Source organism: Girardinichthys multiradiatus, chromosome 12 (assembly GCF_021462225.1).
Source record: "Girardinichthys multiradiatus isolate DD_20200921_A chromosome 12, DD_fGirMul_XY1, whole genome shotgun sequence".
NCBI classification, from domain to species: Eukaryota; Metazoa; Chordata; class Actinopteri; order Cyprinodontiformes; family Goodeidae; genus Girardinichthys; species Girardinichthys multiradiatus.
In genome coordinates this window covers 50,871,970-50,943,724 of record NC_061805.1, presented here as the reverse complement: position 1 = coordinate 50,943,724, position 71,755 = coordinate 50,871,970, and the positions used below count along the sequence as shown (strand labels likewise).

Genomic DNA, 71,755 nt, shown 5'->3' with positions numbered 1-71,755 from the left:
TGTAATGATTCTATATAATATATGAGTTTCACTTTCTGAAATGACTGGAAAACAATTTCTAACTTTTATGCAACATTCTATTTTTTGAGATGTAGCTATATGTACCACTGTGTTCGCATAGAGATGGTTTATTACATCTGTTTGCATGTTTTGTCCAAGTGTTTAAGGACTGGCTGGAGAAGATCGAAGACTTTGAACGTCCCTCTCATCTTTGCTTGTTTTCTAGCTTCCTCTATGAATTTCTTCTTCATGTCTTCTTGTTTTTTCTGGTACCTCTCCTCTACTTCTTTTAGCTCCTTTTCATGCAATTCCCTTAAATTTTTTCATCACTTCTTTTACAGTTTTCATATTTTTCTTTGAGAGTTTTAGCCTGCATCGCCTCCCTAAGATGCCTTTGTTCGTCTTCCTCACGTCTTTGGTGTTAACTCACACAATTCATCACACCGTCCCCCTGTATTAGAACCTCTTCACAGTTCCAGGTTAAATTTTATTTTTCATGGAAATTTTCCCACATCAGTGGGGAAATTCCTCTTCGTCTGCATGAAGCTCTTCAGGGACGAGTTCTTCATCAACCTCCTGCAGAATCAAGAAGGAGTTGCTGAAAGACTTCATCTGATTAAGGGCTCAGTCCCTTCTGTCTATGGAAACGATGGAAGGTGATCTGCTTGATGGTGTTTGGTGGAAGTTTGAACTTTGTTCTCATGAATGCTCTAATCAAAGCTTCCAGGTTATCAGATGCATTTTCAGGAATACTAGAAAAGAGGACAATGTCACACATGCTTCTTGGATGTCAAATATAGTTTATTTTATGGTTACTGACTTAATTTCTTCCCTCGAGTTTTAAAGGGGACATTTCATGCTTTTAAATATTTCCTTTTCACTCTTAAATTATTCAGCTGTGGTCTATATAAAGCTCCACAGGCTCCTATTTTACCCATTTTTGAAGTTGTATAACAGAGATACAAAGAGAACTAATCAGAATGAAAGGAAAGGAACAACACACGGACTCAGGAATCTTTTGCAGGTGTTTAGAGTTAACTCGTTGATTCAGATGATTAGGTTCATAGCTCGTTTAGAGACCCTTTTAATGATATGCTAATTTTGTGAGATAGGAATTGTGGGTTTTCATGAGCTGTATGCCAAAATCATCCGTATTAAGACAATAAAAGACCTGAAATATTTCAGTTAGTGTGCAATGAATCTAAAATATATGAATGTTAAATTTTCATCATGACATTATGGAAAATAATGAACTTTATCACAATATGCTAATATTTTGAGAAGGACCTGTATTACCTGCCCAAACTCCCTCTGGAGGTAATAAGGCCGCATCCACTTCTGAGAAAATTGGCAGCTGTCTAGAATTTATTTGCACTTGTGATAAATTTTCTCTGAAGAATGATGGACCTCACCTAGTTTGAACAACAACAAATTTAAACTTGGTGTAGTACAGTTGAGTTGAAAGTAGCTGTACACTCCTGGTTTTGTCAATTCTTTTCAGCTTTTAGTTTTACTACTTACGTCTATTTTGCTTCTGAAACTTGATGGTCCGGTGCCTCTGGGTTCAGTTTTTATCAATTTACTCTTTTGTTTTGTTGTATTCCAAACTTTGTCCGCCTTGCAATAAAATCTGTTGTCTTTTGCCCTTCTTAGTTAATTCTAGCTCTGAGCCAATCAGCGTTGTTCTTCCATGCAGCTTTAGCAAATTATGAACTCTAAGTTTTTCCATGTCTTCATGGAGAAGTAGCTGCATGATATGAGAGTAAGACAAAAGGAGATCTTTGAGCAACTGTCCAAGGGCTGATTAAGATGTTTCAGTCTCCCCAGCTTTTAAAAAAAGGTTCTCAGAATACTTTTCAAGAAAATCATTGTCTAGAAGCAGTGAGTTTGTTGGCACAGACACATAGTTTAAACTCTAATTGTCTTACTGAGTTTTGTTGGAGCTAAATTTAGGAAGACCAAATGCAAAGAAGTGAAATGAAAAGCTTTAAATACTGAGGAGCAGTAAGGAGTGACGCTGAAACCAGGCAAGTTTAATCAGAGGGACGCAGAGCAGCTGGGGGAGACTATAGAGCAGAGAGAAGGAGACTTAATAACACAGGGGCAGCTGAACTAAATATAAAACAAAATAACTATCTATAAAGCTAAAAATCCTCACACTAACTAAAGAGTTTAAACAGAAATGTACAGAAGTAGACAAGAAATAAGAAACTCAACACAAAGGAATCAACTGAATACGGCAAAGCCTTAACAACAATAATATACCGGCCAAAAATGATCAGAATTCAAACCAAAACTTAAATAGCTGTGGATCATGACACTAGTTTTACTTGGATGGAACTAGTTCAAAATAATTTAGTTTTTTATTTTGTTTTAACATGCCTAGATAATGACTAAGCAACTCGATTAAAATGATCCAACCTGCAGGTTCCAATAAAGCAGACTTTTGACCTGCTGCTTCAACTACCGTTTCCTCATCAGATAAATTGATCGACTGATCTCTGTTGGACGGATCACAATGTGTTCCTGCAGAACTGAGCTTTAAATTCATTCTCACACATCAGAACCAGGGGCATTTGTTTATAAATTAAAAGTTTAACCAGAGATTTTACATGGATAACATAAGTCTTGCAAACCTTTAACTGATGCATCATTAAATCAGCATTATAACGAAGCAGCATCTCTGCTCCTTTGCGCCCTCTAGTGTTAGATTGTAACGGGAGGTCAAGAATGACAACAAATGTTCAGAACAGCTCGTCTCTTTTTATGCTTCTTATGAATAAACTTTCAGAAATGAAATGTGTGCAGAAGCACTGGATGCTTTATCCAGTATAATATAACAGATGTTTGAAATGATCTTTGTCTCGGAGGAATCCTGTAAGTTAATCATTGACTCAGCTCAGTGTTTTTCCCACCCTGCAGAGAGACGGGAGGAAGGTTTCATTTCAGGGCAGAGACTCGGTCAAGAACAGGAGGAAAAAACTACAGCAACTAATTCACATGTAAGGTAGGTAAACTTAACCATAACCTTGTCAAATATATTGAAAATACAACAACCGACCCTAACATCTAGTTTATTATCATTTCTGTGTTAAAAATATTGGCCGTTTGCTCTATTTTCAAACAGTTTTTTTTTTTTTTTTAATTTTGGTTATTATATTGTTAAATGAGTCTACTTTTTTTAAATTTACCTACCTGTAATTGAAAGTAATGAAAGCATTAGGAAATACATCTTTATTTCAGTCTCATGACACTTAGGTTCAAAGTTCAGATGTAACTGATGTAAGAGCAGGTGGCTGCCCTCCTTGGTGTTGTGGTAGGGCCAAGTCCAAGAGGGGTGGACAGCCTATGGTTCCCGGAGGTGTGCTGGGCTGGTTGAGGGCCAGAGGGGCTCCACTTGGCTCTGGTGGGTATCCATCCCTCTAGACCTCTCGGGGACCTTCCCCTCAAGGTGAAATACAATGTGCCCCTCCTACCTTGGTCCCTCTGCGTTCCGTCGGCTACATTGTGGAAACAACGACTCAGACGGACAGAGCAGGGGTTTGAACCGGCAACCCACCAATTAGAAGACGAACTCCTACCACCATCGCCCTAATCAGATTTATTCACCAAGTTCGGTTCCTCTTTGAGCGCAATGTACAGATATTTGACAAAGAAATTAATGAATAGTAAATATTAAATAAATATTAATTAGATTCCCAAATTTAATGACTTCATTGAGTAATAAATTGAGTCCTTTAAAATATGTTGAAAACTACTTGTTTATTTTTTTGATAAATATATTTCCAATTTTATTGAAATGATCACATGGAACAATATATTTATTAATGTTTTTTTAGGATTTCTTCACTTTTAGCCCCAGAAAGTGGGAATATTATTTAGAACTCGTTCTAAGAAGTAAAACTAAAATATCTAAAGTATGAAGCAGATGGAAGGAGACAGAAGGAGAGAATCCAGTATTAATCATGTGTTGAAAAGATATTTTTTACTAGTTACAAAATGCCCTGGGTTGGGACCCATCTAAGATTATCTTGTCCTGGACCCAGACAATGACCTATAACAGGACCGCCTTCAGCGTTACTGCTCCACCTTCTTTCATTTGGTTCATGTGTTTCTGTTTGTAAATGAGAACAATTGATGCTGTTATGTAGAACAAAGCTTTAAATCTGTAGATATCTAACATTTTTCTAAAATTATTCAGATGTTTGTTATTTTTCAGGGTGACGGCTTCTGATCTTGGTTTCTAACTCTGTGTCATCATGGCCTCTTCACCATCCTGTAAGTCCACTTAGAGCTGATAATGTATAAACTGCCTGTGATGATGGACTAATAATAATAAATATAGCTATTATTATCATTATTATCATTATTATTCATACTGTATGCCTTCTTTCATCTTCAAGTAACAGTTTTCAATAATTCAATAATATTCTCTTAGATTTAACATCTGAATCATTTAAATGACAAAATGTCTTGAAGTTATCTTTTCATAGTTATTTGCTTAGCTTCTGTTGAACCACATTCTTCACACAGCAGGAAGTTTTGACAAACACATTAATATTCAATGTGTTCACACCCCTTACTGTAACTATAACTATATTATATGACCTAGATGGGCGAAAACAACCTGATTTCAAAAGGACTTATAGTGGTAATAAAAGATTAACAGTTTTATTGTTTTACAGGAAGTCATTCCTAAAGCCAAACTTTGCCCTGCAGGTTTGATATAAAACCAACACATCTAACCTGCTCACTATAAGACAATAAAATGTGGGGAACTGGAATGAAGATTATTTTGGACCAATGTTCATTTGCTGATGCACCTCAGAAAACATAAAGACATTTTTGTAAGAAGGTAGAATGTGTTTTTAGAAGCTAAAGTGAGTCTAGATGTATTATATGGCAACATTCTTATGTGTGGTGGTTCATAGTCAGTTATAAGGATGAAATTTATAAGGATGGAAAGTTTAAAAGTGTTCCAGTTGGACCCAACAGCTCTTTTCTGAACTCAACATTTAAAATATTAACACTGTTATCATGTCTTCAGTCAGTAAGTCACAGCTATTATGTTCACCTTGACATCTAATCTTTCTTTGACTTTTATTTTACCTGTTAATTATTTATCTTCACAGCCACATAACCTTGGTTTTGTGGCTGTGAAGCATTATCTTTTGTCCACCTAACAGTAAGTTGTGCAACAATTCTTTATGGCTATTTTAGTAAAATTAAAGTCACAAATATTCAATTCTATTTTCAGTTCAGTTTATTCATATAGCAGCAAATTACAACAGAAATCATCCCAAGGCACTTTACAAAGTCGATTCAGTCGAATCATACGGGACAGATTCCAAGTCCGGTTCATACACTCCATTTTATTCTAGTTATCCAACAATTCAGTCAAATATAGTTTATAATTGAAATTATTTGAAAGGTTTTCTTTCTGAGGAAACTCAGCAGATTGCTGCGAGTTAGTAACTCCAGGAGAAATGAATGCTTCTCCTGGAAAGTGTAAAAGTGTAGAGACTTGAAGGAGAAGGAGAAAAGAATAGAGAGAAAGAAGATAAAAGAAAATACAACATAAAACTCTGCTTCTACAAGGGAAAAAAACAGGGACTAATTAAAATAAAATGTATTTTGTGGCGACAGCAGCTTTATATAGAGTATATCTGTGAATCTGTAAATATTTCAATCCAAACACCTGTAGGTGTATGTGTGAGAAAAACCACCAACCAGCTCAGCTCCACCGTCACTGCCCAGCAAATACAAATGCCAGAAACCACCCCCCACCCCCACCACCGCACATGCTGTAACCCAACCGCTGCACACCCCAATCCGCCACAACGACAACCTCCTCCCCCGGACACAACGTGGAACAGAGAGCAGAGCAGCACACCATGGAGCCTGACCAACTGTCTGGACAAGACAAGCTTCCCCAACCCCCCCGTCCACGGGAAACAAAATGAATAAAAAATGCACCATGTCAGCCAGGTACCTGGGGCCAACCATTTGTGATAATAAACCATGATATGAACCATTAATCGACAATTAATCCTAAGTTGAAATATTTATTTGCATCTCTGTAAAAAACCATGGATGAACAGAGAGGTCAAGCTGCTTCTAAGGGAGCTCTGGTGATTATACAGCGTTTCTAAGTCAAAGCTAAAGAAAAAGGTAAAAGTAGCTTACAGGAAAATGATCGAGGGGCACTTTGAAGAGAGAGATTGCCGGGAATTCAATATCTTACCAACCTCAAGGGCTCCAAAAAAGCGTGCCCCAGTAGAATCAGAAAGTTGTCAGTGGTGTGATGGTGGGCGGAGATTTCTTTGCTTCCCTGTTGGACCCCTGCAGTTTGCCAGCAGAGACTGGACTTCCTGGGGGAACTCAAGAAGTTCAACCTTCCACAGCAGCTGCTGGTCATCTTCTACACTGCCATCTTTCAATCTGTCCTGTCTTCATCCATCTCAGTGTGGTTTGGCTCATCCATCAAACAGGACAGGTCCAGACTGCAACGAATAATCAGGTCTGCATATATATATATATATATATATATATATATATATATATATATATTTCACACTAAATCTAAGAGATGTTGGTGCTTTTTTTTTGTTATTCTGTGTTACTGCTGCTAATTGGGCTGAACTATGCGTGCACAGATGTCATCTGTTGCAGGAAAAAGTATCAGGTCCTGTAGAATCAGAATGCATATAGGAATCTTAGTAGAAAAACACGCATATGTTATCAGGCAAATTCCCAATCCTGGTATCGGTATTGGTGCATCCATAGTGAAGACTAACTATGGTGGTATTTTACTGTAAATATAATACAAGAATAAATGTGTGGCAGAGGCAGAAATGAATTAATTAAAGGTGCTGCTGATATAAATAGCTAAAAATGCAGAACTAAAAAATCCAACATTAAAGCAAAAACGTAAAGAGCTTCACTGCAGCAGGGAATTGATGTGTAAGTTAGATAAAACAAATGGACTGAAAAAAGGGAGAGGAAAAAACAGAACATATATACCATCAGGCTGAATAGACACAGGTGAGAACTATGGTGGCTTGGAGATGCTGAAGAATGAAAAAAAGCTCAATAATTTTAGTGTTGTCCATCTTAAACACTTTTTCATTTAATATCATATTAATCATATTTGAGAATGCAGATCCACTAAAAGGTTCTTAAATAACTGAATGAAAACTTTTTCCTGTGTTTTTCAGTGTCTGAGATGAGGCTTATTCTGCTCGGCAACAGCTGGTACGACCAGAGTTCAGTCGCAAACTTATTACTGGGTCCAAATACGTTCAACACAAAGGAAGAACCAAACACCTCCATCAGAGTCTCTGGAATGATTATGACAACAAGAACGGTTCTGATAAACACCCCGGACCTGCTCTGCCAAAGCATCTCTGAAGCCAAACTTAAAGAACATGTAGATCTTTGTGTGAGTCTCTCTGCTCCAGGACCTCATGTGTTTCTGTTGGTTGTTCAGCAGAACATCACTACCCAACAAACCAAGAGGCTTCATAGGATTCTTGAACTCTTCAGTGAAGACTCTTTTAAGCATTCACTGATATTGATCTCAACACCTGGATGGCAAACGTCGGGTTCAAATTCCCCGTTTCACCAGACGCCTCTGCAGGAACTGATCAGAATGTGTGGAGACCAGTGGATCAGGCTGCAACACAACCCTAAAGACCTGCTGTGGAAATTAAGTCACATTTTAAGAATCAACTATGGGAACCATGTTATCTGTGGCCATCCAAGCCTGGAACCTAATAAAGAAGTTCCTTTACCTTTGAAATCATTTCTAAGCCTTGGTATGTATAAACAATAATTTTATTAATAATATTAAAACATTTATCACTTATCAATACCTTTTATTTTTTATTTGTTTGGAAATTCCCTTTTAAGGGGTGGGTGCACGAAGAATTGAATGAAAATCAGCCAAGCAAACAAATGACATAAAGCAAAGATTTGGTGACTGGGACTTGATTGTTTAACATATCTGAGTAGTGAGGGCTGAGCTTCGCGAAGTATTCAGCAAAGCAAGAAGGTAGTATGTACAGAAGATCCCAGGTAGTCCTTGTCCTTGAGAGCATTTCCAGACTGTAGAACACCAACCACAGTGATTTCTTCCTCTCTGACATGTTCGGTTTGAGACACAACATCCAAAGTTGCCCTAGAGGTCATTGGCTTTCAGATTAAAACTCATAAAAATGTGCAATTTAACAAACTATTTTGTTGAGCAACGACCAACCAACAGCCATATATCCAAGCCCTGCTACAATCCCTGCCAGCTTTTTAAATGCTTTTTCAATCATCTGCAGTTTTCACACAATCCTAACCCCTCTACCAACGGCTTTCTCTTGATATCAGCAGCATGACACACTTTTGCTGACCTACTCCTTTATGGGGGAAATTTACTGCCAAAATTCAAGAGCACATATTTTCAATTTAAGAGCAGGATTTCATTCTGGTTGTGCTCAAACTTGGTAAGGCTTGCTCTGTCTTTCAAGTATTTTCTGCTCTCCTTCAAATCTTTGTTTCCACACTCAGATCTTTTTTTCTCCCGCTTGTCTCCTTCGCCTTTGCGCAATCGTTTATGTATTGTAACTCCAGTTTCTATGAATATAGACGCAGACCTTTAAGGCTATCACTAGTGGGTTAAAGGCGAAACAGGATGTGGTCTATGGTTTACTGGGTCCGTCCGAACCACAAGCATAAACATCTGCTAGGCCTAATAGCTCCAAAAGCTTATGGGGAATTCCTCTTCTAGCATAGAGAATATAGTGAGCTGCCATTGCTTCTCATTCAGAGAGAGAGGCCTGCAGGAGAGGCATGTGGGCTGCTGGAATAGGGCCAGACAATGGTGGTCAGGTCCGAGGGAGCCCATGCTGATACATTGACAGACAGCAAATCTGTTTCTCTTGTCACAATATCTGCTAAACTCATCTTAAACAGCTATTCCTCATTTTACTGACACTTTTTAGGTCATATTTTGTTAGTGAGGAATAGACATTTGAGTATGAAAGTAAGAAAGTATTTTTAGCCCAGCACCGACATGTTGATGAAGTTGCCCATTAAAATAGATCTAATTTGTTTTTATCGGGTTTATGCCTTTTCTTAATATTTAACAAGCGGCGGGCACCATATTAACCACATAACATGTACTGCATTGACTAAGGTTTTCAAAATGTACAGGATTTGTTCCTCTGGTCTCTTCATGAAACCTTAGGAAAAGAAAATCCTTAAAAGCTGCAGCTTTCATACCAGTTTTCAGTTGTGCTGTTCAGGGAAGTGGGGACGGGTTCAGAGGCTACAAAATATCTCACCTTTTCACTATATGAAATGCACAAGTCTTTTCTACCATTATATTCTTTGGAACAAGGATGAAACCCTGCATGTGAGCGTATGAAGTTGTCAAATATCAGGGAGGAATTAGGAAACAAAATGCAAATGCTCACTTTGGGTTTGTCTGGGACACCTAATGGTGCGTTCAGACTAACCGCTAATGATGAGATAGGATTGAGTGATTTATATGTTAACCGTATGTAGAGGCACGTTCAGGAGCAAAGCGATATGAATAGGAACGATTAGGGCGAATAGAGCGAAGCGAGAGCAAAACCTGCGAGGGAATTGAAAAATCGTACCTTTTCTGTCAATTCACGTCGTGAATCGGTCAGTGCAGTCCCTGCAAAGAAATAAAGGAAAACAATTCTGCAAACATCACATATATAAAAAAGACACTAACAAACATTAAGAGGTTTGTGGGTGGCTTTGAAAAAAGCTGTTGAAATGTAGTCCTGAAAAGGACTGGTTAATAAGACATGCATGAAGTTGTGAAGCACACAGGTGGCCTTCACACACAGCTTTCTATTAAGCTGAGATTTATTTACACACCGAAGACAGATACGGGGATACAGCGCCTGCAGTTGGTGTCCCGGAGGTGGATTTGTCCCCCAACGTGGGACAGCAGGTCCTCAGAGAGCAAAAAAATCCACAAGCAGGGAGGACAGGTTTTCTGGTTCATTTTTGATCCGTCCAGAGAGCAAGTTTGAGTGTGAGCAAAAGGATGCAAGTGGGAGGAGAAAACAAAGATTTGAGGAAGAACGTATATTTAAAAGAAAGCAGAAGTTCTTAGTGCAAGCAGAATGAAATCCTGCTCTTATATTGAAAATATGTGCTCTTGATTTATTGCAGTAAATTTCCCCCATATTCCTTAAAATTGAGGGTAAAGAGCACACCAGCCTTTATCTGATGCATCAGTTCTGCTCCATGTTTGCTTTTTTAGTGTGATTTATATGATAAGGATACTTGTTGCAAATTGTATTTTGCTACCAGCCAGTCAAGGTTGTAAAGTAAGAGGGAAAATCTATGAAAATGTTATTTGTGCTGTGAAGAATTTCTCAGATTGTTGGAACAGATTCAAGTAAAGTGTGCAGGAGAGATGAGAGGGTCACAGCTAAACTGGCACAGTGGCTTAGAAAGTGGAGAATGCTGGTAATCGTTTTAAAAGATATGTTAAAAAACCCACAGTACTTCAGTTACCTAAACATATGCAGAACCAAATTATATCATAAACAAAGATCTTAGCTGCAGACAGGAAAGACCTGATGATGGTCTCTGATCCAGACCTTGCATTATAACAGTTTGCTGGAACAACATATTTAGGTTTCACAAGAACAGAGACCAAAATAGTAAATTATACTAAAAAATATATATACACTGCTCAAAAAAATAAAGGGAGCATTCAAATAACACATTCTAGATCTGAATGAATGAAATATTCTCATTGAATACTTTGTTCTGTACAAAGTTGAATGTGTTGACAACAAAATCACACAAAAATCATCAATGGAAATCAAATTTATTAACCAATGGAGGCCTGGATTTGGAGTCACACACAAAATTAAAGTGGAAAAACACACTAGAGGCTGATCCAACTTTGATATAATGTCCTTAAAACAAGTCAAAATGAGGCTCAGTATTGTGTGTGGCCTCCACATGCCTGTATGACCTCCCTACAACGCCTGGAGATGCTCCTGATGAGACGGTGGATGGTCTCCTGAGGGATCTCCTCCCAGACCTGGACTAAAGCATCCACCAACTCCTGGACAGTCTTTGGTGCAACGTGACGTTGGTGGATGGAGCGAGACATGATGTCCCAAATGTTCTCTATCAGATTCAGGTCTGGGGAACGGGCGGGCTAGTCCATAGCTTCAATGTCTTCATCTTGCAGGAACTGCTGACACACTCCAGCCACATGAGGTCTAGCATTGTCCTGCATTAGGAGGAACCCAGGACCAACCGCACCAGCATATGGTCTCACAAGTGGTCTGAGGATCTCATCTTGGTACCTAATGGCAGACAGGCTACCTCTGGTGAGCACATGGAGGGCCGTGAGGCCCTCCAAAGAAATGCCACCCCACACCATTACTGACCCACTGCCAAACCGGTCATGCTGAAGGATGTTGCAGGCAGCAGATCGCTCTCCATGGTGTCTCCAGACTCTGTCACGTCTGTCACATGTGCTCAGTGTGAACCTGCTTTCATCTGTGAAGAGCACAGGGCGCCAGTGGCGAATTTGCCAATCCTGATGTTCTCTGGCAAATGCCAAGCGTCCTGCACGGTGTTGGGCTGTGAACACAACCTCCATTTGTGGACGTCGGGCCCTCATACCATCCTCATGGAGTCGGTTTCTAACCGTTTGTGCAGACACATGCACATTTGTGGCCTGCTGGAGGTCACTTTGCAGGGCTCTGGCAGTGCTCCTCCTGTTCCTCCTTGCACAAAGGTGGAGGTAGTGGTCCTGCTGCTGGGTTGTTGCCCTCCTACGGCCTCCTCCACGTCTCCTGGTGTACTGGCCTGTCTCCTGGTAGCGCCTCCAGGTTCTGGACACTACGCTGACAGAAACATCAAACCTTCTTGCCACAGCTCGCATTGATGTGCCATCCTGGATGAGCTGCACTACCTGAGCCACTTGTGTGGGTTGTAGAGTCCGTCTCATGCTACCACGAGTGTTAAAGCACCACCAACATTCAAAAGTGACCAAAACATCAGCCAGAAAGCATCGGTACTGAGAAGTGGTCTGTGGTCCCCACCTGCAGAACCACTCCTTTATTGAGTGTCTTGCTAATCACCAAAGATTTCCCCCTGTTGTCTTTTCCATTTGTACAACATCATGTGAAATTAATTGTCAATCAGTGTTGCTTCCTAAGTGGACAGTTTGATTTCACAGAAGTTTGACTAACTTGGAGTTATATTGTGTTGGATAAGTGTTGCCTTTTTTTCAGCAGTGTAAATGCAGCATCTTTCAGTCACTATTTCTTTTTTGCAAAATAGCTTCACCTCAATCATTAGGGCTATAAAAATGATTTTGATCTTTTAATTCACATGAAAGAAAACGTTTTATTTTAGATTTTTGCTGTAATTGAGCACAAATGTAAGTTTTAAAGAGCAGTAATCCAAATAATATTCTGTTGATCTTTTGTACAAAATGGTGAAAACATTAATGAGGTTAAATAAAATTGTAACATTTTTCTTACAGATGAATCAGAGCTGTACAATGTGGCATATGCTGGTGAGATTTTATTAATCAGTGAAATAAAAACACTGTGTTCTTGTACTCCATGTACATATTACACAAATGATGAAGTATATTTTTCCTTTTTTTAAAAGTGTATTGCTTGCATGTTATTAGAGTTGGGTTATGACTTACAAGACTTTAATGTATCTTTATTGCAGCAGATAATGTCAGAACCCATCGGCGCATCCACAGCACGGAGCTTCAGCGGCCAGACTGTGAGTTGAACAGTGTGCATTTTGGTTTATTTCCAGTTTAGTCTCATTTGATAAATTTGTAGATAATAATAGAAATTACTATTATTAATTATTAATTATTAACATGAATCGTTAGTAAAGGGCCTATGAGCCACATAAATTGTGGTTAATCAAAGCTAATTCAAATCAAATAAAAATAGCTTTGTCTACATCTTTGTATAATCCAGTCTTTTCTGTCTCTTCTGATGATGGTTCAGACTTCCATCTGCCAGAAATCGAAACTAACCTGAATCAGTAAAAGAGAAATCATTACTCCAACGTTGGTGTCTTTCCACTGATTTACTGTTAAATATATACTTAATTATAACCCTATGGCTTGGTCCCTGATTATTTATCAGAAATGTTCTGTTGTTCAATTTCTAGATCTTTTAGATCATCTAAACAACTCATTTCTTAGCTTCCATTTTCTAGATAAGCAAATTAAAGAGATCAGGTGTTTACATTTACAGCCTCATTATTTCCAATATTACTCAAGTCTCCATTCACTGAAACCTTTAAAACAAGTTTGTTTTTCTCAGCTTCTAAGTGCATTAAAATATGTTTATCATATCATCATAAAATCCATGAATTCATTATTAATCCCCAATTTCTTTACTGTCTCCTGATTTTATTGATTATACTTTGCTGTATTGGCTTTGACAACCGATGATTGAAACTAGTTTTCTAGATTTTACTCAGAGTTTCCTGTTGGGAAAGTTATTGTATAACTTCCAATATCTACGAGCAGGAGGTCAGTGAGACTTATGTGGGTTTGATTTAGGGTCCTAATCTGTTTTATTTAATTTGACTCAACTGGACCAAACAGGGGCAAGAACCAAAATGAATGGAACCGAGTTTAATGCCACATCTTCAGACAGAAATATATCATCCGAAAAATAATGACACAAATTAGAAACCCATTAAAGCAGCAAAACAACTCCTGATGCTGTAAAACATAAAAATGTGTTATGTCTAATTTTGAAAATGTATCTGAATTTCTGAAGCATTGTTTGCTTAAATAGGTTATAGAGTACCCAAATGCAGAGATGAGGCAGGCGGCTAAAAATACTCAGTTTTTAAAATAAAAAACAGGAGAAATGAAAATAAAAACACTAAAACTGTTAACATAGACATATTTAATGTAGGATTCATACCTCAGTCCACATAGTATGCATGACCAAAGGTAGTTGAGTAGCGAAACACTGTGCTAAAGTAAAAGTAGCACAACTTTAATTGTTGTTTTTTTTTAACTAAGTAAAATATTTTTAATTAGAAACAAAGAAAACATTATGTTCAAATTCTGGTATTTTAAAGACTAAAATAAAAACAATTCTGTGACAATATAGTATACAGTAAATTCTTGACCTTCAAATAGCACAGCAGGCTCAGTAGATGTGGAGTAATGTTGGTGCGGTCTCCAGCTGTTGGATGATGGTGGCACTGAACTGGTCGGTGGTTCTTCCGGGGGTGACATTGCAGTGATGGTGATATTGTGTGTTTGCGGGGGCACGGTGGGGGCCATCGGCCCTGGATACACGCCATCTGCCGAGGGCTGCTTGGTCACCGACGGGACAGGGGAGTAGTCCTGTCGGTGGTCCTTCCAGGGTTCCTTTGCTCTGGGCAAGGCAAGTTTATTTATAGCACATTTCAGTAGCAAGACAATTCAAAGTGCTGTACATAAAAAAAAGAAAAAGACATAATAGGAAAACTACATTACAGCGGCATAAAGGTAATTAAATAATTAACAAACAGAAATAATTAAAGAGAATAAAAATGTATAATTAACATAAGATGATCATAAAAACAATAAGAAATTAAAAAGTAATGATAAAATGATTGACAAGAAAATGAAAGGAAAGTTGGACTGAAAACTTAACTAATAATGTTTAGATGGCCCAGTCAAAGGCCGCTCTAAACAAGTAAGTTTTTATGTTGATTTAAAGCAACTTAGGGTTTCGGCGCTTTTACAGTTTTCTGGGAGTTTTTTCTAGATTAGTGGAGCATAAGAACTAAAAGCTGCTTCTCCATGTTTGGTTCTGGTTCTGGGTATCGACGGCTCTGATCTTCACCGTGCCTGCCTCGGGCCCTGGGGGGCAGCTATTGAATACAGTCATGGGGAAACGTATATACACAAGCGCCCTCACACATACACCTACGTGTTTGAATTCAGCGTCATAGTGCTAGAACGTTTTTTGACCCACTTGCATAAACTGTCAGGATACTAGTTAAGTTTAAACAGTTTATTAAGAGAAGCAGTCAATGCAGGATCTGAAGGAGGCTTCGGAGACCTGGCCTGGCACACCATGGTGAAGACAGAGATCCAGGATGTGGGCTTTGAAATCTGGTAGTTCTTTGAGCCAGGGAGTGAGAGTTTAGGAGGTTTGTTGCACAATGGTTGACCAGGAAGCTTCTGGGAGGTAACCTTTAATGGAGGAAGAGAAGTCGAGGTTAGATCTTCCAAGCAGAAGGGTTGTAAAATTGCTCACAGTGGGCTGAAGGTAGTTTAAGGTTGACACTCAGGCATCGAATGTACTAGAGCACTCCTAGAGCACAATGGTTAGAATGGTTACTCACTTAAATGTAACAAGTTACTACCCTCCTCTGAGTGTGACTTATAAAGTTTCACTGCAGTGTGCACCACTTGAGTTACAACTTCCCAGTTTTTCTGCTACCATCGAGCATCATTTACATATTTTTAAATGGCAGCATTAAACTAAATACAGGTTTGGTACTGGTCATGTTAGTGAGTAAAGTTGATCAATTGTCCTGTGATGGCATGTAATGTGGTCTGCATGATATGACCGAGAGATTAACAAAAACCCTGTTGCAGCGCCACCTAAAGGTACTTTTGTGGTCCTGTAGACTCTCAGCAGCAGCCACCAGCCCAGGTGTCTGTCTGGATGACAGAAGACAGAGAAACAGGCAGAAGCTGGAAAACCTTCATGCCAACGTGGGGAGGTAAGATTCGTACATCTGGGAATATCCTGTGTTATGCAACACAGGACTATTAATAAGTGCAAAAGGCAATTAGTTACAAAATTAATAATTTTGATTAAAATTACCAGGATTGGGCACCTGTTGATTATCCGGAATTGTGTTTTGTCGTGTTTATTGATTTCACTCCCTGCAGTCTACCCACCCCTGTTCCTAGTTCCCCTGATTACTTGGTCCCTCTATTCATTCCCTGTTTGTATTTAAGCTCTTTAGTTTCCATTGTTCCTCACTGGTTCCTGTTGTGTTAGTTCTGTCTTGCTGCCATGTCTGTTCTGGTGTTTGGGTCATGTAACCCTGCTGTCTGGACTCCATATGGGCAAGAATTAAAACTCGACTTACCTTCATTCCGCTGGCTCCTACCATTCTTCTCTGCACTTTGGTCCTGACCACCAACTGCACGTTATGACAGAAAGACCTCTAAGATGGAAACGAGAAACATTTATGGACAGTCACAAGATGGCGGACGAACTGATATAGACTCACGATTTTGGTTGTCTTGACAGCTGAAGTGATGATGTCACATCCACAATAGCTTTTCAGCCAAAAAGTAAAAATAGCGGCCTCCTAGCTTTTAGCAACCTTTTTAAGTACCACATGTACCAATAATACAAATAATGTGTGTATGAGGACTGGCAGCGTGCTACGGTCTGGAAAAGTGAGGATGTTCAACCATCTCACAAGGAAAGTGTGGGTGTTAAAACTCCCACATCCCCCACGGTTGTGAAGCCCATGCACCCCGCACACATTCTCTAGATGTGTGGAGACCACCTAAAGGTGCATCGCTGTGCAGAGCAGGGATGAGAATCCCTTTTTTATCTGGACAACCTGGTTTTACTGGCTCGGTCCTGAGAGGACATTAAACTTGGGCTTTTCCATAAACTGGGAAAAGAGTTCTGCTCTTCCATTGCAGGTAATTTTTTTGTCTGGAGGTGGAGGTAAACTCGACTACAATGCAGCCTGAAAGTGGCCAGATTACACTTCTTTCTTGGTCACAAGAGTAGCAACTGGAACTCCGGGTTCAAGAGAAGACCAACACATGGACGAACTGTTTCTTTTTAATTTATTTGCTATCCTGCAGAAGAAGAAAAAACACACTTTCAGTTGTCTTCTGATTTTCATGTGCACTTCTGGATCCTACATGTACAAAAACAATCACTGTTACACAAGAAATAACAGCAAGGTAATAAAAAGGGAATTCAAACATGTTCATAAACGTACTGTAACTGCCAGAATAATAGCCAAGTGTCCCGGTAACATCCATCTAAAATGGTTTCTGAACAATATCTTATCTGGTTTACAACATAAAAGTGGACAGTTACAAAGAAAGTGCTGAAAAAGCACCAAACGGAAATACACCCTGTAATTAAATAAAATTTGCCTGTACGTTGCACCTTTTTAAGGGGATGGCAAAAGCAGAACTTTTACTGAATTAAAGAAAAATTATATTATTATATTATATTGGTGTTGAAAGCAGAGCTGAAATCCACAAACCGGATCCTGGTGTAGGTTCCTGTGGAGTCCAGGTGCTGCAGGATGTAGTGAAGGGCAACATTTATTGCATCATCCACAGACCTGTTGGCTCTGTAGGCAAACTGCAGGGGATCCAGAAATGGTTCTGTGATGGATTTAAGGCGGGTCAACACGAGGCCCTTAACGGACATCATTACCACAGAGGTCAGGGCGGCAGGTCTGAAGTCATTTAGTCCTGTGGTCCTTGGTTTTTGGGGGGACAGGGATGATGACGGATGCTTTGAAGCAGGCATGTCTCCAGGGAGGTGTTAAAAATGTCTGTGAACACCAGAGACAGCTGATCAGCACAGCACTTCAGGGTGGATGGGGAGACACGGTCCTGTTCAGCTGCTTTGCGGGGTTTCTACCTCTTAAACAGTCCATTGACTTCCTTCTCTGAAATAGAGAGGGGGTGGAGCTGGACAACTCTGAGGAGCGAAGGGAGGAAATGGTGGTCTGGGGTTGGGGGCTCGGGGTTTATAGTTTGTGATCTGTCTGTTCTTCTTTGTCTGTTTATCTGAATTGTTAAAATGTTCTGTGTCTTGTCCCACAGGTGATGAAGAGGATCCAAACAACATCAGAATTATTCTGATAGGGAAGACTGGCAGTGGAAAGAGCTCATCAGGAAACACCATCCTGCGAAGAAAACAGTTTGAAGCCAAATTATGTCAAAAATCAGTCACAAAGCAATGCGTAAAGGAAAAGACTGAAGTAGACGGACGGTCGATTTTCGTGGTTGACACACCTGGTCTTTATGACAACAGTTTGAGCCCTAGAAAGATTCAGGAGGAGTTGATGAGGTGTATTAATCTTGTGGCTCCAGGACCACATGTCTTCCTCCTGGTGATACGGATTGGCAGATTTACACCAGAGGAGAAAGAGACGTTAAATAATATCAAGAAAATCTTTGGGAAGAATTCTGAAAAGTTCACCATCGTTCTTTTAACTGGAGGAGATTCACTGGAGCGAGAAGGCCTCACTGTCGAAGATTATATTAAAAATGATAGTGAAGATTCCTTCAAGAAGCTGATCAATGACTGTGGAGGAAGGTACCATGTGTTTAAAAATGGTGATCTAGAAAACCGTGCTCAGGTCAGAGAGCTGATCAGAAAGATCGACACCATGGTGAAGGTAAATGGAGGCAGCTGCTTCACTAATGAGATGCTGCAAGAAGCTGAAGCTGCCATACAGAAGAATATGCAGAATATTCTAAAAGAGAAAGATCAAGAAATAAAGAGGAAGGTGGAAGAACTTGAAAGAAAACATTCAGCAGAAAAAGAGGCCTTAAAAAGACGTTTCGAAAAACAGAAACAAGAAATTGAACTGCAGAGAAAATATTTGCAGGAAATGGAGGAACGTATCAAGAGAGAAAATGAGCAGAGAAAGAAAGAGCAGCAATATAGGGAGGAAGAGGAAAAAAGGAGGCGAAAGGAAGAAGAAATGAAAAAGCATTTGATTGATGAGGTGGTAGCAATGGAGAAAATGAAGATAATATCTGGATTAGATGGTAAAGTAGCTGACCAATCCCTGGAGATAAAGAAACATGAATATGAAAAAGAGAAAGAAAAATTTGAAAACTCTGAAAGGATTGGAAGAGAACTGCATGAAAAGGAGATCAGAGAACTGGAGAAGTACCAGAAAAAGTTAATAGAAGAAGCTAGAAAACGGGCAGAGATGAAAAGAATCTTAAATCCTGTCTTCCCAGTCCTTAAACAATTGGACAAAACATGCAATCTGATGTAATAATCCATCCCTATGTGAACACAGTGGTACATATGCTACCTCTACATAATATAAACTGTAAAGAAACAAAAAGGAGACATAAAATCTCGTAACAATCCTGAAAGTTTAGCTTCATGATTATTTCTGACTATTTCACAGGATTAATGACAGTTTTCCAGCAAACATCTCAGACACAAATCTTTATGAAAGTTTGATGCGAGGTTCAGAGACAGAGCAGGTGCACCATAAACAGAGGCTGTGGACCTTCATGCAGCCGTCCAAGGATTGAGTCCTGAGCCAAGCCCACTTCCTGCATGCCCCCTTCTCAGCCTTCCACCAGACAAACTACGGATGGATAAATACATCTAGTGGCAGCACATTAAAAACCTGGTGGTACTAAACCTGTTTAAAAATTATAAATAACTGATCTAGTAAAATGAATGATGATTTTCTTTCATAATTGTATGTAGCTAATATCAAAATATTTTAATAACATTTTTTAAGATGAATCAGACTTTTAATTTCTTGTAGATAAAGTTTAATATTGTGGTGTTAAGAAAAGCACCTAAACTGACCTTAAACATACACACATATTGCAATGTTTAGAACTATGTGCAGCTAATCATGTTTAAAATTTTAAAACATTGTAAAAAATATAGATGCATGTGAATATACACTCTGGATCAAAATCTTAAGACCAACTAAAAAACTGAAAGAATTTGCATAATATTTTGTCTCTTGCTCTCATTTCTGTTTTTAGCATTTTGAAGATCTAGTTTGAACTTTCTGAAGGTCGAATAGTGCAAAATGCAAATTCTTGCAATTTTTAACTGGTCCTAAGATTTTAATCTGGAGAATATGTTAAGTGAATTGTTTATTCTGTTAAAGCCTTTAAGCTGCAGGATGTTGAGCTAAATACTGCTCCAACCAGAAAGATAACTTTGACTTAATTCTCTCCCTCCTGACCTTTGTTCAATAAAGTTTCTAGGAAGAGTTGTCAAAACACTTGTCGCTGAGTCAGTGACCAGTCCAGAGATGAAGAACACAAGAGAGATGGATACAATGATGGATCAACAGGCTGACACACAGAACCAAGAATCAGTATCATATTGAGTCTAATTGTTTAAAGTCCAGCCATGGGTTACAACATTAAAGGCCAGTAAGAACTTTTCTGGAACTTTCAAAATAAATCACATTAACCTACTTCCAGCACAGCCAGAAACGGGGGTAGAGATAATACTACACCCTTTAATCAAACTTTTGACAGGTGAACTTTTGAACTTAAGGGGGGTCATGGGGGCGGGGAGGTCATGGGGTCAACAGGGGTGTGTCCGAGGGGCGTAACCATGCATGCTGATTGGTTGTCGTCATTAGGGACGATAACTTAAATAAATCAATTAAAACACAGGGGGTGTGTATGATATAGATAGAAGAAGACAAATATGGTATTATCAGAAACTGTACGGCATCAGCACCAATTAAAAATAGAGGGGTGTGTTTGTAAGCCTCGTTAAAACTTGAATAATCCAATGAAAACAATGGGGCGTGCTTTAGTGTTTACTTTAAATACGGGCATAAAACTCTGCACTTTACATGCAGCATTCGTTGGAAAAGAACATTTGTTCAGCAATGGCTAGAGTCAAGAGAGTTCATCGTCAAGCGGAGGAGAAACGCAACGCGTGCCAAGATGATGATGAACAAGCAACTGCATCATCTATATCATCTACTTCCTCATCTGAGATACCTATTGGAATTCCCATCATAACATACTCTACCGATGATGAGGATCCAACATCGACTTCAACAACCACGGTTGAAAATAAGACCTCGGGTCAGCCAAGAGGTATGTCAGTTCTGTGCGAAACCCCAGTGACCGTCTACCAGCATTCATCCCGTGAACTGAATGCTTCTAAGAAATCAACATACTACATCTGCAAGGTACAAAGACCCCAGTTCGACACTCCGCAGGAAGAATGGTCTTTGGAGCCATATGGCCTGGTTGGCAGCTGGGGTTATATTTTCCTGTATGAAATAGGAGAGCTGTGCCTGAATCAATTGGATCAAGACGAGGTATTTAATGGATTATTGGCTCTGTGTACTCTCACCCACAGCGACTGGGCTGTGTTAAGGCTTGCAATCCCGCACCTTAATGATAGCCCTGAAACAGTCTCAATGCAGGAGAGGGAGGAAGAAGAAGAAAATGAACTGTCTCCTCGACCTGCAAAACGGGCGAGAATGTTTCATATACCATCCGATGTTGAAATAGCTGAGAGAGAACCTCTCTTTAGCGCAGTGTGGGGGTCAAAAACCACAGAAAATGGTTGCTGGTCTTTTCGGGCAAGCAGATGCAAGAACAACTGGATGAACCCCTCAGATCTGTTTGTGCTGGAGGCTTTCAATCAGGACTGCGGCATATTCAAGACAATGCTGGCTCTGCCGTTTGAAGCTTGGGCAGAGAAGATGAGTGAAATTGGACATCGTCTTTCCGACCTTTTCCACAAGTCACGAAGTTGGGTCGATGTCATGTCAGTGAAAAAAACGCTGACGTTTCCTGTTTTACGTCTAGAACAAACCCTCTTCTGAGGACCCGCCCCCTTCCTATGATATATATATACGGGGGGGATAACAGCAAGCTCACAGACAGTGAGAACTGAATCCTGAGAATGAGTGGACCGACACCATACAGGGATCTCTACAACCACAGAGCAGAGATCCACTTCTCTTCTGAGCACGATGAAAGCTTCAACATTGGACCATAGCATCCGCCTTCCCCGGACCTCTTCTCACCATCCATCTCAACGTCCTCATTCTCTGAGACCCACTTCAGTCCTGCATCACCTACAGGATACAACATGAAAATGTATCAACCGCTTTCTCCAGACCTCTACTCACCATCGCCGCTATTTATGGCTGAGTCCTGCCTGAAGACAAGAAGGTGGTCGTGGAGGATGAGGTAGCTACCAGCTACTCAACCTCTCCCAAAGCCCCTACACAGACCCTGGAACCGATGCAGGACCCTCAGCCTTCAGCGGAGGATGAGAGTAACCAGGGGGACAAAATTGACGGTTGGTTCTCAACCGCTCTCATCAATACGGTGAAAACAGCGATACTTCATTTATTCAACATAACCTCTTTGAACTATCTCAGAGAAACTTGCTACGGGTGCATAACGAACCACCCGAGCCAGCGTCAGCACCAATGCCTGGAGGTATTGGGGTGAGAATTATTACCAAGTCAACTTTCAACGAATTATGCGACGACTCGTAACCCCCAAACTCATTCCGGCTATTCAGAATCTTCTGATACTTCGACGCATACAAGCGGATGACTTCAGAGTGAAGACGATTGCTGAGACGGTTTTATATTAACTGAAATCGGTACAAGGCATCCACAGTGCAATAGCGCACGTTTATGATCGCATGGTCGATGAGAAACATCTCAAATAACTTAACTCTGTTTCAGAGTGCTATGGACTGACAAACTGATCTCACATGTTTGATGACTTGTTGTATCATTTTTAGTATTCCAGTACTTTAATTAATTTGCATTATATGATTTTTCTTCTTTCTTTTTCTTTTTACTATTAAATACAATTAAAGTAGGAACATGTTAACCTTTCCCGAAAGTGTTGTTTAAAAGCTTGTAGTGTTTGAATTAATCCGCATTATCTGATTCTTCTTCTTTTTTTTCTTTTTACTATTAAATAAAAAAATAAAAAAAGGATAAATCTACCTTCCGGTGTGTTTTTTCCTCATTATTTAACAAGTAATCATCGGAGTGAGCATAAGGCAGAGATGGCAGGAAGATGGTTGATGAAGAAAGCATATTATAGCTCTTCAAATCCGGGAAGTTTTGGGGGTGTAGATAGGCTGAGGAGGGTTATGCAAATGAAACGGGAAAGAAGGTTGCGGTTGAAAAAGTTAAAGATTTTTTATCAGGAGAAGATACCTATACTCTACATAAACCTGCAAGAATAAAGTTCCCGAGAAACAGAGTTTTTGTCACCAGACCATTGAGGCAGTTCCAGGCTGATCTCTGTGACATGCAAGCTCTGGCCATGGAAAATGATGGTTATAATTATTTATTAACAGTCATTGACATCTTTTCAAAAAGGGCGTATGTACGAGTTTTGAAGAGGAAAACAGCCGCTGAGGTGGTAAAGGCATTTGAATCAGTTTTTACAGAAAGTCAGATCCCCAAAAAACTTCAGACTGATGCCGGTAAAGAATTTTTTAACAAGAAATTTAAGGTTTTAATGGAGAAACACGGTATTGAACATTTTGCCACAGCGAGTGAAGCAAAAGCTTCAGTGGTCGAGAGATTTAACCGCACATTAAAAACAAGGATGTGGAGATATTTTACAGCTAACAACACCCGGCGGTACGTCGATGTACTGCAAAACCTAGCTAGAAGCTACAACCATTCCTACCACTCCAGCATTAAAATGAGCCCTATGGAAGTGACCTCAGAAAATGCCTTTCAAGTGTTTCAGAATCTGTATGATGTCAAGTCCAACAGATATTGCAAGGACTCAGTGACAACGTTTAAACAAGGAGATCTTGTCAGAATATCCAAGGTCCGTGAAGTGTTTGACAAAAAATACGAACAGAGTTTTACGGATGAAGTGTTTACAGTGTATGACCGGACACCCCGATCTCCTTCTGTATACAAACTCAAAGATTTGGATGGAGAACCTATCGAGGGTTCTTTTTACGCTGAGGAACTTCAAAAAGTAAAAATATTTAACGACAAGATGTATCAAGTGGAAAAAATATTAAAACGACGTACGGTCAAGGGTGTCAAACAGGTTTTTGTAAGCTGGAAAAACTGGCCTGAGAAATTCAACAGTTGGATCAAGTTTGATGAACTTCGAAACGTATAAAAAAGGTTTGCACTAAACCTCACAGTTGACACAGCATCATGAACCGTCAGGTAGAGGATGATGGCTTTTACGTTACTCTTCCATCTAACGCTAGCAAGGAAGTGTTTAAAAATATCAGTTCAAGTTTCCGTGTAAATTTAGCTCCACATATTGATTTAGAAGGCCAATGGATGGTTGCATTAGCAGAGATTTCATGTCCTCATACTTGGCATAATTTACCGGATTATGATGCCTACTTTGAATGGAGAAAGGTTGGTGATGTGGAGATCAATACGCAAAGGATCAGAAGTGGCTACTATAACAGCGCTATTCAACTCGAGACAGAGATGGAAATGTTTTTCAAAAAAATGAACTCGGGTATCCGCATTAAATTCAGCAAAGTTCAAAAGAGATTTGTATTTCAAGCAAGCGGTCCGTATGAAATACGCTTCGTCAACACTCTAGCTTATATGATGGGTGTGAAACCAGGGGAATGGATTCATGTATCTGAACCAAAACTGGCTCCTTTTCCGGCGGATATAAAGGCTGGTTTCTATCACCTATACTGTTACAGCGACGTGGTCAGCCTGCAAATAGTAGGAGACTCTTTTGCACCTTTACTGTGGACCGTCGAAGTACAAGGCGACTTCAGTGATATGGTTACTCTGACGTTTAACCCCGCCCACTACCTTCCAGTTTCCAGAACTGGAAGGTAGTGGGCGTGATCCAAATCGCTTTGTAAATTACTATGTAAGTCAATCAGGCGGTAATCTGCCAGGGTTTTATGGGGCTCCGGTCATGTACGGACGAGGAATTGGATCATTATTTTCAAAATTATTCCGCTTCGTATCCCCTTTGGTTAAAAAAGGATTTGTTATTGCAAAACCCCATCTTAAAACGGCTGCATCAAATATCGCTTCTGATGTCATCGGTAGAGCCGTGAGTAAAATGAGTGGTTCTACACGCACCGACGGTCAAGAAGGTTCAGGAATTATGGTTTTATCCAAAAGACCCAGAACAAGACCCCCTGGTAATCGTTTAAGGACGGATAAAAAACAACGACAAACACGAAAAAGGAGATCAGTTGGAGCTGACAAACGAAGAGGAAGGAAGTCATCCGCAAGTTTTGATATATTTAAATAATGGCTCTTTTACATAACAAATCATCAGAGTGCACGCTGGCAGAGTTGGACTTATTTTCTGCCCCGATGACGCAGCTATCGATCGAAGATAAAATTTACACCGAGATCCAGCCTTTATCAGCAATCACCGATGGAGGGCCGATCGAGTTTTTCATTCCGGGAGACGGAGAAAAGTATCTGGATCTCAACGATACGCTGTTGCATCTCAGAGTGAAAATTACTAACGAGAATGGAACAAACCTGCCAGATGATGCACCTGTAGGGCTCATCAACTACCCGTTAAACACCATCTTCAGTCAGTGTGACGTCACTCTCGGAGATCGAATGATTTCACAATCCAGCGCTACACATCCATATAGAGCCATGATTGAGACATTGTTAAACTTTTCTGAGGATTCTTTAAAAACCCAGTTTAGCTCTGGTCTTTTTTATAAAGACACTGCAGGTGCTCTGAACTCTATTGTTACAACTAACGGCCCTAACCAAGGTCTTAACAGCAGAGCAGGCTTTACGGCAAATTCCAGGGAGGTACATCTCCTAGGCCCCCTGCATGCAGACATATTTTTCTGCGAGAGACTTCTTTTAAACTCTGTTGACCTTAAAATTAAACTTACAAGAGCCAACGATGCCTTTTGTCTCATGGCCGCAAGAGACTCTACTTTCAAACTCAGGATATTAGGAGCATCTCTTTTTATCAAAAAAGTTACTGTCTCTCCAGCTGTACGACTGGGGCACGCTTCAGCTTTAATGAAAGCAAATGCTCTGTATCCACTTTCACGTGTGAATGTAAAAACATATTCCATCCCTGAAAATTCAAGGGTATGCAACCAAGAGAATCTTTTCTTAGGCGTCTTTCCCAAGTATGTGGTGATTGCGTTACTGGATCATGACGCTTTTACAGGAACACGCAATCTCAATCCGTTTGACTTTAATCATTTTGATATGGAATATTTAGCTTTGTGTAAGGATGGCAGACAAATTCCTGCTAAAGCCTTCCAGCCAAATTTTAACCAAGATCATTCAGTGAGAGAGTATTACAACTTGTTTACAGCTACAGGACGACATCTAAAAGATCTTCCACTGAGTATAACACGTCAGGAATTTAATCAAGGATACTCTCTATTCACATTTAATCTTAACCCGGGTGAGGACACAGATGCTCTATCTCCAGTTTCCAGTGGGAATTTAAGATTGGAAATGCGCTTCAGAAACCCGTTGCCTCATACCACCACGCTGATCATCTACGCTTGTTATGATTCTATTTTAGAGATTGATTCAAAGAGGCGTGTGCTGGTGGATTATTATTAATCTAATCAGGCATGAATAATCATGAAATTGAGAGCCTGATGCGTCATCTGCTGGGAGATTTGTTTTGTGGTGTGTGGCCGTGCGACCAGCTGCCGCTGCTAGCTGACAAATTCCCAGGGCCGGCCTACTTTATTGTGAACACACATCCTTCACACATGCCTGGAGAACACTGGTTAGCTCTGACTTTGGATGAGAATGGTCAATCCAGCTTTTTTGACTCTTATGGATTCTCTCCGGATTTCGAGTTCTACCCGTCAAGCATCGTAACATTTTTAGAAGACAGATCCTCAAAAATATTGTATCATAATAATCAGCTTCAAAACACTCTGTCCACTGTGTGCGGTCACCATTCGATTTTTTATTTATGTCATAGAGCGTGCGGATTATCAATGCAGCAAGTGTTGTCAAAATACACTGGAGATGTGATTAAGAATGATTTAATGGTATCTAACTTTGTGAAAAAATATCAGAAATGTGTCATTAATCAAAGTTGTACATTTTATACTCACGGAACATGCTCTTTGGAGATGTTTCTGGATTGTTATGGAATTTAAATTGTCTTTTTTTTTTTTCATTGTTTGTTTTTTTTTTCTTATGATTTAATATTTGTGTAATGATATCATATGTTAGTGTGTGAAGTAGAGAACGAAGTTAGACTTGAAAATATAATCAATAAATATTTTATTGAATAAAAGAAATAGGCCACATGTTTCATTTTCTTATAACGGTTTATGGTGAAAATGTAATCCATCGGGGTGGTAGTGTCGTCTTACGAAAAGACCTTTTTGATCTCCCATCAGCATTTTTTGGATCTTCCAGCTCAGATCTCGACCAGTAGGGAGAATTAGTTATCTGCCTTCTTCTTCTTGTTCTTCTCTGCTTAACGCTGGGGGGTGTATCCCCATTTTCAATAGATGTACCCCCTGTTTTGAACTGTCTATATTCATCACGAGCATAAGGGTTAATGACTGAAGATATAGGTATGTTTACTTCTGACAAGGTGTGTAGAAAATCAGACCATCCTTGGGGTTGCGGTGCTCCAGATTTTTTAAACGGAAGCATGAGATTTTTCAACAAATCAATCATGTGGGACCCCTTTACAACATTCCCTTTAAATACAAATTCACCTCGCGAAGTCCAACTCTCACTTCTTTCGGATAATTTCATCAAAATGTACTCAGCATTTTTACGGTTATGCTTCGGTAGGTTTTTCAGTACATCCGTAAGAACCTGATCCTTAGGGGCCTCGTCCTGCCCTGGGCCTTGTTTTTCTTGGGACCGCTCATGTTCAGGAACCTCTGTGTCACGCTGCAGCGTTAAACTGACCCGCTGTTTTTCTTCTTTGACACCTTGCTTAAGTAAAGTCAGATACCTCTGGAGAAGAGCATCATATCTCTTGATTTTTTCATAAGAAGTCAAACCCGGCTCGTTTAATATCGCTCTCATTTCAGCATCCAAATTCTCCTCCGCCGTCTGTCTGATGGACGTGTCTGACTGGGTCAGACGCTTGAATTGATGAGGTGAAATGAGAAACATCTTCTGCGATGTTCTGAGAGACATTATCTCCTGATGTTTCCACCCACTAGATCACCGATCAAGGGTGCAAGAGCCGTTAAGATGGGCAGAATAAAACCACCTCGTTGCTTTTTGAGAGCCAACTGTTTAGTTTTTATTCCGTTTTTTTTATCACCCAACAATCTGATGATTTTCTCTGCTTCTTCAATTGTCGGTGTTGAGAGGGCGATAGTTTAATGTTACCTTTTAAAATATTCAGTGCAATCTCACACAGAGCCTGAATAAAGTCGGGAGAGCAGTGTGCGAGAATATCTTTACGTTTCTGTGGACAGGCCTGGTACAATGCTCTGAATAATGGTAAATTCCTTTTTATACGCGCTGACATGATGACTTACTTTGTTCTGGGTACGTACACAGCAGGCCACTGCTGAGGAAGTATCCCCGTTCTCAGTCTGAAATGTTCTGGGCAGGTAGGCGTAAAATCGATGATTAAATATCCATGAGCTTCTCTCGTTGCGTCTTCAAAACTCTCCAAGAAGAGACCCTTTTGAGATGGAAACATTTGGCGGGCCAGTATATTCAGCTGGAGTTTATCTCTCGGGTTCTTAAACAACACCATATAATTACAGTTCAAACTAATAGTGCGACTGAACTTTCCCTGATGAAATACATTCTGAGTCAACATCAATAACACTCATATTACGATGGTGACGAAACTGGGTAAAGACTTTCATCACGTTTTCATCATCTGAGGCTTGAGCAATAACATCGTCTAGAATAATCAGATGATTCTGATCAGGAGGAAACAGGTTTTCATCTTCAAAAGAATGAGGCAATCCTTCCACAAAGGTAATATTTTTATTCATCTTCTGCAATTCAGCATACATCGGCTGAAAAGATGTGTAAATCCATACAATATTTTCTGGAAAAATATCCATGACATGATTACAGTTTTGTTAAATACTTTTTACAAAGAAAGTTTTCCCGCAGCCGCTGGGTCCAACTATCATACATGAGAAAGGGGCTCTAAATCTAGGATCAAAATCAATCTCCTGTAAATCCATGTGACTTTTTATTTTATTTCTTCTTCAACTCTAATAACCGAAAGGCAGAGTTGTCCCGTCAGAAAAAAGACGTCTCTTATCATAGACCAACCGAAACCTTTTAACAAATGCAGCATTTCTTAAGAGGAATCTCTTTTTATCCCTCCTGATCGTGTGCTGAGGGATTTCAATGACACCCTCACTTGACCCCTGTAAGTAGCCCTCGACCAGCCCTTTGATGCTGTCCAAATTGACCCTCTCGCTGCATTCATGCGTCTGAGTGATACCCTTAGCACGTATCACTAGCTTTTTCTGGTTTTTGGTCTGGTATGCATAACTCTTGGGTCCTGTTGATGCAAACTCCAAAATGCTGTCACCATCTAACTCGTCAGTAAGATCACCCAGATAATTTCCAAGCTCCAAAGGAGTTTCACCACTTTTTGTCACATAAATCAAACTGTCCGTGTCAATATAAATCAATCTGTCCTGTAACTTCTCCATGCTGCTGAGAAGTTTTAAACGTGCATAAGCGGTGGTGAATGCTGCTATAAACACATTATTTGTCTTACTTGGTGGATATATGACACGTTTACTGTAGTTCCACTGCACTACACACATTTCAGGGTTGAAAAAATGAAAATAGTTAATTCTATATTTACTCGAGAACATGAAGCTGAAAAACTCATCAGGGTTAGTGATGACTGTGGTCTGAGACAGATCACTTCGTTGCGCAAACTTTCCCCAAAAACTGTTTAAACACAATTTTGCAACCTGCCTTTTGGCAGGGTTCACCTCGATTTTCTCAGGGTCTAATTGGATGCCCTGATGCAGTTTGTAGTCGCTTATATACTTTGACCTGCTCTCCTGATCCACTGCTTCAGACGGATAGCCTGAAGCCTCCTGTTTACCCTTCAGGAAGGTGTTGATATACCCTTTAAAGATTGTGTCTCTGCTCTTTTCAAAATGCCACACCTCTGTGATTTTAGCAAGGCGATAACCACACTGCAACGCTTTACCAAACTCTACACTCACCCACACACCTGTCAGAGCTCTGTCCTCATCATTATGCCTGCAGGGACCTGACTGGTTATTTATTTCAGCACATGTGCGGCAGAGAGTGAACACCAGTTTACCTTGGGATGTTCTGTAAGGCAAAACAGGGAAAAAGAGCCCTCGTGGGGGGTGGACCACAGCTCTGATTATACCGAAGTAGCTGCTGGGGTCATCAAAATCTTTGCATATGATGGTGGGGTGCCCGAGGGGAAAAACACAGTGGGCATTTACATAAGGGTACAGAGATGTGTAATCCACATAACGTACAGTTTCACCTGGCCCCGCTGTGTACCTCAACCTCATAGGACAGGTGCGTCCACCATACAGCGCATCCCGGGGGGATAACGGTTCGGGTGCGTTAACTTTCTCAAGAAAGCTGATCACCCCTGGGTCTGATTTTTTCATTTCAATCCACTCATGCTCCCATATGACTTCGAGACGAAGGCCGTACACAGTTTGTAACACCTTGCTTCTCTCAACAGTTGTGTAAAACTGTTCAAATGCGACCCCTCTCAACGGACATTTGTCATGAGGCATGTAACAGTTTTTACAGCCGTGGAAAAAACAGCCGTAAAATTCAAACGCAACTTTGACACCGTTAATCTCTGCATACCCATCCACTGAATATGGACCAATTTTCTTTTCACCCCTATTTAAAGCATGCTCGATAAATATGGTTCAGCTGTCTGCAATCCAGCCGAGCCATTGAATGGACGCGCTGGAGAACGTTTTACTGCTACGTCTGTAGTCCAGAGGTGATGGAATGGCTAAGGTTTGAGGAGGAAGGAAATTTGTTACAAAAACCTTCATGCAGGCTGATGCTCTCCTTAAAGAACTCATCTCTGAATTTTAAGCATCCTTGAGAAAGAATTTCAACGTCATTTTTACAATAACGAACAGCCTCTTTATTAAAGTCAAAGACCTCTTTGCTCGCTTCTCTGTACCAGCTGTTAAACACCTGTTGTTCTTGAAGACTCATGCGTTCTACAGCGTAGCAGGATGGAGGAGGAAAAGCCCCCACATACTGGAGATGTTGTTCAGAGGAAAATAGGTGGGGAAAAAAACCCTTGCTTTGATTGGTAAAGCCTAACGCTTTCGGCATGGCACTAAGCTTCATGCACATGAAGGACAGGCTATCAATGTATTTTAACCTGTAATCAGGGTCGGTTAAACAGAGAACTTTACTCCCTACCATGACGAGATGAGGTTTAATGCCTAACTGCAGCATTGCTGTGAGAATCAGGTAACCATCGTACCCCCGCGCATTGTGCGCTATTAAGGTGAAGCCTCTGTACATTGGCCTCCTGAAATGCAGGATACATTTTTGGGTGCAATTCAGTCCATAAGCGTACCATTCATCACCTTTCAACGTTTTAGCACAGACCAGAAAGGGGGTATGCACGCCGCTCTCATTGACGAGGCATTCGAAATCATAAAAAATCAGTTTATCATCAAGCTGATTAATTGCACTGCAAGGCAGAATGTAACACTTATGATCATCGCATGTAATGTCTAGGCTGGGGGGTACATTTTCACCGCAAATACTGCATTTTACATTACACACGTGTGGGTTATTCGGTTTACTGATTGGAATAACATATATCCTTTTACATACTTTACACAGTTTTACCAACTCACAGTCACTCATAGGCCTTTCAGCACTATTTCTGATGCGCGGTTCCCTGTGTCTGCTGAAACATGAAGAATTACGACAGATTCTTTGACAGCCTGCACAGCTTACAGGATTGCTAATCTCTTGCATACATTTATATGTTCGACACACTGAACAATAACCTTCACAATGGTGTGTTTGCATTATCATAGCTGGTGTAACAGTACCCACAGACATATCTGGAACCTATAAAACCTTTGAGATTTTTTATCCCATAGTAATGACCTTGAAATAACAGCAAAAACAGAGGGTTTGAACGATCAGGGAAACTGGTCTCAAATTTACACAGAGCAGTAGAGCCCGTGGTTCTGTGAAACACTACAATTTTTCTCTTCAGAATGGTTTCAAATTTACCAATATCACTAAAAGTAACTGCTGTTTGCTCGTCAAGGCCTGCCTGATGCTGCCATCTCCTCCCCAGTTCTACAGCACGGTGATCCGTGAGCTCAGGATCAGAGACGTGTGCGAGGCTGATTGCAAAACATAACTGATTACCGGTATTGTTTATAATATACAAATGACGCATTTTCTTATTAATCAGTTCACAGTCTAACGTTCCTGTAGCCTTACGTTTAGATCCTCCAGTTGGATCATTAACAACCTGAAGAACAAATTCCAGGTTATTATCTACAGGTATATTTGCATTCGATTGTACTAAATCGTCGAGGAAGTTTTCGAAAGCAGGCAGGATCATATTTCCATCATCTGTAACAGTAAATGTGATGTGACGATTGAGATTTTCACCCACTAATTCCAGCTGCACAACGTCGTTACGTCTGGTTAACGATCTCGCAGCGTCGGCTAATTCAATTATAATACGCATGATGTTTGTACAGAATGCAGCTAAATCTGGAACGTTCCCTGGACAGGGCGGCGGTATGGTAAAAGGTCTCCTTATTTCAAGGTTATTAAAATGTTCACGTTCAACAACCGCTGGAGGATCTCCCTCAATCTGATCAGAACTGACTGCTACCTCCTGATCGAAATTACCTCCATGCTGATCAGCATTGTGTGACGTTGAAGGATTTTGATGACTGTCAGGTGGAGACGGTCTATTTAAATCTTCAATAGCCTGATCGATTAAGTTTAAAAGGTCACCGTGCTGATCTTCATTGTGGTTGTTAACAAGAGATGATTCATCTTCTGAAACATGTGCAGCTATAGGGATTTTGTTAAGCTCAGTTACAAAAATTTTTATTTCATCCAGGGCAAGTCTGATTCGGTTATTCATTTATATGAGCATAAGAAAAATCAAACAAAAAAACACAGTGATCAGTTCAGTTTAAAATCACCTTGATGTCACCAAACTGCTTCTGTAACAGAATCTGACATGCTGCCAGAAGCGTTACAGATGAGGCTTTATTTCGACGGTTCCGTGCAGCTGTAGAAACTTTCTTTCTGCGACGTTGCTGTCCGGGTCTGGATCGAATCTGCTCTACCATCAACGTTACCTCTGTAAAGAGAATGAACAACAAAAAATATATATATTGAAATAAACAAATTAAAGCAGAAAAAAGGGGGAATTCAAATTAATTCAGTAGGTATGAATTAAAACATACCGCTCATTAAACCTCTCACTAACGTCGCTCTGGTATGCAGAGCAGAGAGTCGCTGTCTTTTGGCCGGGGTTAAATATTCTGTAAAATCAAAATAAAATAAAGTTACCTTACGCTGCGCAGCACAGCGTTCATAAACAAACCATAATAATAGTTTTTAAAATAAACGAGTTTTTAATGGGGAAGTGAACTCCAATAACTTTATTACTTGTAGGTTTATAAACACATTTTTAAATACTATAACTTACTGTGCGATAAAAGCTCCAGATTTTGCTTCTTGTTGCACTGGACTGATGCGCTTGTGTTGAACGCTGTCCTGATCTGTGAAAAGCGACCTTCTGGTAGGGGACTTCAGGTTCGCATCTTTGGGGGAATCTGTAAACAGATTTATATGATATTATTTCATTGAACTATGCTTGCTTAAAATACATATTTATATATATATATATATATATATATATATATATATAAACAATATTATAGAACATTCACATGCATTTAATGATTTCTTAAAGATAAATACTTACTTCTAAAGATGTCATTGTACTTCTGAGAATTATTAGAAGCAGATGCTGCAATTTCTTCATTTCCTGAAATATGTACCAACATATTGTTCTTGTCAGTACTGGTAGGTATTTTCAATGTAACAAGTTTAAACTAGAGTTCTACTAGTATTTTTCAATGTAACAAGTTTAAACTAGAGTTCTACTAGTATTTTTCAGTGTAACAAGTTTAAACCTTTTTTAGCTGTAGCAGACCTGACGATGATGTAGGCAACTCTGATGTCTCTTCTCTGACTACTGTGAAACTAAACCTGTTTTTATTGCCAGCACACTGAAATGCAAAAAGAGGTCCAATTATCATATTAGCTATTCATTGCACTGTTTCTTGTGGACATAACTCAGTGAGCTCTGACATGGGAAGCTGTCTCTATAAACTTTACCAAAATCAAAAAACAAGAATTTCCTTTTAGAAGCACGTATTAATTCAATTCAATTCAGTTTTATTTATATAGCGCCAATTCACAACACATGTCGTCTCAAGGTTCTTCACAAAAGTCAGGTTCATACATTCCAATTAATCGTAACCATTGAAAAGTTCAGTCAGATTCAGTTATTTATTCAAATTGGATAAAAAGTTTTTCTGTCTAAGGAAACCCAGCAGATTGCATCCAGTCAGTGACTTGCAGCATTCACTCCTCCTGGATGAGCATGTAGAGACAGTGGACAGTCACTGGCGTTGACTTTGCAGCAATCCCTCATACTGAACATGCATGTAGCGACAGTGGAGAGGAAAAACTCCCTTTTAACAGGAAGAAACCTCCAGCAGAACCAGAACCAGGCTCAGTATGAGCGGCCATCTGCCACGACCGACTGGAGGTTTGAGAGAACAGAGCAGAGACACAAAGAGAACAAAGAAGCACTGATCCAGGAGTACTTTCTATGGGAAGGAAAAGTAAATGTTAATGGATGTAGCTCCTTTAGTCGTTTCATCTAGAAAGAAAGAACAGATAAACTCTGAGCCAGTTTTCAAGGTTAGAGTCTGAAAGAGAGCACATAGAGTTAGTTACAGTAGAAGCTCAGTCAGTAGCCATGTCTAGGAGAGAGAAAGGGTTAAACACTGAAAGACAGGGCTATGTGGATCATTGGTAGAAGGTGAGTATTAAGTTGTTGGCAGCAGAAGCTTGAACGATGCCCCTCTCCAGAAAGGTGTCACAGGTAGACACAGAGTCAGGCCAGGTGTAGCTTCTAGGAAGAGAAAAGAGTGAGAACATAAAGTTAAAAGCTGAAATAACAGCAAATAATGCAAAATTGGAGAGTAGTGTGAGAATGTAGCGAAGAGGGTGAAAGTGGTCATTATGTCCTCCAGCAGCCTAAGCCTATAGCAGCATAACTACAGAGATAGTTTCAGTTCAGATTATTTAGTTAAACGGCGCTTATTTACAACAATGTCGTCTCAAGGAACCTCACAAAGGGTCCCACTGATGGTCATTGTTATACTAAAAACCACAAGGATTGGGATACCTCTCTCTGTCAGACTGATTATAACCACTGGAAAAGAGAAGGGGTCATACAGGTAGCAGAAATGGAGGGTGTGTTTGCACCTCAACCATAACTGAGCCGGTTTAGGCTAAACCTGACACCCCCTTACTCCATCCAACAGGGGGGGAAGAAGACGGAGGTAAAAAAATAAGGAAGATAGCTCATGCTAAACTAAGCCACTCTAACTATAAGCTTAGACACAGAGTCAGGCCAGGTGTAGCTTCTAGGAAGAGAAAAGAGAGAACAAAGTTAAAAGCTGAAATAACAGCAAATAATGCCAAATTGGAGAGTAGTGTGAGAATGTAGTGAAGAGGGTGAAAGTGGTCCTTATGTCCTCCAGCAGCCTAAGCCTATAGCAGCATAACTACAGAGATAGCTCAGGATAAACTAAGCCACTCTAACTATAAGCTTTATCAAAAAGGAAAGTTTTAAGCCTAGCCTTAAAAGTAGACAGGGTGTCTGCCTCACGGACTAAAACTGGGAGCTGGTTCCACAGGAGAGGAGCCTGATAACTAAAGGATCTGCCTCCCATTCTACTTCTAGAGACTCTAGGAACCACCAGTAAACCTGCAGTCTGAGAACAAAGTGCTCTGTTAGGAACATATGGACCAATCAGATCTCTGATGTATGATGGAGTTAGATCATTAAGGGCTTTATATGTGAGGAGGAGAATTTTGAATTCTGTTCTGGATTTAACAGGGAGCCAATGAAGGGAAGCTAAAATAGGAGAAATATGATCTCTCTTTTTAATTTTCATCAGAACTCTTGCTGCAGCATTTTGAATCAGCTGAAGGCTTTTAACTGCATTTTGTGGACATCCTGATAGTAAAGAATTACAATAGTCCAGCCTTGAAGTAACAAATGCATGGACTAGTTTTTCAGCGTCACTCCTGGACAGGATATTTCTAATTTTGGCAATGTTCTGGAGGTGAAAGAAGGAAATCCTAGAAACCTGTTTAATATGGGATTTAAATGACATGTCCTGATCAAAAATAACACCAAGGTTTTTTACTTTATTACTGGAGGTCAATTTAATGCCATCCAGGTTAAGTGATTGACTAAGCAGTTTCTTTTTTAAAGACTCCGGTCCAAAGACGACAACTTCTGTCTTGTCTGAATTTAGAAGCAAAAAATTTAAAGTCATCCAAGTTTTTATATCTTCAAGGCATGCTTGTAGTCTATCTAACTGGTTGGGTTCATCAGGATTTATGGATAAGTAAAGCTGAGTATCATCAGCGTAACAGTGAAAATGTATCCTATGCTGCCTGATAATTTGAGCTATTGGAAGCATATATATAGTATTAGCAATGAGAAACCAGCAAACTTTGACATACATCAGTTGGAGAGGGGTTGAGAGAGTTCTAATTACTTTATTGCCCGGTGTCCCACACTTGGTCAGGAAATTGAATCAGAAGGCTGAGGGTGATGTTGACTGGGAGTTCAGTTACAGAATAACTGTTTCAATAAGTCTCTCAATAACATTTGCTCTAAGATGAAAATAAAATGTTTTAGAAAAGCTACAGGTAACTAAAATTATCATTCCTTTTCCTTAAATGGATTCTCTCATTATTCAAAACAAACACATCATTGCTAGAGTCAATTTATAACCTGGAAACAGTATACTGAGGGCTCGTAAAGTTTTTTCTCTTAATTTCATTTTTGTCTTACCACTTTCTCCTGCTTTCCAGTATGTTGACGCATAAGCTGAAGGTTTTTCTCGTTCCATCGATGTAGTGAAGCACAATCTTTTATTTACTTTTAGGTCTTTTCTATTTTGAACTGATTCAAACTGGCTCATATATTCAGCAAATAGGTCCTGCTGTAAAGCAAAATGAACTTACAGTTCTGTCAGGTTACACAGTTCATTTATTAGGATTTCATGTGACAGGTTAATATTAAGTTGATTATATAGTACATATTTGTCAAAAATTTTAAGTTGTCTTTTTTCAAATGGTCATATAACATTAGTAGCTTTAAATGAGTTATATTTAGCTGTACTGATAGTAAAAATGGTTCTGTGGTGCAGAAGGTTTCTGGCATCTGGTCCATTCTGGTCCATATTCCTGCAGAACTGGACCATGCGGTTGTATAGGGCCCTCTGCTGGCCTGGAAGGTGCATAACATCACCTCACCTGCTTCCTGATAAGATCCCAGTATCTGAATTTAATCTGCTAATATTTTCCAAACCAAAAATCTTTGTTCTAAAAACCTGATATCCTGGTGCGGGACAAGAGGAGGGTGTATTATTTTAACTAAATACTAAAAAATAAATAAAGACTACGGATTTACATTTTTATTAAAAAATAAACTGAAGTGATAAATTGTTTAATCTAAACGTTTAAAAACTTCTAGTGTATAGTGGAGCTTTTCTGGCTGGCTGATTCGTAATTAATTGGTTTTACTGGAACCAAGTTCTGTTCAAAGCTCCAGAAACCTCTGTTCGGTTCTGCCCGCTTGAGCTACAGTGGATTCTGGGTCCTAATGATGCTTTTTTAGATCAAATATATTCTGATGTGGACCAACTAGGACCCTGCATCTACAGGACAGGAGTGTTGGCGTTAATTACTGAGCCCCTGGGCGTCTCACCTGTTCATGACTCTGTGTATTGACTCTTTTGGAGAGGGGGTTGAGAGAGTTCTAATTACTTTATTACCCTGTGTCACACACTTGGTCAGGAAATTGAATCAGAAGGCTGAGGGTGATGTTGACTGGGAGTTCAGTTACAGAATAACTGTTTCAATAAGTCTCTCAATAACATTTGCTCTAAGATGAAAAGAAAATGTTTTAGAAAAGCTACAGGTAACTAAAATTATCATTCCTTTTCCTTAAATGGATTCTCTCATTATTCAAAACAAACACATCATTGCTAGAGTCAATTTATAACCTGGAAACAGTATACTGAGGGCTCGTAAAGTTTTTTCTCTTAATTTCATTTTTGTCTTACCACTTTCTCCTGCTTTCCAGTCTGTTGACGCAGAAGTGGAAGGTTTGCTCGTTCCATCGATGTAGTGAAGCATTTATTAGGATTTCATGTGACAGGCCACCATTAAGTTGAGTATACCTTTAAAATATAAAGGATGCATGTCTTTTTTAGATGTATTAACGCCTGAAAAACATACAAATTATTAATAACACCCTTAAACACATCCCTGGGTTGTAATTGATTAATTTAAGGTATCGCCCCTAATGACGACAACCAATCAGCATGCACAGTTACGCCCCTTGGACACACCCCTGTTGACCCCATGACCTTCCCGCCCCCATGACCCCCCTTAAGTTCAAATGTTCACCTGTCAAAAGTTTGATTAAAGAGTGTAGTATTATCTCTGGGGGTAACAGCGGACTTCCCGTGACGTCACTGTTTGAATAAAAATCCTGCGTCCCAACAAACTGACCTCTTCCACGCAGGTCCCCAGAGCAACTGGACGGAGGGACACAGCTAATGTCTCTTTGCTGGCAAACAGACGTAACTCTTCAAACTGGATCCAAGAGAGTCATACGATCACGTGATCATATGCACTAAGTTAGGTAGGAATGAATTTCTGTTTGTGTATCCGGTATTCATTCATGAACGGTAATTAAGATGCAAGCGTTGCTTAACTTTTCTCTCTGAGGCCTGGAGAAGCAAACTGTTCCACAGAGTTCCCAGCAGAGACTCTGTCTCTACGACGCCGAGTGGAGCAGTTTATCCCGGTCTGAAGGAAGGACAACGGGACCGCATCACCGTGGCAACCATCCCCATTTCAAAATGAGCAATCCGCTACTAGTTAAATATTTACTTTTAATATTATCTGCATACTTACAAATATATTATATTTACATAACAAAAGCAGCAACAACTATAATAATAACAGCAACAGTAGTATTTTAAGTATGATATCCATTTACAATCCTCTTTTAATACCGTTATTTAGTTATGATGTTTGGAGATTGCTTGAGCTCCACATTTAGTTTAACTATATCTGGGAATTTCAATAAGATTGTATAAATAGTGGATTATTGTGTTCTAGATACCCAGACTTGATAATTATTCTTATTGCTCTTTTTGAAGTATGATGAATGATTCTATTGCAGTTTTGTAATTATTTCCCCAAATCTCTGCACAGTCATTGCATAGGGTAAAACTAAAGAACAACACACAATGTAATTTATACATTTAGTATTAGCTATTTGTAGAGGTCTATGTTAGCTTTTCATACCTGCTGAATTTTTTTATTCTATTTTTAAAAGGTTTTAATTAGTTTCTCCAACCTCGGATGTCAGATGTTGTCATGCTCCTAAACCAACGTCTCCACACTGAAATGAAATCACTGCTCGTCTCATCCTGTAACCTCCTCCACCCAGCTGAGTGGGTCGAACTAGCTGAGTTAATGTTTAACTCAGAACCTGGAGGATTACATGCTGTAGGTTTTTCAGCTTGATCAGCTGATTAGGAGGCGGAGCCTATAAAGTCAACATCTCTCTCTCCTTCCAGCAGCAGCAGTTCCTGCCACACATCTTTTTCTCCTTTCAAACTTCAGTATAATGAACTACTGAAGCTAAACACTCATTCTGGTTCTGTGTCTGTTCTTATGTTCACTGTTGGAGCTAGCTGTTACAGTAGGTTTACCTCCAACTCTTTAAATGTTGAAAATAATAATCCGGATTATTCAGTCTTTCAGGAAAAAGAGCCACTACATATCCCAGAAACAAAGAGATTATCTATGTCTAACATTTGGCTCGTTGTCGATTAATAATAATAATATTCAAGACTGCACAGACAGACCCAACTGTTAATAACCTGGTGGGTAATTTTTACCGGAATATTGACATTAGACCTGTTTGATAAACATATTATAATTAATTAGTTACTTAGAAGAAGAAATGATGTACAATAAAGCTAATTGTGGCTTGATTTTACTGATTTCAACAACAGATATCATACAGAAAAAGGTCTATACCTGGAGTCTACAACCTGCGGCCCCACAGGCACAAGTGGCTATTTGGACCTTCCACAATGGCTCTTAATAACTTTGTGTGATAAATAACCAACTAATATTTTTAACTGTAGACATAATAACAAATGCAGGTTTTAGCTGTTTTTTAAATTTTTTATGGGATAATTGCATTTAATTTTCACAACAGAATGAGTTCCATTTTTTTACATCATTTTGCACAAATATTAACATTGTTGGAACAATTGAATAAAGATTTGTCTTATATTGTTCTTATTCTTTAACTTGGTTATTTGATCTTATAATCATTCAAGATGTGTGTGAGTAAATGATCTGATGAGTTGTCTGCAGGCAAAGATCATAAATGGAGCTGAGCTTGCAGGAAAGGAAGCAGTCCAGTTGAGGAGGTCATAAAGAGAGGCTAATGAAAGGCAACTGATCCTGGACTGGAGGAGATTGTGGAAATGTGTTGTTAAAGGATAAAGTTGTTTATAACTTGTTTACGGTGTAGCTGTTGTTTCCCATCCTTTAAAGATTAATATTTTTGTAAACTAGGGACCCCCAGAAGACAATAAAAAGAGGATTGCGGTCGAATTGTTTTCAGAGTGGTGGAGAGTTTGTAACTGAAAGCAACTCTGACCGTCTCTCCTCGCAAGCGAGTAAAATAACTAATACTTTGTCTCTCTCTTGTTTTTGTGTTGTTATACGTATTGTAGGTTTTAAACCTGACAAACATCCCATAAGAGAATAATGTGTTCTTCCTCAAAAGTTTGATTTTTTTCCTTTAAATTAAAACTTACAAATAGAAATAAAATATCGATTTTTTTTTTTTAAATAAATTTCATTTAGTACATATTTGTCAAATATTTTAAGTTGTCTTTTTTCAAATGGTCATATAACATTAGTAGCTTTAAATGAGTTATATTTAGCTGTACTGATAGTAAAAATGGTTCTGTGGTGCAGAAGGTTTCTGGCATCTGGTCCATTCTGGTCCATATTCCTGCAGAACTGGACCATGCGGTTGTATAGGGCCCTCTGCTGGCCTGGAAGGTGCATAACATCACCTCACCTGCTTCCTGATAAGATCCCAGTATCTGAATTTAATCTGCTAATATTTTCCAAACCCAGAATCTTTGTTTTAAAAACCTGATATCCTGGTGCGGGACAAGAGGAGGGTGTATTATTTTAACTAAATACTAAAAAATAAATAAAGACTATGGATTTACATTTTTATTAAAAAATAAACTGAAGTGATAAATTGTTTAATCTAAACGTTTAAAAACTTCTAGTGTATAGTGGAGCTTTTCTGGCTGGCTGATTCGTAATTAATTGGTTTTACTGGAACCAAGTTCTGTTCAAAGCCCCAGAAACCTCTGTTCGGTTCTGCCCGCCTGTGCTACAGTGGATTCTGGGTCCTAATGATGAATTTTTAGATCAAAAATATTCTGATGTGGACCAACTATTAACCAGCATCTACAGGACAGGATTGTTGGCGTTAATTACTGAGCCTCAGCAGCAATCAGCATCACTTTCCTCAGGTGCGTCAGTCTGCAAACTCTGCAGGAACCTTTGGAGCCGTTTCCTGCTTTTAATCATCAGTTTTAATGTTGATCTGTAAACCAGCAGAGCTTTACTGGAAGCAGACAGGACATCAAATCTGGATCCAACAAACCTGCAGTTTGGTACAAGGAAGGAGATCAGAACCGGTAAAAACAAACCGAGGCTGTACAGATTTATCACTGATTGGTTTGCATGAGCAAAAATAACTGACTAGATGTTTAACAGGTGATATTCAGACGGATGAAAACTTCATGGACGTTCCTGGTTAATGGATCCACGGAGCAGTTCATTCATCTTTGTTGCGATATCATCCAAACTGTACACAGGTTTTGCGCAGTTTTTAGCGCCTGTTTTTGGAACTGGTCAGAATAAAGGGAACAAAATTAGCACGTCCACAGAATCGTTTTCAAAAAGTTTCAGAAGAGGTCAAATTGGACCAAATAAACCTGGACTTTAAGTTACTGAGCTTCAGTGCGCAGCTTTCATTTAGGAGAGCTGGCATCAGATGCTTGAAGCTAAACAGAAAAACAACAGAACTGTGGAAATCTGGAGCTTCTAGATGATGTTTGAGGTTGGTTTTTTTTTTTAAACACTTTTAAAGCATATAAACAAAGATAAAACCTATTTTTTAAGCAGACAATCAACTCTGTTGCGGAGTTCAGCGCATGCCCAGTTCACACAAATCAATGTCGGGTTTCATTTTCTGCTTGAAGGACCTTCCAAACTAAAGACCACACACGTCTCAGCCTGAAGGTGTTTAATATGTGCTTATTTTAAAACAACCTTAAGTTTAGGAACATATTTTTGTATTAATTGATCAACTGAAGTTAAATTTCATTGTTGAAGGTTATAGGTTGATGCTACATGTGACGTGAGTTTTAAAACTTCCATCCCTCCTTATCCTTTTCTGATGCATTTATACATATTTCTACTGTATTTTCTCAAAGGTTTTACATTCTTCTTTGATAATTAATGTTTGGTTTAGATATTTAATTTAGGGGCAACAGCCATGAGCCAAAATGACCAACTTTTTAGCAGTTTGATAAACTAATTAATCATAATTTTACTTTCAGTTTAATGTCTGAAGTCAGAAACATGTTGATGTGTGGAGTTTCATCCAAAGCCAGCTCTCTCTCAGCAGAGATGTTTGTGTCAGAGGAACCGAGGTGATTCCTGCTCAGTGTTTCTACATTCAGCAGGCCGGAGTGGTTTGCATCTGATTTCCCTCTGTAAATAACATGGACAATGCAAATTTCTGCCCCCGCTAGATTAGAACGTGTTCAGTAAAGCGGATCTCTGGGACTCAGAACAGAATCCAGTTTTACGGAAACGTATGCAAACCAATGGAAATGTGCAGCAGCTCGGTTACAGAGAGCTGATGTGTCAGAAAGGACCACAGCTTCCTACCAGGCTGGAGGTAGGAGCTCTCTGCCGTTTAGAGAAGACATTTTAGATTAATATTTTAGGACCTTTTTGATTTTATTATGTAATCCGTGTTGTTTTTAAAGGAAAGTCTGAAAAACTTTAAGATTAGAGCCTTTTTACAGCTGACATTCTGACTTTTCATAACAGCAATAGCTGAGCTGGGTGATAAAAATCATGTCCTGTTTTTCATTCTTCTTCCCAACAGTTGCAGCTGGGCCGTGATGGTTGTGAACTCTACTGAAACTGCTGAGGTTTTCAGAACTGATCTTGTTTTTTTCACAGGTCCACGGATCCGATCTGATCCAACCTCCAACCTGTAAACTTTTATTTGCTCGTTTCCTTTCAGCCTGAGTCTGTCAGGAGATATTTTATATTAGTTTCCACCATGTTAGAAGGTCAGGTTACAAAGTGTAGCTAGTTTGGTGTTTATTGGGCCCAAGCTGAGGAAATGGACCTGTTGACATGTTGAAAGGTTTGTTTGGGATGTGGGAGTTCTGCTCGACATCCCCGATGATGGGTCCAAGAGCTCCAAGCTTTAAAAAGTGCATGCTGGACTCCACATTCCTGTGCCTGTGAGATGTGAGGAGGCAGAAATATTTGGTACGGTGTTGGGCTGAAAATAAATGCTACCTTCTAGAGTTTGGACCTTATTATGAGGTGAAGATGGAGGAGGAATCTGGGTCATGCTTGATTTGGACTCCAATGTTGGTCTACAGAGGCTTTATTAGTTAACATCTTGCAGGATATTCAGGGATGCACAATATTTAACTCCTACTAATGCAGAGTCAAGTTAAGCCCCAGAAAGATATTGTTTGTAACCCCTGATTTGAGCAGTACTGTAATCAGGCAGGTACTGGAGCATCTGACAGACAGTACCGGTGAGTGAAGGTCACCAGATGAAGAAGATGCCTCATATTAGACAGCATCATCAGCATTTGCAGATTGATTCAGGTGTCCTGATGTGGGTTTGCAGGTATTCGGGTGTATTGTGCAACTGCTACATATGTGGGGTCCATAGATGCCAGTGGTCTGATGCTAGAACCAAGTGGTACATAAAAAGCTCATGAAAATGTTGTCACCCTGCACCATGATGCAGGGTTACCCTCATCCTCCTCCAGCCTGAAACAACTCCACCACCCAGATGCTGCACAAACTGCCTGCAACTTCATCCTTTCACCTTCCTAATGGCTTCCTGGATGAAACATGCTGGGTTCTGTTGGGAGCCCACAAACCCACTGGTGTCTTACAGCCCCAATTCCAGTGAAGATGGGACGTTGTGTTAATCTGCAAATCCTGTTTAACCTTTATGCAACTGAATCCACTACAAACATAAGATATTTAATGTTTAAACTGAAAAAACGTGTTTTTTTTTGTGCAAATATTCACTAATTTTGAATTTGATGCTTGCAACAGGTTCCAACAAAGCTGGGACAGGGGAAACAAACGACTGGGAACGTTGAGGAATGTTCTACTCTAAAAAGAGTTAGTATCATACCGCAGGTGAACAGGTTTACTGGAAACAGGTCACCCAGAAATGCCGCCTGAAACTGTCACAAAGTGAAAAGTTGTGCTGTGGTCTGACGAGTCCACATTTCAAATAGTTTTTGGAAATCATGGACGTTGTGTCCTCGGGGCCAAAGAGGAGGAGGGAGGACTATCCGGATTGTTATCAGCACAACGTTCTAAAGCCAGCTTCTGTGATGAGATGGGGGTGTTTTTGTGTGCATGGCATCATGGGTAACTGGCACATCTGTGAAGGCACCATTAATGCTGAAGGCTACGTCCAGGTTCTGGAGCAACATCTGCTGCCATCCAAGCAACATCTTCTTTGGGAAAGTCCTGCTTATTTCAGTAAGATGATGCCCAGCCATATTCTGCTCATGTTCCAACAGCATGGCTTCGTAGTAAGAGAGTTCTGGTACTAGACTGGCCCTCCAGCAGTCCAGACCTGTCTCCCATTGAAAATGTGTGGAGCATGAAGATCAGAATATGACAATGGAGACCCCAGACTGTTGAACAACTGAAGTTGTTTATCAAGCAAGATTGGGAAAGAATTCCCCCTAGAAAGCTTCAACAATTAGTTTCCCTCAGTTCCCAAACGCTGATTGCTGTTAGAAGGAAAGTTGATGAAACATGGTGGTGAACTTGACCCTGTCCAGTTTTGATGGAACGTGTTGCAATCATCAAACTCAAAATGAGTGAATATTTGCAAAAAAAACAAAGTTGTTCAGTTTGAGCATTAAATATATCATTCTTGTTATGGATTTAGGATCACTGTATTCTATTTTTATGTAGGTTTGACACAACATCCCAACTTAACTAGAACTGGAGTTCTACAAGCAAACCCAACACCTGTGACAATAGTGTTGGGTTTCTGCCAGGGTATGTAAACTTATGAGCACTAACATACCACTGGGCTGCATGTAGACCAGACACTCCAGACGGGTCCGTTCCCTCTGGAGGCTGAGCTGGTTTGGGTCCGTCTGAATATTTGCAGACAGAAACTAGAAGAAACATTTGATGAGATTTCTGGTAGTGAAGATAAAAGGTCTGTTTAATGAGCTGCTTAGAAAAATAATTATTTTACATCTAACATTTACAGGTCCTTCTCAAAATATTAGCATATTGTGATAAAGTTCATTATTTTCCATAATGTAATGATGAAAATGTAACATTCATATATTTTAGATTCATTGCACACTAACTGAAATATTTCAGGTCTTTTATTGTCTTAATACGGATGATTTTGGCATACAGCTCATGAAAACCCAAAATTCCTATCTCACAAAATTAGCATATCATTAAAAGGGTCTCTAAACGAGCTATGAACCTAATCATCTGAATCAACGAGTTAACTCTAAACACCTGCAAAAGATTCCTGAGGCCTTTAAAACTCCCAGCCTGGTTCATCACTCAAAACCCCAATCATGGGTAAGACTGCCGACCTGACTGCTGTCCAGAAGGCCACTATTGACACCCTCAAGCAAGAGGGTAAGACACAGAAAGACATTTCTGAACGAATAGGTCTTTTATTGTCTTAATACGGATGATTTTGGCATACAGCTCATGAAAACCCAAAATTCATATCTCACAAAATTAGCATATTTCATCCGACCAATAAAAGAAAAGTGTTTTTAATACAAAAAACGTCAACCTTCAAATAATCATGTACAGTTATGCACTCAATACTTGGTCGGGAATCCTTTTGCAGAAATGACTGCTTCAATGCGGCGTGGCATGGAGGCAATCAGCCTGTGGCACTGCTGAGGTCTTATGGAGGCCCAGGATGCTTCAATAGCGGCCTTTAGCTCATCCAGAGTGTTGGGTCTTGAGTTTCTCAACGTTCTCTTCACAATATCCCACAGATTCTCTATGGGGTTCAGGTCAGGAGAGTTGGCAGGCCAATTGAGCACAGTGATACCATGGTCAGTAAACCATTTACCAGTGGTTTTGGCACTGTGAGCAGGTGCCAGGTCATGCTGAAAAATGAAATCTTCATCTCCATAAAGCTTTTCAGCAGATGGAAGCATGAAGTGCTCCAAAATCTCCTGATATCTAGCTGCATTGACCCTGCCCTTGATAAAACACAGTGGACCAACACCAGCAGCTGACACAGCACCCCAGACCATCACTGACTGTGGGTACTTGACACTGGACTTCTGGCATTTTGGCATTTCCTTCTCCCCAGTCTTCCTCCAGACTCTGGCACCTTGATTTCCGAATGACATGCAGAATTTGCTTTCATCCAAAAAAAGTACTTTGGACCACTGAGCAACAGTCCAGTGCTGCTTCTCTGTAGCCCAGGTCAGGCGCTTCTGCCGCTGTTTCTGGTTCAAAAGTGGCTTGACCTGGGGAATGCGGCACCTGTAGCCCATTTCTTGCACACGCCTGTGCACGGTGGCTCTGGATGTTTCTACTCCAGACTCAGTCCACTGCTTCCGCAGGTCCCCCAAGGTCTGGAATCGGCCCTTCTCCACAATCTTCCTCAGGGTCCGGTCACCTCTTCTCGTTGTGCAGCGTTTTCTGCCACACTTTTTCCTTCCCTCAGACTTCCCACTGAGGTGCCTTGATACAGCACTCTGGGAACAGCCTATTCGTTCAGAAATGTCTTTCTGTGTCTTACCCTCTTGCTTGAGGGTGTCAATAGTGGCCTTCTGGACAGCAGTCAGGTCGGCAGTCTTACCCATGATTGGGGTTTTGAGTGATGAACCAGGCTGGGAGTTTTAAAGGCCTCAGGAATCTTTTGCAGGTGTTTAGAGTTAACTCATTGATTCAGATGATTAGGTTCATAGCTCGTTTAGAGACCCTTTTAATGATATGCTAATTTTGTGAGATAGGGATTTTGGGTTTTCATGAGCTGTATGCCAAAATCATCCGTATTAAGACAATAAAAGACCTGAAATATTTCAGTTAGTGTGCAATGAATCTAAAATATATGAATATTAAATTTTCATCATGACATTATGGAAAATAATGAACTTTATCACAATATGCTAATATTTTGAGAAGGACCTATATATGACAACATCTCAGGTTTGATCCTGAAGGTAAAGCAGGACAGATGATGCTGAAAAGATGGACAGTGATGACTGAAAGGTTCCTGTAGCAGATCCGGTTCGGCTGGTAGAACCCAGTAAACTCCATGGTTTCCTCCATGCTTTACTGAAAAACATTAATAAAAGAAAAACATTTTTAATAATCGTGGCTTTCCCTCTAACCAGGAGTGGTGTGTAAACATCAGGTCAGGACTGCGTGGGAACGTATGTAGGTTCTGACGGTTGGGCTCATATAATTCTCATCATTACAGTGAGAAATATTTACTGTTGTATCTTTATTCTTCTTCCATCCAGTTTTAAAGAAACCATCATGGTGTGAAGACTTCTGTTAACAAACCACTGATGCTTCCTGTCCCTGCCTGCTGCCGAAGCCTAAAGTTCCTCGTCCATCCACCCGTTTTCTTCCCTGGATCTCTAATTTCTTCTCTTGACCAGTTATGAATCCCTATGGAGATGCTTCTGGATTTTCAAGCACTCCGTATTCAGCCTCCAATCTTACTTATTCCTTTGATCCACCTAAGCCTCCATTTATCCAGACCAACCACAGCTCTCTGCCACCTTCTCCAGTCGTTCATTTCCCATCAGATGATCATGTCCGAACATCCAGCTCCACGTTGCCACTCCCAGCTTTCAGTCCCACAGCATCATCAACCATAGATAACCCCTACCCTCCTCCCACTGCCCTCCACTCCCATCAGGTCTCCATCCCATCCCCGGACCTCCAGTCATCTCCTCCCCAGACCGAGTGCTTCGATGAAAACTCTCCAGATCTGGAGTGCGCCATCTGCTTTAGCCAGTTCAACAACATCTTCCGTTGCCCCAAGATGCTGAACTGCAAACACACCTTCTGCCTGGAGTGCCTGGCACGCATGAACGTCAAGTCATGTGAGCCCAGCGCCATCCAGTGCCCGCTGTGCCGCGGCCTGACTCCACTGCCTCCCCTCGGCCTTCCCAAACTGGCCACAGACTCGGACGTGCTCTCCTACCTGCCGGCCGCCATGCAGAGGGTCTACAGCATCCGCTTTATCCGCAACAAAGGGAAGCTGCAGGTCAAAAGGTCAGGCTGAATTCACATATTTGATTCTTGTCTCAAGGTTGGACTGTTTTTGTCTTTTCTGTCCCCAAACAAACAGAGACCATCTGCAGATGTTTCTAACAAAGGATCTTAGAAAGTGAAACAGAAGGGTTCTTTTGTTTGTGCGCTGAGCTAAAGAGCTTCTGCTCCATCAAATCCGAGGATATGAATCCACCTCAAATAAAATACTAATACTAATACTAATCATTGAACAGTGCAGTCAGATTCAGCTATTTAATCAAATTGGATAAAAAGTTTTTCTATCTAAGGAAACCCAACAGATTGCATCCAGTCAGTGACTTGCAGCATTCACTCCTCCTGGATGAGCATGTAGAGACAGTGGACAGTCACTGGCATTGACTTTGCAGCAATCCCTCATACTGAGCATGCATGTAGCGACAGTGGAGAGGAAAAACTCCCTTTTAACAGGAAGAAACCTCCAGCAGAACCAGAACCAGGCTCAGTGTGAGCGGCCATCTGCCACGACCGACAAGGGGTTTGAGAGAACAGAGCAGAGACACAAAGAGAACAAAGAAGCACTGATCCAGGGGTACTTTCTATGGGAAAGAAAAGTAAATGTTAATGGAAGTAGCTCCTTTAGTCGTTTCATCTAGAAAGAAAGAACAAATAAACTCTGAGCCAGTTTTCAAGGTTAGAGTCTGAAAGAGAGCACATAGAGTTAGTCACAGTAGAAGCTCAGTCAGTAGCCATGTCTAGGAGAGAGAAAGGGTTAAACACTGAAAGACAGGGTCATGTGGATCATCTGTAGAAGGTGAGCATTAAGTTGTTGCCAGCAGAAGCTCCGACGATGCCCCCCTCCAGAAAGGTGTCACAGGTAGACACAGAGCCAGGCCAGGTGTAGCTTCTAGGAAGAGAAAAGAGAGAACAAAGTTAAAAGCTGAAATAACAGCAAATAATGCAAAATTGGAGAGTAGTGTGAGAATGTAGCGAAGAGGGTGAAAGTGGTCATTATGTCCTCCAGCAGCCTAAGCCTATAGCAGCATAACTACAGAGATAGCTCAGGATAACCTAAGCCACTCTAACTATAAGCTTTATCAAAAAGGAAAGTTTTAAGCCAACCCTAAAAGTAGACAGGGTGTCTGCCTCACGGACTAAAACTGGGAGCTGGTTCCACAGGAGAGGAGCCTGATAACTAAAGGATCTGCCTCCCATTCTACTTCTAGAGACTCTAGGAACCACCAGTAAACCTGCAGTGTGACAACGAAGTACTCTGTTAGGAACATATGGACCAATCAGATCTCTGATGTATGATGGAGCTAGATCATTAAGGGCTTTATATGTGAGGAGGAGAATTTTGAAGGGAATAATTCAATGAAGGGAAGCTAAAATAGGAGAAATATGATCTCTCTTTTTAATTTTCATCAGAACTCTTGCTGCAGCATTTTGAATCAGCTGAAGGCTTTTAACTACATTTTGTGAACATCCTGATAGTAAAGAATTACAATAGTCCAGCCTTGAAGTAACAAATGCATGGACTATTTTTCAGCGTAACTCCTGGACAGGATATTTCTAATTTTGGCAATGTTCCGGAGATGAAAGAAGGAAACCCTAGAAACCTGTTTAATATGGGATTTAAATGACATGTCCTGGTCAAAAATAACACCAAAGTTTTTTACTTTATTACCGGAGGTCAATTTAATGCCATCCAGGTTAAGTGATTGACTAAGCAGTTTCTTTTTTAAAGACTCCGGTCCAAAGACGACAACTTCTGTCTTGTCAGAATTTAGAAGCAAAAAATTTAAAGTCATCCAAGTTTTTATATCTTCAAGACATGCTTGTAGTCTATCTAACTGGTTGGGCTCATCAGGATTTATGGATAAGTAAAGCTGAGTATCATCAGCGTAACAGTGAAAATGTATCCTATGCTGCCTGATAATTTGACCTATTGGAAGCATATATATAGTAAAGAGAATTGGCCCAAGTACTGAACCCTGTGGTACTCCACAATTAACCCTGGAGTTTAAAGATGATTTATCATTTACATGAACAAACTGGAATCTGTCAGACAGATAAGATTTAAACCAGCCTAGCGCTGTTCCCCTGATCCCTACAGCATATTCCAGCCTTTTTAAGAGAATATTATGATCGACTGGATCAAATGCAGCACTGAGATCTAACAGAACCAGAACAGACACAAGTCCATTATCTGAGGCCATAAGAATATCATTAGTGACTTTCAGCAGAGCTGTTTCAGTGCTATGATGAGCTCTGAAACCTGACTGAAACTCTTCAAACAGGTCATTGCTGCATAAATGTTCACACATTTGATTAGCAACTATTTTCTCAAGAATTTTAGAAAAGAATGGAAGATTGGATATAGGTCTGTAATTTTTCAAGTCATCTTGATCAAGTGAAGGTTTCTTAAGTAAAGGTTTAATTACAGCTACCTTAAAAGCCTGTGGTTCTGATCCATTTACTAAAGATAGATTAATCATATCTAAAATGGGGCTGGTAATCAGAGGGAACACTTCCTTAAATAATTTGGTTGGGATTGGGTCTAACATACAAGTTGAAGGTTTAGATGAAGCTAATATTTCTGATAACTCAGGAAGCTCCACAGGATCAAAACAGTCCAAACACAAATCAGGTTCTGCAGTTATTTCCAATGTTGTCTCACTTGCTGAGGATGAAGTAATCATCTTCAGGAGTATGTCAAAGATTTTATTTTTAATAGAATCAATTTTATTTAAGAAGAATCCCATAAAGTCATGACTGCTAAGAGCTAAGGGAATGGATGGCTCAACAGGGCTATGACTCTGTGTAAGTTTAGCAACTGTACTAAAGAGAAACCTAGGATTATTCTTGTTCTCTTCTATTAATGATGAGAAATAAGCTGTTCTGGCTTGGCGAAGTATCTTTTTATACAACAATAGGCTATTTTTCCAGATTAAGTAGGAATCCTCTAGGTGTGTAGAGCGCCAATTTCTCTCCAATTTTCTAACATTGTGCTTTAGAGTATGCAGCTCTGAATTAAACCAAGGAGCTAGCCTCCTATGAATAATTACCTTATTTTTCAAGGGGGCTGCATTGTCTAATGCATCACCCAATGATGAAGAAACACTATGAACAAAAGAATCAATTTGTGAAGGGGCAGAAAAAGAATTATTGCCCTCCACTGTGTTTTTCAGTGATAATGATGAAATTAAAAGTGGAACAGATTCTTTAAAGGTTGTTACAGCATCGCCTGATAATGATCTACTATAATTACATTTTCTTTCAGGTGTGGAGTACTCGGTTAAATTAAACTCAAAGGTTATTAAGGAATGGTCAGACAGGACAGGGTTATGAGAAAATATTGTTATGTCTTTACACTCAATGCCATATGTCAGCACAAGGTCCAGAGAATGAAGACAAAGGTGGGTAGGTTTGTTAATGTTTTGAGCAAAGCCAATTGAGTCTAAGATAGCATTAAACGCTATATTTAGGCTATCACTTTCAGCGTCTACATGAATGTTAAAATCCCCCACTATAATAACTTTATCTGTATTTAACACTAAATCAGATAAAAGGTCTGAAAACTGATCTAAAAACTGAGAGTAAGGGCCTGGTGGACGGTACAAAACACAAACAGAAGTGGTTTTAGTGCTTTGCAATCTGGATGAGGAAAACTAAGGATTAAATATTCAAAAGAGTTGTAGATATTGATTGGTCTGGGACTAATCAATAAATCAGGCTGAAAGATGGTTGCTACTCCTCCTCCTCGCCCAGTATTTTGAGGAATGTGAAAATTTAAATAATTAGTAGGAGTTGACTCATTTATAGTAACATGATCCTCTTGCTGCAGCCAGGTTTCTGTGAGGCAAAATAAATCTATCTGTCACAAATCAGGTCACTAACTAGCAAAGTCTTTGAAGAGAGAAATCTTATGTTCAGTAAGCCCCATTTAATTGTTTTATTTTTCTTTTTAGTCTGAGTTGTGTTTATTTTTATGAGATTTTCCTGATTTCAGATTATTTTTTTAATCGATTCAATTTTGGCCATGGGCGAGACACTGTCTTAATAGGGTAATGGGTGGGTAGCAGTACAGAAGCTGCAGAGAGGAGTGTTAAACTACGACCCTACTTCCTGGTCTCAACCCTGGGTTGTCAGAGTTTTGGAGAACTAATAAATTCGGCCAGATTCCTAGAAAGAAGAGCTGCTCCATCCAAAGTGGGATGGATGCCGTCTCTCCGGATCAGACCAGGTTTTCCTCAAAATGTTCGCCAGTTATCAATGTAACCCACATTGTTTTCTGGACACCACCTAGACAGCCAGCGGTTGAATGACAGCATGCGGCTAAATATGTCGTCACTGGTCAGATCGGGGAGGGGACCAGAGAAAATTACGGAGTCCGACATTGTTTTGGCAAACTTACACACCGAAGCAACACTAACTTTGGTGACCTCCGATTGACGTAACTGGGTGTCATTACCGCTGGCGGTAATGACACCCGCTTATCCTTAGCCAGCAGTTTCAGGTAGGATTTGATGTCGCCTGTTCTGGCCCCTGGCAGACATTTGACTATGGTCGCTGGTGTCTCTAGTGCCACGTTTCTGACTATGGAGTTGCCAATTACCAGAGTTGGCTTCTCAGCGGGTGTGTCGCTGAGCGGGGAAAATCTGTTAGAAACGCAAACGGGTTGGTGGTGACCTGTGGGCTGGGATCTAGGACTATGGTTTCTACGTACCGTCACCCAGCCGGCCTGAGGCCCCGGCTGCGCTGGCTCTGCTGGCTAAAGGGCCTCGGCTATCTGCTGGTTTTTCAACAGCACGGAGCCGGGCCTCCAATTCCCTGGCTATGATTCTTATTTCAAGTTAGTTTTCAGGTTTATTTCTTTTGTGCTGATGACCTCGATGACCCCGATAATATTGGGGAACTCTTCTATTTATATACAGGTGGCCCTAAAACATCTTGACCTAAAGATGTTCACTATACGTTTATTTCTAATACAGGAGCTCACCACAAAACATTTTATAAGATGGATCCCATTTATGTACAGAAACATCTAATCACATCAGTCGCCAGATTCATGTTTAGCTACATACGTTCCAATTAGAACCCAGTTATAATTCAGTTCAGTCAAATTCAACTTGTAAAGCCAGTTTTTGAAGGTTTTCTACACAAGGAAACGATTGCATCAAGTCATTGACTTTGCAGGAATTCCTCCTTCTTACCAAGCACATGGTGACAGTGGAAAGGAAGAACTAATCTAAGTGAAGGTGTGGGGTTTTTCTACTGTTGTGGTTATCCAGATTAGTTTGCATGGAAGCTTTCTGGAATCCATGTGGACAAAGAAGATGATTAGATGGCAGAACAAGCTAAGAGAGAATAACTATGAGGATAGAGTGTAAAAATGCAAATATTGTTTAATCTTGAGCTCTAATCTTGACTAGGACCTAATTCTGAGGCACAACAGGTAGATGTGTGGGAAAACAGGCCGGTGTCCTTCATGTTTTAGATGTTCCACTGCTCCAATACAGCTGATTTTAACTCTTCAACACATAATCAAGTCCTGCAGATGCCTGCTAAAGAAGAGAACCAGTGGAAGATCTAGAACACCAAAAGCCCCTGGAAGATCCATCTCCCTGTTCAGTCCTCCTGTTGTGTGTTATGTTAGATTAATAGAGAAGAAACATTTTAACAGTAATCTGAACAGTTTTTATTCTCAGTTTAAATCTTTGTTCTGTAAAATTCAGAAACCTCACCAGCACACAAGTCAGATTAAAGTTTGACTTCAAGTGAAACTTTTTTTCTTTTCAGGATGAAATTATTTTTAGAAACGACAATTAGAAGCACAGGTTTGGATTTATTGTCGATTTTCTTTGATCCACACCAGGTCAGATTTATCCTTATAACCCACTAATATTTGGTGTCTTGGCAGGCTGTTTTCTTCCTGACAGAACTGAAAGTGGGTTGGTGTCCTTTAGTCCATATTTGGGATGTGAACTTGCTAGTTTGGTGTCATTCCAGAAGTTCACTGTTGGCCTGTTTGGTCCATCAGAAACCAGGCTGTGTGTGCAGGATGTGTGTTTGACATCATTCCATCTAGATGTTAATTTGAGGACACGTTGGAACAATTAGAACCTGGTCCTCCAGTATTCAATTATCGCTGTTGACAAAATAGTCCCACAGCATGCTGCCACCACCACCATGCGGGTCAGATGGTACAGTGTTCTCTGGGTAAAAGCCTCACCTTAACTCCTCCAAAAACACACCTCGTTTCTTTCAGAGCAGATCCTCTTTTATTGGCCAGGAGCCTCTTAGTCCATGTTGATGTTCAACAGGCCCACAGTGACTCTGGTGTTCCAGCAGTTTCCAGTTCAGACATGAGCCTTGGTGGTCCCTGGGTCATTCCTGCACATCCTAACAGGTTTCTTTCCATCTGCGGGGACAGTTTGTCTCAGATGGTTGAAACTTGGACACAATTGGGTGTTCCAACAGGTCAGTGATCACAAATAGGCATCCAAAGGATTAAGATGGTTGACGTTAACCTTCTGAAATGGCCTCCTCAGTTTTCTGACTTTGAAAGTTTGAGTAGTGCTTAAAAGCTCATTTCGTATCAGGAAACCACGTCAAGGAAGAAGTTCAAATAAATCAGCACAATCCCTAAATTAATGACGTTGGTATCCATGACAACATGTACTCTTCTGAGCCTGTATGAGAAAAGTGGATTGTCAAACTAAATCTTTATCTCTAAAAGAACTCATTTTTCCTAAAATGAGTTTCTTAAACAGTTTTCATTTGAAATTAACGGTGAAAAAAAAGAACATTGTTGATGATTCTATGTTGGGTTAAGTCCTTTTAGGAGTTGAGATGGACGTGAACATAAAGAAACTTAATGATGATCTGGAATAAGACCAGAACAACAGCTCAGAAATACAGGCCTTCTCAAAATATTAGCATATAAAGTTCATTATTTTCCATAATGTCATGATGAAAATTTAACATTCATATATTTTAGATTCATTGCACACTAACTGAAATATTTCAGGTCTTTTATTGTCTTAATACGGATGATTTTGGCATACAGCTCATGAAAACCCAAAATTCCTATCTCACAAAATTAGCATATTTCATCCGACCAATAAAAGAAAAGTGTTTTTAATACAAAAAACGTCAACCTTCAAATAATCATGTACAGTTATGCACTCAATACTTGGTCGGGAATCCTTTGGCAGAAATGACTGCTTCAATGCGGCGTGGCATGGAGGCAATCAGCCTGTGGCACTGCTGAGGTCTTATGGAGGCCCAGGATGCTTCGATAGCGGCCTTTAGCTCATCCAGAGTGTTGGGTCTTGAGTCTCTCAACGTTCTCTTCACAATATCCCACAGATTCTCTATGGGGTTCAGGTCAGGAGAGTTGGCAGGCCAATTGAGCACAGTGATACCATGGTCAGTAAACCATTTACCAGTGGTTTTGGCACTGTGAGCAGGTGCCAGGTCGTGCTGAAAAATGAAATCTTCATCTCCATAAAGCTTTTCAGCAGATGGAAGCATGAAGTGCTCCAAAATCTCCTGATAGCTGGCTGCAATGACCCTGCCCTTGATAAAACACAGTGGACCAACACCAGCAGCTGACACGGCACCCCAGACCATCACTGACTGTGGGTACTTGACACTGGACTTCTGGCATTTTGGCATTTCCTTCTCCCCAATCTTCCTCCAGACTCTGGCACCTTGATTTCCGAATGACATGCAGAATTTGCTTTCATTCAAAAAAAGTACTTTGGACCACTGAGCAACAGTCCAGTGCTGCTTCTCTGTAGCCCAGGTCAGGCGCTTCTGCCGCTGTTTCTGGTTCAAAAGTGGCTTGACATGGGGAATGCGGCACCTGTAGCCCATTTCCTGCACACGCCTGTGCACGGTGGCTCTGGATGTTTCTACTCCAGACTCAGTCCACTGCTTCCGCAGGTCCCCCAAGGTCTGGAATCGGCCCTTTTCCACAATCTTCCTCAGGGTCTGGTCACCTCTTCTCGTTGTGCAGCGTTTTCTGCCACACTTTTTCCTTCCCACAGACTTCCCACTGAGGTGCCTTGATACAGCACTCTGGGAACAGCCTATTCGTTCAGAAATGTCTTTCTGTGTCTTACCCTCTTGCTTGAGGGTGTCAATAGTGGCCTTCTGGACAGCAGTCAGGTCGGCAGTCTTACCCATGATTGGGGTTTTGAGTGATGAACCAGGCTGGGAGTTTTAAAGGCCTCAGGAATCTTTTGCAGGTGTTTAGAGTTAACTCGTTGATTCAGATGATTAGGTTCATAGCTCGTTTAGAGACCCTGTTAATGATATGCTAATTTTGTGAGATAGGAATTTTGGGTTTTCATGAGCTGTATGCCAAAATCATCCATATTAAGACAATAAAAGACCTGAAATATTTCAGTTAGTGTGCAATGAATCTAAAATATATGAATGTTAAATTTTCATCATGACATTATGGAAAATAATGAACTTTATCACAATATGCTAATATTTTGAGAAGGACCTGTATTCCTGATCTTTTCCTCTTTAAAGGGGATGAATTTTTTTTGTTCAGCACTTGAGTCTGAATTAAGGTGCTAATAGAAACTCCATCCAGTTTGGTATTTCATTTAATTACGCAGCCTGTTCAACATGTACAATCCTGTTCCCTTTCTGCAGGACCACCGATGGTCCGGGGCGGCAGGGCCGCAGGTCGGTCACCTCTCTGAGGTCGGTGAACCGCTCTCTGGACGTGGGACTTCCCAGCCCGTCCTCAGGGGACGGCGGCAGGCAGTCCACGGGTATTGGCGGTGCTCTGTTCCGGCTCACAGGCCGGCCGGGGTGCCGGGCCTTTCTCCTGACCTCTGTGGTCTTGATGATGGTCCTCCTGACAGGAGTCATCATCTTCCTGCTCACCCTGAGGCGCAACTGACTGCGAGTGACTTTACATAACTTCCTGTCTGCCTTTTACATCTGATTGGAGGACAACACATTAAACCCATCAAGGAACTTCCTCCTTCTTCATCATGAAGTTCAGCTGATCCAGATTTGCAAGAACTCAGAATCGTTGATACAGAACTTTGAAGTTGCCGATGCAGAAAGATTTTTTATTTAAATTTTAAATCATAGAAACTAACGTGAGCTGGGAAGCGGTGGACCCTGATCATCTAGTAGATGGTTGATCAAAGTCAGTCTAGTTTCCTTCCAGCTGAAGCTATAAATAGCAAACATTAAACCACTGATCTGCTTCCACTTTATCACTTCAGGAATGTTTCAGGTTTGGAAGATGTTTTTAGTTTCTTTACCTCGCTTCAAACGCAGCACTTTGTTCTTCAAGTTCTCCTACTGGTTGGTTCTGGCACCGGTTCCTTTTACAAATGAAAACTCAGAGACAGACTGTTGTTTATTGACTCTTTTAATCAAATGTTAATGGAAATCATGCAAACGAGCTGAGCTCCATCTGTTCTGTGACCTTCAGACAGAGGACCACAGAGAACCTGTGAACTGGTTCCTCTGTTCAGTCAAACTACTTATTACCTCAACCTGCACAGATGGGTCTCTCTCTGCAGATCTGTGATTTGCCTGCGTATTAAAAAGCATCAATGCATCTGTTCACAGAAATGTTCCAGTGACCTTTATGTCTGAGGTCAGTGGCGAAGCTGCAGGGAAAACGCTTCTCTTTTGGCTTCTAAAGTCTCCTCCTTCTTCTTAGTTTGGTTCTCTGACGTTTCTAACCTAGACAGGTTAGAATGGTTTCAATTGTTAAGATGAACTCAGGGTTTGCACCCTGTGTGGTTTTCAGAGCGTTCAGACTGCTGCAGGGGTCTTGGAGATGCAGGCTGAACCGGCCTGGTGCCAGAATCAGAAAGCCCGTTTACATTCTGTATGTTGAACCCTGCTTGATTCAGTTTCATCTGACATTAAAATAGTCCCAAATGAACATCTGAGTCGAAGGGTTTCTAAAGTAACTGTTTTGAATATCAAATGTGATCTAAAATCAGAAACCAGCTTCATTGTTGGTTCTGAATGGGGGTCTGTTCCACTCTGGATCCTAAAACACTGTGTACTGTCCGTCCTGTTTTTATCTTGTCTGAGGCTCCGGCCTGTCTTACTGTGCACTGGAAAATAATGTTTTATGTATTTATGACTCTTAAAATAACTTTCTTCTGTATTAAATCTAAATAAAGTTCAGAATGAATGCTAGTTTCCTAGGTTTGATGTTTGATTTGATGAAACTGAATTATGTAGATTTATTTTTTGTTAGTTTTAAATCTTGGACCTGCTGTTTGAGATTGTTACACATTTTACATTTCAAACTCTTTTCCAGATTAAATGTTATTAAATGTTGAACTTGATCATCAGAAGATCAGTTCAGTACGTTCACCATCATTTATTCCAGATGTTTCTATAATGAGGCTGCGTGGTGGAGCAGTTGGCAGCATGGTGGCCTTGCAGCAAGAAGGTCCTGAATTCAAATCCCAGCCTGGAGTCTTCCTGGCATTTGCAGGTTCTCCCTGTGCTTGTCTGGGTTCTCCAGCTTCCTTCCAGAGTCCAAAAACACGACTGTTGGTCTGTTTGGTCCTTCTAAACGGTCCTCAGGCATGAGTGTGTCCATGGTGGTTTGTGCTGTGTGTCTCTGTGGTGTCTTGTTTCTTCTGGAAAAATGAACCTGGTGGTGGAGATAAAATGATCAACATGTCAAGTGGTGGATGTTGGTCAAAAGATTATGGCTGATGTGTATCTTCTGGACAAAAATCTGCATGAAACACTAGTAAATTAAGACTTTCTTTAACCTTTTTTATTCCAAATTCAATTCAAAACTACTTTTATTAATCCCGAAGGGAAATTAAATGTTGTAGCTCATTATGAAGGTTTTCTCAAAGAGCCGTTGTAGAAGCTGATGGTTGTGGGCAGGAAGGATCTCCTGTAGCGGTTTGTCTTACAGCAGATCTGAAGAAGCCTCTGACTGAAGACACTGTTGTTGTAGGACAGTCTTGGTCCTTCTTGGTCCAATGATCAGCTTTCTTTATCCGCTTGTTGAGCTTTTCCCACCTTTTCTGGCAGAGTGACTCAGAATTGTTGTCTGAGTGCCAAAAAGAAACCCAACAGATTTACTTTCACAAGAGGAGCCTTGCAGCGTTAGCTATAATGCTCCTCTTGATATAAATTAAAAACTTTATTAGAAACTGCAGTGGGATTATTTCAATTGCAATGGAGATGGAAATGAAAGGGAAAAAAGAAGCAAGAAAGCGATACATGTGGGACAAAAAGGGAGAAAAGAACAGAGAAAAAGGATGAAGAGAATAGAAGATAACATCCTAGAAGACTGCTTCTACACCTGCAGAAAAAAGGCAGAAAAAAAACCACAAGGACAAACAATAAATGCATATAAAACGTTACTGAAAAGTACATAGTACTAATTAATACAGGATGTATTTAGTGGCAACCGCAGCTCAATATAACCTGAATCCAAACACCTGTACGCCGTTTCAGAAAGCGGGGTTAAAGAGCTCTGAGTAGACCTACTCTGCTCTGTGAAACTCAACAGAACAAGTAACACTTAGGTTACTCAACTCTGAGTCGAGTTAACCAGGAGTTCAGCATGAGGGCGCGTAAATAAGAAGCCCTGATCAATGGAAGGCAGATAACATGATTCACCATGGCAACGGGAGGAAACAAGAAGTTCTCACCTATGGAATTAGAAATATTGATGACAGCATATGGAGAATATCAGCACATATTTAAGAAGAAAAGCAATACTGTTGCTGCTGTAAAACAGTGCGAGTTAGCGTGGCAGAGACCATGATAATGTGTGAGTGTGATTCGATGGAGAATTAAAGATGAATCCTTGACTCTACACTTATTCAACGTCCCAAAAAGATAATATAGTCTATGAGCAATAAATGTGTGTCTAGGTGCAACCCAGCAGACACAAAAAGGACGTGGCAGCAAATCAATATGAAATCTAAAAACTCTGTTAAATCAGGTCAGGTCCAGTTAGAAGCTATTGTTCTGTTTAACATTTACCAACAGAATTACTCAACATTCACTGGATATATTCAACATATGCAATTAATGATGTGTAAAAAGTTAAAGTTGGCTAATGACTTAATATGAAAAAGAGAAGAAATGCAACTGAATGTTTTTTTTTACCCTAAAGCTGGTGTACTTTCAAGACAACATAAAAACATTTATTCAGAAGGGAAGACCTAAAACTGCAGCTTCCCAGTTTTCAAACAATGCAGTCAAAGTCAGTTATTTCTCAGCATGGTTAAAATCCATGGAAATCCTCCCAATTACAGCAATCCTTCCTCCTGAACAGGTACGTTGGGACAGAGGACAGTCCCTTGCCTTGCATCATTAACTTTAAGCATAGAGCAAAAACACATCAGCTGCCAACAGTGGCAGGTTTGTAGAAATATCTCAGGAAATGTCTCCCTCTGCTGGTGCAAAATCAACCTTTTTTTATTCCGTTTCCTTGATGTTGATGTTTTTTGACTTGGGTTTGAGAAGAAATTGTTTCTGTTTTAAGTGATGAGATCTTAACTAAGAAAGAAACTCCTTGGTGCAGAAGTGAGGCCTGCAGATCATCCCATCCATTCCCTCAGCGCTGTTTGCCAAAGACTCTGCTTGATTGGAGGCAGTTTCACTCTGCAACAGAAACAAGGAGATGTTCTGAAACCATCTTTCTCACTTTAAGCTGAACTGGTTTTTAAAACATGTTTGTTACTGAAGATTTCTTTTCATTCCCAGTAATGTGATGTTGGGACCAGTTTAAAATGCTTCCACGTCTGATCACAGCATTTACGGATTAAACTGCCAAAGGTAGTTGGTCCAAAGGGCACTCTAATCTACAGAGCCGAGATGATGCAGATGGTTCTGGTTCTGCTGTAAATCCTTGTAGGTTGGAGCGATGGGCTCATCTGCAGATTTTAACAACTGAAATGTGAACATTTCTGCAACGAAGTGAAAAAGGAAGAACAAACTCACAGGAGATCAGGTGCTATGATGGCACCTCTAAATAAACAAGAATGGAGAAAATATTCCCACAGAAATAAATGATGTGATGAATAATGTCAAGTTTAAGCTTTCATGAGTGTCTGCAGTAAAAAGACAAGGAACTGCACCCAAAGGTCTGAATCCAGGTGTTTCCTCATTAATTTGGACCATCAGTGACATCTGTGAACGTCTGTGCTGCAGGTTTCCGTTAAACTTATGTGGGTCAGACGCTAAAATGTTAAAACTGGGTTTTCTAGCATAAACATGAAGAAACTGAGCCATCCCACCAGAACAGGGTCCAAACGTGACGAGCACCTCCCCCTCCCAGGGGACAGTTTCTTCTACAGGTAGTCTCTGTCCCAGCGCCTCTGCTGGGAGACTAATGGGAACCACAGCCTTTGCTTTCTCTTTTTCTTTCATATAAAACTAAATTTGATTGTACATAAATCTACATGTCTTTTATTTCCTCTAAGGTTTATTTATTTGCATTTAATGTCTGGAAGCTGTGGGCGCTGGAAGTCAAATTCCTTGTTTTAGGTCCAATAAAGCCAGTTCTGGTTCTGAAATGGTCTGACGCTACATGGTTCATGTTACCTACTCTGCATGTTTTTAGGTAAAATTAATCCCTTGTATAAAATAAGGTGAATCTTATATTTAATGTGTATTTATGGTAGTAGAACCAGTATTTAAAAGCAGAAGTCTCAGAACTGAAGAAGGAATAAAACTGGGATTTCTTAGTAAAAATGATATATAATATTTCTGATGTGAGCTGTGGGTCCTCCTGATGATTGTTAGTCTGGTTTTCATATTTCATTTCATACAGAAATATCTGGAGAGAGCCAGACCAGAACCTGAGGGAACCTCCTCTCTAAATGACCAGAAATGTGTTCCCAGGTCCAGTCTGTGTTCTGATCTTCAGACAGCAGCCTGGTTTGGATTAAAGCAACAGCAGGACTGTGGTGACAATCATCTACCTCAGACCTGTCGGACCCATCGTCACTGTAAACATTTCATAAAATCATTTTTAAACACTGAGTTTGGACAGGAACTAATTTATCTCCTATATTTAAAACAGTCTGCACTTTATCTACTCCAAGAACTCCAAACACTTTACGCTACAACCTGTCATCCACCCACTCAGCTGCCCTGGGGCAGGCTGACAGAAGAGGGGCTGCTATACAGGTCCTTCTCAAAATATTAGCATATTGTGATAAAGTTCATTATTTTCTATAATGTAATGATGAAAATTTAACATTCATATATTTTAGATTCATTGCAAACTAACTGAAATATTTCAGGTCTTTTATTGTCTTAATACGGATGATTTTGGCATACAGCTCAAGAAAACCCAAAATTCCTATCTCACAAAATTAGCCAAAATGCCAGAAGTCCAGTGTCAAGTACCCACAGTCAGTGATGGTCTGGGGTGCCGTGTCAGCTGCTGGTGTTGGTCCACTGTGTTTTATCAAGGGCAGGGTCAATGCAGCTAGCTATCAGGAGATTTTGGAGCACTTCATGCTTCCATCTGCTGAAAAGCTTTATGGAGATGAAGATTTCATTTTTCAGCACGACCTGGCACCTGCTCACAGTGCCAAAACCACTGGTAAATGGTTTACTGACCATGGTATCACTGTGCTCAATTGGCCTGCCAACTCTCCTGACCTGAACCCCATAGAGAATCTGTGGGATATTGTGAAGAGAACGTTGAGAGACTCAAGACCCAACACTCTGGATGAGCTAAAGGCCGCTATCGAAGCATCCTGGGCCTCCATAAGACCTCAGCAGTGCCACAGGCTGATTGCCTCCATGCCACGCCGCATTGAAGCAGTCATTTCTGCAAAAGGATTCCCGACCAAGTATTGAGTGCATAACTGTACATGATTATTTGAAGGTTGACGTTTTTTGTATTAAAAACACTTTTCTTTTATTGGTCGGATGAAATATGCTAATTTTGTGAGATAGGAATTTTGGGTTTTCATGAGCTGTATGCCAAAATCATCCGTATTAAGACAATAAAAGACCTGAAATATTTCAGTTAGTGTGCAATGAATCTAAAATATATGAATGTTAAATTTTCATCATGACATTATGGAAAATAATTAACTTTATCACAATATGCTAATTTTTTGAGAAGGACCTGTACAATCGGTGCCACCGGGTCCTCTGACCATCATCAGCAGACAAGGTGGGTGAAGTGTCTTCCACTAAGACAACAAGTGAGACGGGCAGAGCGGGGGTTCGAACCGGCAACCTGCTAGTTACAGAACGAACTCCTACCACCTGAGCCACAGTTGCTATTTAGAGCACATGATAATTAGCTCTAGATGTTGATAACGCTGATAACCGGCAAAACGTTTTCGCTTCCAGATGGAAAAACCTGATGTGAGCTTACAGCCAAACTCAGAGCTACCTTCTTCCAGGCGCCTGGCTGCTGAGGGACGGAGCAGCACCTCTGGGCTCCCATGTGGGTCCAGGAACAAGCCAGAGGTCCCCTGGTCTGAGTTTGGCCATCAGGAACAGAGGATCCTTGGAGATGTTCTCCGTGTCTGTGCTGTAGACAGGATGAAGAGTCATTTTTAGCCTTGTTGAGCAAGTTGTGCACTGTTAGTCCTTGATTCTGAGTCGTGACCCAGTTTATGGTGAAGCTGTGAGGAAACAGCTCATCTACAGAGTCTAAATCACTGTTTTCATGTGTTACTGAGGAACAGACTGATGTCCATACCTGGCAGCTTCCACCTCTGGGGTCTGTGGTTTCAGTTCTCCACTGATACTCCCAGAGGACTCACTGAGGCTGCTCCCTCTTTCCTGCAGCTCACTGGTGTCCAGGACCTGCAGAAGTTTGTGCATCTTCACCTGAGCTCCTGGGATCTTCTTTGGGTCCTACAGTGGAAGGAGGTCACAGCAAATGATCATAAAAACAAGGCTTCTCTCATAGTTATGCATATTTATTAGATTAAAGACTTATTTATAAAAGCTTTGTTGGTGTCATGACAGGTTTGCCTTCAAAACTTCAAAACTTCAAAATACAAAGATTCCTCGGATAATTCGAGTGCCTGGATTAAAATCCAATAGAAAACAATTTAAAACTGTGACTTTAACTGTTTCAGGTCAGATAATGGGAAGACCAAAGAATCTTCTGATCAGATGTTTCTGGATCGCTTCATGTTGTTACCGTAGCGATGGCTGTGAGGACAGAGGTGGCTCTCCTCAGGTCTCCTTCCAGCTTCCTCACCCAGCTCCTCTCCCTCTGCAGGCGTTCCTCCAGCAGAACGGCGACGGACGCTCTCTGGCGACATTCCTCGGACACTGAGGTCAGGCACTGTCTGGAGATGGAACATTTGATCAAACTGGTTCTGGTTCTTGTCCAGAAGCTGCCTTTGTATGAACTGAGTTAGGACTGTTGTCACATGTTTCTAACCGGACTTTAAGGTGAATAAAACATCATATCTGCACTGTTAATGAATCTTAATGTGACTCTGACTGTGATGTCCACGCAGTGAAGAACTGAAGCTCTTACCTGTAGGCCTCTTTGTAAGCCTGGAGGCTCTCAGTGGAGCTCTGCAGCTCCTCTATGTGACCCGTCAGCAGTTTGCATCTCTTCGCCAGCATCACTAATTCCTAAAGATTGTTTAAATATGTTTCATTTAAAAAACACGATACTATAGAAGATATTCTGCTATATTTCAGCTTAGAGGGTTTATCTGTTTCATGTAAAATGAAAAAGATTAACAGCAGAAGACTGTTTTCCTCTCCACAGATTTATTTAAGATATTGCTAACCTGATTATTCTTTTTTGACAAATATTATTGTATTTTATTAAACTGTCCTACTTTAAAAGTAAAACGAATCTGGTCTCAACGATGCAGCAAAGGAGGAGGGATTGCTGAAAATCAGCCGTCAGCTGGGCGTACTTAGACAGAAAACTCTTCACCAATAAATCTAACTGCATTAAAACAAGGATCAAACTGATGCAGGTGAGCGTGGATCTGTCTGACTGGACTAATTCATTCTATATTTGTGTAGAAGTTGCATCTGTTTGTCCTGTTTGATGCCCGGAGATGACATTTGCTTCTATGTATTAATCTGAATTGAGCCACTCGGTTAACTGAGGGTCGTTAATTTGGTTTTAACAGTTTTGGTTGCTATGCACCAAGAAGTGTATTTCTGTTCGAAGCAGCCCGATAATGGAGCAGAAAGGGAGTCGGCACTCCAGCAGAATCTTACTGGGTTTCCTGTAGGACTTTTGGATGCTCTTTCTGCACGCATGGATCACTGATGCGCTGCCGGGTCGCCTCCGTGCTGCTGTGTGTGAACTCCAAACAGAAAACAGCAGCAGCTGATCTCTAATGTGTTGATAAGTTGCTACATAACGAGGATTTTTGTAAGAAAAAAGGTTTGAGTATTTATTTGATCTTTAAGGAGGAAATTTGTATCTGAACACACCAGAGATATGCAGGCTGCTCTCCAAGAGTGTCTCCATGATGGACATGAATGAATAAGTTTTCTAACTGGTTTATAACTTATTATGTTTCTGTGAGACGGCGCTGATGCCGAGCTGCCAAGACAGTGAGAACAGGATATTCCCCTCCAGTGCACCAGGGGGCAGTAGATCAATACATGGCTTTGTTTTCAGTGTCACCCAGTCTGTCCCTGTTTACCTGAAAACACCAGAGCCCTGTTCGTCTGAGCCAATAGGGATTCAGCACCTTACACCAGCTGGGCAAACGCTGACAGAGGGTCTGACAGAGCAGTTGGTAAACCTTAATTAACCCACCAGATTAAAATCAGAGAGGTCCTCATACCTTCCTCAGGCTGAAGATTTTTCGGCTCAATTTGTAGGTCATGATCCTCAACTTAATCACTGTTCGACAAAGACTCTTCACTCTGTTCTGCTCCAATGTTTTGCTACACTGAAGCAGGTAGCTCTTCTCTGAGAGAGACGTGACCTCCATCAGCATCTTTCTGTGCTCTGCTGTCTCCTCCTCAATCATGGCTGAGACCTTCAGCTTAATGCTGCTCATCACAGTCTTCTTTTTCTCCTCGACTACGCTGTGAGTGGTGGACAGGGAACGCTGAGCTAGAACTGTCAAACCAACATTCAACCTGTAGATGTAACATCACTCACTCTCTCTGCTCTGTGTATAGTTTCATGACCATAGCGCTGTGTTGATCATCCAGATGTTTCAGCTTCTGGTCCAAAGACTTCTGCATCAGCATCTGCTGCTCCAGATGGATGAGCTGCACCTTCTGATCTTCTAACCTGGCAGCTGATGAGGGTCAGAAGCAGGACATGAAGACAGGCCACAGCATTGCCTCACATCAATACATTTCTCACATACAGGTCAAGGTTCATGTCTGAGTAAATTCTAAAGTTCACTTGGTTTTCACTGAAGAAACCAGCTCTTTATCCACAGGTCTCAGCTAATTATGGACAATTATATAATTTCACTTAGTTAAAAAAAAACCTACAATCATAAGTGGAGGTCAGAGGTCCATAGGGCTGATTACTTGTTGGTTCTTCCTCTGCATCAGTCCCTCTTTTATCAACATCATTGTTGTTATTGGACTTTATGAAGAAACTCCGTGACATTTTTCAGAGTGAAGCCAACGAGGTCATGCATCAAGTGAGAAAACTATTTGCTCACTCGCCACCAGGTGGTCAGGGGTGTGAATTGCAACTTGTCAAAATGACAAATGGTCTTCATATTTTTCTGTCACCATTTAAAAAAACGCCCAAAAATGGAAAATATTCTATAAACACGACCCCTGTTCGAGATTCTGAAGCCTGAAGATGGTTTTTATTTTTATTTTATTTCCTATGCTTTTTCCTCTTCCTCCTCATCCTCCTCATCAGCCTGGTGTTTTCTTTCTCAGCCTAACAGATACTCTGTATAAACACTACAGCCTGAAAACCCAGCAACCAGCTTTAAACCAACCAACCAACATGTAGACCACCTTCACTAGTTCCTTCAGACTTTCAGAAAGTGCAGCTATTCTCTGAGCTTTCCACAGATTTCTGAGATCCTGTCTGGTCTCTATTAAAACACATTTTAAAACCATATCTGAAACCAGTGTTTTTAAGAAGGAAAACCAAATCTGCATCTTGATTCTCCTGCAGCTCCTGCAACTCAGCGAGCATCTTACCCTGCATGTCGCTCCCTGAGCTCAGTTTGTCTGACTCCTCCTGCAGCTCCTGCTTCTCCTGACTGACCAGCAGCTCCAAGGCCTTTTTCTCCTTTCTGTCATCCTCCAGCTGTTTCTCCATCGGCTCCATCAGCTCCTTCTCCTCTTTCTCCAACTCAGTTAGAAAGTGCTGCAGGTATTCCAGAATATCGTACATGTCCTTCTGCAGAGCACTGGACTTCAAGACGATGTCTTTGTTCTGTTTCTTTATTTCGTCACATCGAAGCTGAAATCTGCAGGATGATAAGTTTCAGATAAAACTAAACCTTAATGACTCTCAGAGTACAATGCAGACAGATACATTAGCTTTTACTGCTGACAGCAGTTTCTCTGGTCACTGACCACAACAATTATTCAAATCTGACTGATTTTCTCATTTTCGGCTGGAACAGAATTAAGTGAAAAAGCTTTGTTTGCAAGGTCTGCATGGTTAAACTTAAAAAAGCTGTTTTTGTTAAATCTCAGTTGAACAAAAACAAACAGTTTACATGTGAGTGACAGGAGCAAACACACCAGGAGAAAAACGTAACTTTGTAAATGATCAGTAGGGATGGGGTTCTGATCCTGCAGAATCTGCAGGTGAACACTGAGAAGTAGATGGTGTTTAACCATCACCTGAAGTAGAACAGTGTCCCGAGTGGTTACAAGGCTGGAGGATACTAATTTCAATTTGTAATATTATAGTTAAATATTGCAGTTCCAATAAATCCACATTTTCCTCTCTCGTTGGTGTCGTGATGCTTCCACCACTGTCTGATGTTTAGCATCTTCTTCTTCTTCAGGTTTGAGCGGTGAGACTCCGACCAACAGGCTGAAGATGCCACTGGCTTCACCAGGACTATAGAAACTAGCAGATATTAAACTCCAAACAGTCATTTGCCAAATGAATACTGTTCATACTAGTATTGTGATGACAACACATTTTTTTTAATATTGTGTTTGTGTGTTAATTGTGTTAGTATAAAAATGAAAGTTATACAAGACAAATGAGCCAATACAAGCAATTAAACTGTACTGTATCTCCAGTAAAACCTGTCATTTCCAATAAGAGGCAAACCTAGCGATGCATGCTAATGCTAACCTGCTAATGCTAATGCTAACCTGTTGACCTGCTAATGCTAACCTGCTAATGCTAACCTACCAATGCTAACCTGTTGACCTGCTAATGCTAACCTGCTAATGCTAACCTACCAATGCTAACCTGTTGACCTGCTAATGCTAACCTGCTAATGCTAACCTGTTGACCTGCTAATGCTAACCTGCTAATGCTAACCTGGTCGCTGTACTCACAGCTAACAAACTTAAAACAAGTACTAATTTATGACCTCTGAATGATTAATCTATCTACAGTATGAACATAAAATCTATGCTGCAGTTTATTACCGCAAACAAAAGTGGTTATAAGTCTCACCTCTCCAACTGTTCGTCCAGAACCCGAATCTGGGTCAAATACAAACAATGTTCTTTGTCCGGAGTATCGGCTCTGTTAGCCATATCAGAATTTGTTTTCACTGCCATCGGATTTATGTCTTTTACCTGCATATTTACTGTGTTAGTGATATTAGAGGAATTCATAGAACAACAAGCAGCCGCTAGGAATGTGCTGTTGCTAGGCAACGTTGCGTTCAGGGACTCCTGGGAATTTCTACTCCCACAGTAAAACATCAGCTAAATATTAGATACATTTTTCATTCATGTCTCAGTATTTCTACATACAGTTATGTCTTTGTCCGTCAACGGTTTATTTGGGCATTGAAGCAGGAATCTATTTTTATGAACATCTAATCACAAAACATTTATAAACTACATTCTTTATGTCCACATGACATTAATTAAGTTCATCATTTTGGAGGGTTTATATTTTCATAAACCTGTTTTTTTTTTTACTCTGAGGTTACACTAATTTAACCAAATGTTAATGTTTCCTTTTTCCTAAAACTGAACTTCACACCAGTCAGTTGTTTTGACCCGACCTTTCCTGATCCATTTCATATTTCCTGTTGGATTCTTTAAAAGAACCTAAGGTGTCTTCAGAACATTCAGCTCATCTGTTGGGTCTTGCAGGGACCCTTGTGTTGTATCCTTTGCTTAGCTCAGTAGTTAGAAACATCAGCTATAAACTTTTAACTAATCAATAATATAAAACTCTGAAAAAACTTGGAATCAGAAACCATGCTCCTTGAGTTGGCGGTTTGAATCTGTTTTATGTTTTTTTCGCCTAACCAAAATAAGTCACATTGTGAAGTTTTTAAGAAAGAACAGCAATGATCCAAATTAACTTCCTGAAGTGTTTGTTATAACACATATTACTAAAGCTAAAGCTGTGGTTCCTAACCCTGGTCCCCAGGGCCCATGGTCCTGCATGCTTTAGACGTATTCTCTTCCAGGACACCTCATCTAAAGGATATCATCACCTCCTCAGCATGCCATCAGGTTCTGCAGAACCCTGATAATGACCCATCCATTTAAACTAGGCGTGTGACAACATATACGATTTAAACCAGTCAGGACAAGGGGCCCTGAGGACCAGGGCTGGTGACTACTCCTCCATAGTTTTAGTCAACATCTCCTTCATACTTAAAGGAGTACATCTGCTGCCTGGGAAAATGGACCATTAAACTAAAGGTTTTTCAGAAATCCTGATGTATGAAGAAAAAAAAGACAACAAAAATAAAAACTAATGAACAAATCTTTAGCTCTTATTGTAGATTATGCTGAATCAGGTGTAAAGGCACCAAAGTACTTCTAGCCCATATCCCCTGGGCCAATATTAGAAAATGTCCCACAGATGGAAATTTGCCCTCCAACCTAAACTAAAATCTGAATTAAAAATGTTTAACTGAACATCTACAGTCTAGAAACAGCAGTGACACTAAGAATTAAGATAAAAACAACATGTTGAGCTCACATTTAGCAACATCAAGGAGGAAACATTGGAAAAGAGGATCTGTTACAGGTTTGATCATTTTTGCATGCATAAGTCATGAAACTATACTTTAGAAATTCAATTTCAATTCAATTCAGTTTTATTTATATAGCGCCAATTCACAACACATGTCGTCTCAAGGCTCTTCACAAAGGGTTTGAATGGTGTGGGGTTGTGGGGGAGGTTAGATTAAACTACTGGCCATTTTAGAATGGGCTATGTGTAGGAGTACTAGGTAAAATAATAAACTGATAAAGTTTGTCCATCTAGAGCCCACTGGTGGCCATTGTTGTACTAAAAACCACAAGGATTGGGGGAACCTCTCTCTGTCAGACTGATTATAACCATTGGAAAAGAGAAGGGGTCATACAGGTAGTAGAAACTGATCAGAGAGACTTTACCTGCTGAAAACACTCAGGACAAAGGAGAGAATAAACTGGATGTATTCAGCACCAAACATCTGCTACCGTCTGTTAAAATATTTTCTGTGTAGTACTCTTGAAGTTCCAGCAGGTGGCACTACAACATTAACCAAAGACATTAACATGTAAAACCGGAGTCTGCTGTGTTTTAGTGTGAATAAAAGGTGGAGTTGGAAATGTAATGTTACTGTGCAGAAAATAAGAAGTTCTGCAGTATCAGACTGTAGATGCAATCAAAAATAAAAAAATACATCACGGATTGATCTCCACAAGAGATCCAATCCCTTTGATAAAAGTGATCTAGAGTTATATTTTAAAGCACATAATGACTGCATAAAATAATAACTCAGAGGTGTTCAGTGAGTGTAACAAGCCCCTCGTTCTGATGATAAACAGGAATAGAAAAGCTGTGGCTGAGATCTTCTTAGACTGTATTTTCCCATTTTCTGTCTCTTTTCTTTGCCAGAGATCAGTTTGGGTGCTG

The 71,755-nt window shown here is 40.3% G+C and overlaps 3 protein-coding genes across 14 annotated transcripts; 2 read left to right on the top strand and 1 right to left on the bottom strand.

The window, feature by feature from the left end:
* The first annotated feature begins 2,959 nt into the window (after positions 1-2,959).
* Positions 2,960-20,049, top strand: LOC124878231 (GTPase IMAP family member 8-like). Its single transcript, XM_047382085.1, has 7 exons — positions 2,960-3,007; positions 4,220-4,278; positions 7,218-7,817; positions 12,548-12,580; positions 12,745-12,801; positions 15,682-15,777; positions 17,876-20,049. Exons 2-7 carry the CDS (start codon positions 4,260-4,262, stop codon positions 19,063-19,065), a joined length of 1,995 nt encoding a protein of 664 aa, XP_047238041.1. The 5' UTR covers positions 2,960-3,007; positions 4,220-4,259; the 3' UTR covers positions 19,066-20,049.
* Positions 20,050-41,585: 21,536 nt separating this feature from the next.
* LOC124877158 (RING finger protein 223) lies at positions 41,586-58,944 on the top strand. Of its 12 annotated transcripts, none has more exons than XM_047380195.1 (5): positions 41,586-41,708; positions 41,797-41,876; positions 47,877-47,915; positions 48,006-48,768; positions 57,421-58,944. In XM_047380195.1, exons 4-5 carry the CDS (start codon positions 48,149-48,151, stop codon positions 57,671-57,673), a joined length of 873 nt encoding a protein of 290 aa, XP_047236151.1. In that variant the 5' UTR covers positions 41,586-41,708; positions 41,797-41,876; positions 47,877-47,915; positions 48,006-48,148; the 3' UTR covers positions 57,674-58,944. The 12 variants fall into 12 exon arrangements, with proteins under 12 accessions (XP_047236151.1, XP_047236148.1, XP_047236152.1 ...); XM_047380196.1 differs by lacking the exon at positions 41,586-41,708 and adding an exon at positions 41,956-42,301 and having other exon boundaries at positions 41,715-41,876; XM_047380197.1 differs by lacking the exon at positions 41,586-41,708 and adding an exon at positions 41,956-42,301 and having other exon boundaries at positions 41,715-41,876; positions 47,877-47,919.
* A 2,241-nt stretch (positions 58,945-61,185) lies between these two features.
* On the bottom strand, positions 61,186-69,542 carry LOC124877157 (cilia- and flagella-associated protein 157-like). Its single transcript, XM_047380190.1, has 9 exons — positions 69,335-69,542; positions 67,885-68,156; positions 66,866-67,007; positions 66,543-66,789; positions 65,258-65,358; positions 64,913-65,063; positions 64,463-64,620; positions 64,151-64,291; positions 61,186-61,392 (listed from the first exon to the last, which is right to left on the bottom strand). Exons 1-9 carry the CDS (start codon positions 69,496-69,498, stop codon positions 61,329-61,331), a joined length of 1,440 nt encoding a protein of 479 aa, XP_047236146.1. The 5' UTR covers positions 69,499-69,542; the 3' UTR covers positions 61,186-61,328.
* Between the last annotated feature and the right edge of the window lie 2,213 nt (positions 69,543-71,755).

Excerpts from the sequence above, each read along its gene's own strand:
- LOC124878231 (XM_047382085.1), top strand. Across the intron at positions 12,802-15,681 it reads GGAGCTTCAGCGGCCAGACT|ACTCTCAGCAGCAGCCACCA; the intron begins GTGAGTTGAACA and ends GTGGTCCTGTAG. Across the intron at positions 15,778-17,875 it reads CTTCATGCCAACGTGGGGAG|GTGATGAAGAGGATCCAAAC; the intron begins GTAAGATTCGTA and ends CTTGTCCCACAG.
- LOC124877158 (XM_047380195.1), top strand. The coding sequence starts at position 48,149 with ATGAATCCCTATGGAGATGCTTCTGGATTTTCAAGCACTCCGTATTCA. Across the intron at positions 48,769-57,420 it reads GGGAAGCTGCAGGTCAAAAG|GACCACCGATGGTCCGGGGC; the intron begins GTCAGGCTGAAT and ends CCCTTTCTGCAG.
- LOC124877157 (XM_047380190.1), bottom strand. The coding sequence starts at position 69,498 with ATGAATTCCTCTAATATCACTAACACAGTAAATATGCAGGTAAAAGAC. Across the intron at positions 68,157-69,334 it reads CTGGACGAACAGTTGGAGAG|ATTTCAGCTTCGATGTGACG; the intron begins GTGAGACTTATA and ends ATCATCCTGCAG. Across the intron at positions 65,064-65,257 it reads GCTTACAAAGAGGCCTACAG|ACAGTGCCTGACCTCAGTGT; the intron begins GTAAGAGCTTCA and ends TTCCATCTCCAG.